Source organism: Silene latifolia, chromosome 9 (genome assembly GCF_048544455.1).
Source record: "Silene latifolia isolate original U9 population chromosome 9, ASM4854445v1, whole genome shotgun sequence".
NCBI classification, from domain to species: domain Eukaryota; kingdom Viridiplantae; phylum Streptophyta; class Magnoliopsida; order Caryophyllales; family Caryophyllaceae; genus Silene; species Silene latifolia.
In genome coordinates, this window is record NC_133534.1 from 37,208,172 (window position 1) to 37,280,260 (window position 72,089).

Consider the following 72,089-nt stretch of genomic DNA (forward strand, 5'->3'; position numbering starts at 1 on the left):
GGTGGGGCACCCCCATGTGCTTTCCACTTTATGGTAAATGGGTATTTTGTGAGGGGAAATGATATCCGTCTATACGTATAGACGGATAGTGTCCGTCTATAATGAGAATTTGTGTACTTTAATTACTGAGTTATTATTATTATTATTATTATTATTATTATTATTATTATTATTATTATTATTATTATTATTATTATTATTATTATTATTATTTTGGTTCAGTTTAGCTCCAATCGCCTTTAGTTGATTCGATTCCATTCGATTCGATTCATTTCACTCTATTCGATTCGATTGATTGATTAAGTTAAGCCATTCGATTGATTCGGCTCTAAAAAGCCAGAAAGAACAAGGCTTTAGTCTCACTATAAACGGATATATCCGTTTAAAGTAAAAGATAGGTCAAATATGCTTAAAATTGTGACATTTTTGGGCTCCGCCAAGCAACTTGTTGCTTGTCTTATGTCTAAAGTGGATGAATATTTGACATGTCTATAACTATAAACGGATATCTCCCGTCTATAATTAGAATTTGTGTAATTTAAGTCGGTTTAAATTTTTTAGTGCTAATTTGATTAGACAAATAATCCTACATCTTGTAATTATATATTGGAAAATAATACGATAAAAGACCAACTTAGTAGAAACTTTTAACTAATCAAACTATCTTCTTTATTTTTGTCAACAATAGAGTTGGGAATGCCTACGAGGCTACGATAAATTAGAGGGTGACAGGAAATACTCTTGCGTATTTGGAGGAGAAGTTTAATACTCCCTCCCATTCAAAATAAACCTCCCTATTTCCTTTTCCGTCTATTCACAATAACCTCCCTATTTCCTTTTTTGGTAAGTGTTTGTGTGGTCCAAATTTAATTGTATGGTGGGGTAGTGTATTTGTGTGGTTCAAATTTAATTATATGGTGGGGGTAGTGTGTTTCCTTAATATTTGTGCCAAAATGAAATGGGAGGTTTATTGTGAATGAGAGGGAGTAAAAGGCTTTCGGGATGGAGCACGAAGCATTTATCTTTAGCGGGAAGAGCCAAACTTTTTAAATCAAATCTATCTATTATGGAAAATTAAGTATGCATTCAGTTAAGTTACCAAGATCGATTTATGATTCGCTTGATAGGAAAACTCTGCGTTTTTTATAGGGCGGTGACAATAATTCAAAGAAAATACACTATTTCTTGGGAGACGGTCTAACGACCTACGGAGTAAGTCTTTTGGAGGTCTCGGTATTGTTTCGACAAGGCAGGCTAAATACAACATTTCTTACAAAATTAGGCCGACATTTCTTGGCTGAGTCCAATACTCTTCGGGCAAGGTTATTACGAGCAAAATATTACAATGGTAGATGTCACGCTGAAATGTTCATTCCGAGGCCAAACATGTCTAATGCTTGGGTTGGTATTCTCTCACAAACAAGAATTATTTCAGATGGTTCTTTTACGACAATAGGAAATGGGTGACAAACTCTATCCTGGGGCTAGGGATGGCAATGGGTGGGATATGGATGGGGTGGAGCTATATCCATATCCATATCCATTTAATTTATGGTCATCCATATCTCACCCTCATCCATTAAATATTTTTTCATCCATCCATATCCATATCCACCGGGTGAAGCGGGTACCCGTTGGATATTTCCACAGCTTATAAAATTTAAAGATAATATATCGTAAAAAAAATTGTGGCGATAAAATTAAAAGACATATATAATTCAAGTAACAATATGTGTTAGCAAATAGCAACCCAGCATATATCCAACAATAAAGTGTCTTTACAAAGCAAGTGACCATACAAATACATCACGCCAACTACAAAAAAACCACCAACACATTATATTATTGATTAAACTAACAAAAGTAAGTTACTTTGATTAGTGAAAAAAACAATATTCACATAAACACAAGCTTTACTTTTCCTAAATAACAGTATAATATTAAAATTAAGTAAAATTTATGATAAAAAAAATATACTTTTGAAGGGAAATCATTAATGACCTAAATAATTATTAACTTAATAAAAAATTAATTAATTATAAATATTAATTTCGGATATCCACAAGGTGGTTAAGCGGGTGAGAGACGATAATCCATATCCCACCCTAAATTCACCCATATCCATATCCTACCCTAAATTCGAAAAAAATTCGTCATCCATATCCCACCCATTTAATTTCGGGTGGATGGATATCCACAGGGTAAGGGTGGGACTACCAACCCTACCTGGGACCACTCTTGGGTCAAAGGAGGGTGCTTATCTGAAAGAGCGATTGCTAATATTCTTGACTCTATTTGGAGCGACCGTAAGTACATGTGATGTGAAAGTTTGAAATGGAAATCGGACCAGTTTTCAAACTTTCTCATGAAGACAACCTCCTTAAGGGAGTGTTTGGTTCAAGCATTGTAGGTATAAGGTATGGGTTTAGCTCATTCTAAACCCATACCTTGTGTTTGATTCACTATTTTTGTAATTTGATACCCATACCTCAAACCCATGAGGTATGGGTTTCTCATACTCAAGGGGGAGGTGGGTATGAGAATGATACTTAGGTATCATATCAAAGATGAGTATTGGAAAAAAATTAGCATTAAAAAAATTTATTTTTTCCTCAAAAAACTAAATATATACATAATTATTTTTTTCCCAAATTCTTTCTTTTCCGTGAAAAATACAAACGATGATTTTTCTTGAACATTTTTAATAATATTTAAGGATAGAAATAATAAGATATTAAAAAAAGATTAAAATATGTAAAAAAAAAACTATATTCAAGTTTTTAACTAATTAATATATGAAAATTTAAATGAGAAAAATACATAAGTAAATGGTACAATCAATAATATAGACATACAAAAAAAAAGTTCATTTCTCATTCCGGAGTTAAACCAAACACAAGGTATCAGGAATGGAGTTCCAAACCCATACCACCCTGGTTTGATTCCTGATTCCATACCGATACCTTCATGTGAACCAAACGCCCCCTAAAATAGATGCTTATTCTCTTTATCCTTATCCGAATCTTGAAGATCATGTTTATTGAAATTGAACGTCTTCTTATACGTTTTCTATTAAATCCGCACTTAGTACTATTAAAGGAGTAGAGGTTTAGGATCCAAGGGTTGATTAAATGGCATCGAATATGGAATTTATGGTTCAACAATGTATGGTTAACGTGAACTGCAGAGACGAGTATTAACTGAAAATCCTCTTTGCCCGCGTTGTTTGCCGAGAGAATGAAATACGACCATTTATTACGACAATGTCCTATTTCGAGAGCAATCTGGAGTCAAATTGGAAATGGTGCGACAAGTAATAGTACTTTTTATAAGATCCCCTTTGATGAAGGAATTTTGACTAATGCTACCAATGACTATTCGTTAGCATCAGAATATCAGATAATAATTGGTCGATGAAATTTGCTATTATTTGTTAGGGGCTATGGAGATGGAGAAATAACATTGTTTTTGGTTGAGCGGAAGACAATCCATTACATCACGTCTCTTTCGTATTCCAATAGTTTCGAGACATCAAAACGAGCATTTGATACACTATCTCTATTTACACAAATTATCATTATAGACGGCGCATATCCGTCTATAACTATAAACATGCCAAATATCCACCCACTTTAAGCAAAACGGACCAAATATCACCACTTTAACACCAAATGTCAACAGTGTCATTTCCTAAGCTACAACAGGTAGTTTAACACATGAAAATGATATTGGTGACATTTGGCGTTAAGGTGGTGACATTTGACCCATTTTGCTTAAGTGGGTGGATATTTGGCTCGTCTATAGCTATAGACGGATATCCCCGTCTATAATGAGATGCTTTGCTCTATTTATTTCATATCTAGTGTCTACATATAAGGAGGTTTATATTAGATGGTCTCCACCTCCTCACGGGTGGACGACAATACCGATGGAGTGTCGCAAGGGAACCCATATCTAGCGAGGTGTGAAGGAATATTTTGTAACGCCCCGTAATTTTGGACCGTTATTATTTTGCGAAAGTAACTTATTAATCAAGTAAAATTTGATATTAATGTATTTGAAGTAATAATAATTCAAAGAAATATAATTTTATTATATTTTGAAGAAAAGTATTTATTTTGATAGTTTCGAAATGTTTAAAAATAGTTTTAACCGTGTAAAAACTTTTTATTTCGAAATAAGGGCATTTCGGGGAAAAATGACAACTCTATTGAAAATTGGGCAAACGATTTTGGAAATGGGTCGTATGAGTATTCAATTTTCTTGTAATCTCGTGTTTAAGAACTTTGGTCTTGTCGGAATTTGCGTTGATGCGGTTTAATTATTATCGAAACGAGCAAAACCGACTCGTAAAATCCCGACTTAAACCCGCTCCCTTCCTCCTTTCCTTCCCTTTCACGCGGCACACCCCCTTCCCCTTCCTTTTTTCTGTTTTTTCTTACCAAACACACCTCATTCTTCATTCTTCATTTTCCTAAACCTTTAAACACCATTTTTATACAAAATCCAAGCTATTTTCGCCATAACTCACTCGTTTCTAGTCGGATTTTCGCATAATTTATATTTTCGGAATCCTCTCTTCAAGATCTACATCCTGGTATATTTTAATTTCAGTTTTCTTGATGTTGATTTAAGACGAATTTGGGCAAAATTTCGGTTTTTATGCTTATTTTTGTGTTTTTATTGTTTATTTAGGTGAAGATTTGGAAGACGAGTTTGGGGACTCGTATATAGTCGAAGATAGTGGTTAGTTGGCAGATTAGGGTTGGTATTCAAGGTGCTAATTGCTCATTTTCTAGCTTAAGGTAACATATTTCGAGTTACTCGACGAATAATCGTCACATTCTTTGGTTTTTGTATGTTTTTGTGATTTTTATTTGAGTGGTTAAATTCACATGATAATATGGTTGCATGCATGTTTAATTCATGTCTTTTGGTTAGTTTAAGTTAACATATTAGTATGGGAACGATTAGTTGATGCTTGAGGACGGTGTTAAACCGAACAAAAATGGAGAAATGGGGATAGGGGGTGACGGTGACCCGAAGCAGGCCACGGCGCCTTGGGGTTGGCCCGGGTTGGTCCGTTGCTTGTTTCGCGGATTTTCATGCATTACTTGTAGTATCGGGTTTATTAATGATATGTTTAGTAAAAGTAACATGTGGGTAGTCTTAGGAAATGAATAAGGTTAGTAGTAAATAAAATTTTGATGATGAAGTATGCTTATTATGGTAGTTGACACATGTTAGGTTAGATTATAAAATGAAATTGTAATGAATAGGCTCAAAATGAATTTTATAGCAATAATTGCAATGTTTTGATGATTGTGCCGAAAACTGAGCCTTAGTCCCTTTGATCGATTCGATGTCATCAATTGAGTGATTGGTCACCGCAATTTAACCCGCACTGCCGCAGATCGGGGTTGCGGGTAAAAATTCGGTTGGATGAAATTTTATATGAATTGGATAATCGGCCTTTTTCTTGTTTTAGGCCATTTATCAAGTTTTTAGTTCACATGTATAGTTGGTTGAATTTAATAGTTTCTTATATTGTAGAAACGGCCCTAGATTCCCTGAAGCCTTTAATATTGTTAATATTGCTAGAATTGGTATTGAATACTTCTTGCAGGTTGTTGTGTTTGTCATAGATAGGTCTTTATAGTCTTTGACGAGTATATGTTCACTGCTTAATAGCCTTTGTGTTCCTGACTTGGTGGGATTATATCCAAGTTGGGGCATGACCTAGTTACTTATTTTGATAGTAAGTGGTCAGCTTAAGTACTAGCCAACCCTTTGGTGGACTCCTTAGGGTACTCACTTTGTTTTAGAAAAATTGTGGGTCTTGGGTGCGGTGGTGTGTATCCGCATGTCTAGGTCTGCGCAGATTTTAGGCTAGGGTTGTGTTGTGTCTTGGACATGTTTTGATAGAACCTCTGAGCCAAGATACCGGTTCGATTACCTTCCCTACCTCGTGGTATAGACTCGAGTTACAAAGTGACTATTGACCGTACTAAGAACTTATGCCTGTCTTTGATATATTGCCCTTTCTTGTATGGTGATTTTATGAATTGTAATAGGTGAGATGTAAGCCGGTTACAATTGATAAAGTTTGGATTACTAATTGTTATATGTTTCACATGATAGTTTACTTTGGTTAGTTTAGGGGTCATAGGTTAGAATACATGATAATTAAATTGTTTATCATATTGTTTACATGTTACACTACATGTTACATTAAATATGACATTTCGTGGCTGGGAGGACTCGAAGTTACTCCCCACTGAATTGTGGCTTTCGTGTTTGTATAAAATGGGATTGACAGGTTGATGATGCTTAGTTGGGGTACACAGACGAGCTAGTGAGCAAAAGGACCTTGGACCTAGTTTGGCTATTTTTGTAGTAAACCTTTTAACTTTTGGTTTTGTATATATTTTGAAGGGACATATGTCTCCCTCTTTTTCTTTGGTTTGTATCACTATAATTCCTTGTTTTTAGCATAGTTATGTAAATTAATTTATTAGCTTTTGCAGGTTTTGGGCACTCTTAAGTCGGAGATGTTTGTGAATGGTTTGGGAAAGTTTTAAAAATTACAGGTTTTGTCTAGTTGAACCATTTACAAACATATCCTGCCAGTTTTTCTGTAGATTTTACGTGATTATTTAAGGCTTAATTTGAGGGTGTCACATATTTAGAGACAAAACATGGAACTTTGTTTAAACTTTTTTTTTTACTTCTGAGATAGTGTATGTAATTCTATGAGAGCGGATTTGATGGCTCTTGCGACCGCTCTCGAAAGGGCAAAAATTCTCAATGTAAAAAAGCTGATTATTAATATGGACAACAACACTTGCGTAAATTTAATTTATTTGAGAAGATCAACTATTGAACAACAATTTACACCCATTAGTCAATTATTACAAAATTCTTATAAGCAAAGAAAACTGCACGGTTAAGATTGATCATGTTTACAGGGGAGGCTAATTGAGCTAGTGGCTGATTAGAAAATCCCGGAGTTCACTCCTCTACCAATATTTCTATTTTGGAGGTTCCTCCACCATACGTACAATATAATCCTTCTTGAAGACTATTGGAGGTGTACCTCCTCCAATAATTTCTAGTTAATTATTTTTTTTGGAGATTGCCCTTCTATTGTACCAAAAAAGAAATTAATTAAGAGCAATTGCAATGGGAGGTTTTTTGTCTTGGCTTTGCAAATAAGAACTTTTAGAAAAAGTTTGTCCCATTGCAAAATAAAGTTTGTTTTTAAATGAACAAACTAAGTTTGAAAAGAAGAACCAAGTTCTTCCCAAAAAACAAGAAATTGTAGAGATAGCAAATTAATTATGACCCATTAAAGAACTTTATTTAAAGTTCTTCCAGCACCAACAAATTCTTAATTATTGAAATTGTTAAAATCTTACATGGCAAAGGAAGAACTTTATATAAAGTTCTTCCATTGCATTTGCTCTAAGTATTCAAATAAATATTCTAATTAAGTCGGTCCCTATACGAAAAACAAGAATCACGAGTCATTTCCAAAGTGTCAAACTGAAACTTAAATTAATACTTATATGCACACCAAAATTGCAGAGTATAATATCTTCAAAGCATAATTTTTTTCTTCTGAAGAGCAATGAAATACCGAAGAATCATGAAGAATAACCATGTTTTCTCAGAGTATAATATAACTGTTTTGCTAAACCTTTGACTTTGCATTGTCTCTACCATATAAAGTATGTGTTTGGCCAAGATTAAAAAAGTGTTTTTATTTCCCAAAACTATAAGTTGTGCCAAAAACCCAATTTTTAAAAAATAGAAGCAGTTTTTCTAAAACTCAAATCCACTTTTTCACTCCTAAGAACAGAAGCATCAAATTGATGTTTCTGTTTCTATTTCTTCCAAAACCAACAACCATAAACTTCCCATTTTATTTAGGTAAATTATTATTTCAAGGCATGATGTAACGTTACCATAAATTATTTTTTTTTTAATTTTTGTCAAATTATGTTAATAAAAAAAATTTGTGATCTTTTATGTTACTTGTAACATTATAAAACCATACAATAAAATACATATTTATAGTCTAGTATTATAAAAATTAATGGGTACTAATTAAAAAATATCACAAGTATCATGCAAAGATTAAGAAAAAACATAAAAAAGGTCACATTCTTTTATGCATAAATTGGATTCACAATAAATTATAAAGTACAGTAATTATTGTGCGTCACCATCGTATGGAGCGAGACTGCGAGAGACGCAAAGTGAGCATTTTATGATAAATAGTGATCATTTCTTTATGTTAAAAAGTGACAACTAATAAAAATTAGTCACTTTATAAAAATTAAAACATTTTTATTTTTTAACATAAAACGACGACTTTTTAAGCAGTCGTACTATACAACGGTCTTATAGTATAATTGACAATATAGTATAATCCGTACCTATTTCATTTATCTATGATTCTATATTTCTATATATGTTGATGGATAATATATTTATACAACAATAAATGAATTGAAAATAAACTAAAATAAGCAAATTAGGCCAAACACTAGAAATTATAAAAAGCACTTATTATGAGCTTAACCAAACATACCCTAATTTAAAAAAAAAAACAGTTTTTTTGAAAATTACTTTTAAAAAAACAGAAACTATATTTTAAAAACAAGGCCAAACACGCTCAAAATTGTAGATGAGTTGCACATTTTTTTCCAGAATGAGATTTTTGTAATACCTTAAGTGATTTAAGATTCATTTTTTGTTATCAATTTAAAGAGTGTTTTTATTTAGAAAAAAAACAAAATAAAATTGAATTCTACGTGTTAATAGGTTGAATTATTTGTAGAAGGATAAATAAAAGTTGAGTTATTTTTATAAATTCACCTAATAATAATAATAATTAAATAAATCATTTAAAATACATCTCAAAATTTTATTAAATAAATTTTATTTACCGAAATCTCTATATACTAAAAGATTAACACATCTCCAAATTCTCCCGCTTAAACTTCCCACCTAAGTGTTATTCTACAGACCATATTTGTTTCCTAATTAATTAATGTTGATTATCTATATTTACTACTATTAAACAATATTTATCTCCTATTAATTTTATAACATCAATCATTGTTTTAACTTTTATTTACATAAATAAGGCTAATTAAATATCTCTGATGCGTGCCTATTTCATACAATTATTCTATTCATTTGCACGCATTTCTATGCTTATTTAGTAGCGACTAGCTACTATTCTCCCATGAATCGGCTACTTTGGGTTACTTTGTGTTTTATGCAGGTTTGGACCCAAGACGAGCTAAACAAGCCAAAACCTATTCTCTGTATTGCACTTGGAAGAATTGGAGCTCGGAAATTATCGTCTCGAGACGCGTGAGCAAGTGAGAAAGCACTTTTGGAGAGAAGAGTCATTGCTGATCAGTGACTTTAGTCGATCGACCAGATTTTCAGTCGATCGACTAAAATCCAGAACAGGTCGTTTTGTTTAAGTTTTATTTCGGCCCATTAGTTACTTGTTTAATAATTTTCCCTTATCGTTCTAAAAGGGGGAACTCAGAATAATATTAGGGCATCTTTTTTTTGCTAAAAATATTGTTAAACGTAACTTTGGTCGAGAATTTTCGGATTGCAACTTTGTAACCTTTCTTCTTTATTTCGGTAATTAACTAACCTTCCTTCATTAAGTTCTTAATTCTTATTATCTTGCTATTATTGTTCTTCTTTATTAATTGCGAGTTTTATGTTAGATTGTTGTTTACATCTCATCATAATGTTTAATTCCTTCCTTATTATTATTATTCTTGAATTAGTTAGTTTAATTATGCGTAGCTAATTTCCCTTTGCTAGGATTAGGGAAGCCATGGTTATAAGACGGTCTTAATTAAGTGATTAGGTCTGGCTTAATTTTTTGTCTGAGTTGTTAATTGTAGCATTTATTAGCGTTTAATTAGCTGAGTGTACGCAATTGATTGACCCGAAAACATTGACCTAAATCGAAAGATTGGAAGAAGTTAGACCTGCTACAAACGATAGACCATCCTAATTAGAGCGAAAGCTAGATTAGTACTCTAGGACGAATAGCGGACTTGAAGGACCTTTTCAATACCCCTCAGACCGTATTTATGCCGACCGTTGACTTTACCTTTGATTGTTGTTGACTGTGGCGACCCGACTTCCTAGTGTTTATCTCTTTATTGAAATCCCTTTTCTACATTTATTTATTCCTTGTTTGCAATCTAGTTGATAAACAAAACCAATCAACCCCTGAAATATGTTACTTAGACAGACTATATTTAGCAGATAAAACACGTTTGTCTTTCTGTGGATACGTGTAATACTACGGTTTTCTAAGTCTGTTACTCGGCCGAATATGGCTTACTCGGTCGAATAAGTGTGTCGTGTGTTTTCGGACAGACTACTGTCCAGGAATACTCGACCGAGTATCCGGTCTGACGGTATTTATTTCCACGGTTTGATTTAGAGAGTTTTAGAGTTATATAAACGAGATTTACAGTTTCCTAATCATTTTGACCAAAACCTAAATTTACAACATAACTCTAATCAAATCCAAATCTCTCCCAAGTTCGTGGATCTTTCGTGAGTCTTGTTCATCCTTCCTTCGCGTCAATTGTGTCGGTAAGCCTATAGCTCTATGAGTTTCATCAATTTATCTTTTAGGGTTTTGCCTTAGTTTTATGATTTGGGGGAAAAGGGATTTTGGCATGTTTGTAATTGAAATTGTATGATGATTGTTAGGTGGAGATTTCGTAGAGGAGCCATTTTAGCCTGCTTGATTGTATCGTGTCAAAAAGTGCTAAGGTAGGGTTTCCCTACTCGGTTTACTATTTAATTGATTTAAGATTGTGTTGTGATTGTTTGTACGATTGATGTTGTGATTAACTTATGTTGTTGGATTGGAGTTTGGTGTTGGTGTTGAGATGGTTGATGATGTACGCGAGGCGCATCCTCGGCTGAGTGGGGTCACTTGCGGAAGTGGATTCACGCTCTAGTTTCGCCCTATGTGGAACCCGCCATAGGAGGGGATAGGCACATTAATGAATAGGGATATCACTCATTGTTGAGCGGGGGCTTAGGTGGGCAAGGTTGCGATCTCCCACTGGCAGGGCTACACACTTTAGTGTGTAGTCAGTTACGAGATGTGATTAGGAGTTGGAGGTGGATTGTGAACAACTGTTTATCTTTATCGTACTTGTCTTATTTTGATTATGCAGTGAACTGATCCCGTTGTTGTTTTGTAAAATCTGTGGTGATCCATTCGGGGATAGTGAGTAGATTGTGACAGGTGATGATGGTCTTTAGCTTTGGGGACGAGATGGGAGTCATCACTTCGAGTCTAGCTTCCGTTGTCACGAGATTAGCTGTTTAGATTCAGTTGTTTTGAGTACTAGTAGACTTTGTTTTGGAACTTGTAATCGTTAACTTTAACTTTATACTTAATTAAATGTTTTGGAATGGTAACTTTGATATACTAGCCTTGGGAAACCGAGATGGTAGCAGTCTCCCATGCTAGGGTGGTCTTGGTAAGGCACCTTGGTATGTAAGGGTGTTATAAAGTGGTATCAGAGAGACGATTATGGAACCTAAAACTAATGAACCAAATGAACATAGAGAGTCTAAATAAAATGAACCCGGGGAGAGTTGTTTGGAGCTATCGCAAAGACTTGGGAGACGTCCCGAAGTCGCATTAAGGCCCTTACGACTTTGAGCCTGTCACGATGGGGTGTCAAGGGATCGTTATCTGTTGTATGCCTTTAAGTGTATGTTGGATGAAGTATATTTTTGGGTTGAATGAAAGTGATTGGAGTATATGTAACGTGGTGTGGGGTATATATATATATATATGAATGTTGTGTTTAATTTACATGTGGATATGATAAAAATTCACTTACGTACTGGTTTTTAGAAATATTGAGGTGTTATTGTATGTCTTATTCATGTTCAAGTTGTTTTGTTTAGAAAAACTGATTTGTATAAAGACTGATTATGGAAGGGCTGTCTTAAAACTGTCATAAGTCGAGTTCTAAAAATGATATTGCTATAATTCCAACTGGAGGTGATAGTTTGTCCTCTTACGATTCCAACGATAGGTCACACGCCCATAATGACCGAGTAACGAGTGAGATATGATTGTTTTACAAAAACTAGACGTTGCCGAGAACTGTGCCGGTACTCGACCGGGTAGGCCCTACTCGGCCGAGTATCTTTAATATTTGACCGAGTAATCCATATTCGGCCGAGTAATCTTTCTGTGATAATTTTGTTCAGCTTCTTGAGTCGTGAACTCGACCGAGTAGTCTTATTACTCGACCGAGTGTTCTGTACTCGATCGAGTACGTCATGCACTCGACCGAGTACCTCTTTGGGCGGTTGTTTTGAGTCGGCGGCTATGTTCTTACATATGTTTTGAGTCGTAGGTATGTGAACACGTATATTTTGGGTCTTAAATCATTCTTTTATATATGTGACATTCTTGATACGTAAGTTACCAGATGCTATGATGTGGAGAATGCCGGCTTATGAGGGATATGTGTTGGGTAGGGAGGACATGAGTTATACGTGGTTGTGAGGGATAGGGAAAAAGGAAAGGGAAGATTGATGAGCTTATCGAGGCAGGGAGCATGTTTTGCGAGATGTTGTGAGTGATATAGCCACGTGTTGAGTAATATAAAAGTAAGTACATATAGGCAAGGGGGACGTAATGGTAAAGAAACATGAGAATGCAAAGATTGAGACGAGGGATGTGAATAGTGGCAAATTGGGATGTGTAAGGATTTATTGAGGGAAACGGTTAGGATTGTGTTGGTTAAGGATATATGTGATAGAAGGTCGTTATAGAGGGATGGGAACGAATGGTGTATAGCGAGATCGAGTTATGCCGCGATGTATAAATAGTGGTCGAGTTTGGAAATTTGGATTATCAAGTGGTGAGTCTATTGTGTAATTCTTGGGCAATTAACGGTATGAGGTGGAGTTTTGGTTTTCTAGGGATACGAAAGGGAGATACAACTAATTGAAGAGTAACCGTTAGTTGTGTGGACTCGATGGTGACAAGTGTGAGTGAGTAGTATGAGGGGAGAGGATCAGTGATAAGAAAGAATGAGAAGATATTGATATAAATTAATGGAATTTGAGTTGTGGAGAAACAAGAAGGTAATCGGATTACTAAAGAGTTAGGTAGAAGAAGGAAGGCGATGAATTATTAATTAGTATTATTGGATGGAAGTAAGTTGGGAGAACATTGACCAAAATTATGGGACATGAAAGTAAGGAATCATAGAAATGTACGATAGTATCATGAGAGGTTGTGAGTTAATGGTTATATAGGAGTTCAGGACGACATATTAGCCGTGAGTTTCGAGTTATTAAGAGAGTAAGAAGTTGGTAGAATGTTTGCGCGATATGAAATTTTGCTGGAGAGTTAGGTGACGATACAATAAAGGATAGAATTGGAAATAATGTTGAGGTAAATTTTGTTGATGGATTTGATGTTCGTTATTTGAGATGATAACCAAAGAGAGAAAACGGATTCTTATATTAAAAAGTGATACTAAGAGAGTAGTTTCATGAAAGATGGTGGTGTCGTAGTGTTGTCACTAGTGGTTAAGGATGACATTAAATAGGAAAGTTGGTCGTTCTAAAAAGGTTGATTTTGTGGAGGCCTGATTGGTATGTATGGTTGTGAGGGAGTATAAGATGTGATTATAGGAGGCGGTTGCTAGTACTTAGGTATTAATGGTATGGTTACATTTGTCATGAGGTGATAGTTATGCGAATGGGAGAATGTGATATGAGGGGTATACGAGTTAAACTCAGGCGAGAGGTAACCCTTAAAAAGTGGTAACTTACGTGATCAGGATTGGCTAGTTAAATTCAATTATGGGTCCATGATGTTTGTAAATGTTTGTGTGAGGTTCTGATTTCACGAGTAATGGTATGGTTTGATGGTTATAAGTTATTATATGAGTGTTCCGCGTCATATGTTGTGTACGATAACCTAATAGGATGATATTCAGAAGTGGTAATTTGGGTGATATGGAATGGCTAGTTATACTTGTATGTGTATGTATGATATCTGTAAGTGATAGTGTGAGGTTCCAACCTCATGAGTGATAGTATGGATGATATTCATAAGATTATTATCTGTTGATTCGTGTAATATGTTGCGTTGTGATCTAGTAAAGCTGTTTAAGGAAGTTATACTGAGTCAGTGTTATGGGATTGTATAAGTTGCGATGACTATAGATATGGTTGTTGTGCCTCGGGTGGCGATCCGGGCACGGTAATTCATGTTATGATACGAGTATTTTCGCGCTGCGGTGCGGCTGTTGGTGGCGGTGTTGCGATGCCGTCATAGGTTGTGGTGGAGTAGGCGGGATACTGATGAGATGAACTTTCAAAGGTATATATATCAGTTATATAGATTGTTGTTTGTTTACTGCTGTTTCCTGTTAGTGTCGGTCGGGGCATACAGATTGTTGTTTTGTTTACTAATGTTTCTTACCAGTTTTGGCTTGGGAGTGAGGATAGAGTATGATATGGAAGAAAGTTGCGTATGTCTCCGTTGTTGTCATGGTATAGTGATATTCTTGTTAATGGGACACAATTGTGAGAAGTTGTTAGAGTACTTTCGATCTTGTTTTAGATGAGGCATTTGTTGACATAATTGTGGCAAGGGTTTTGTAGAATGTGTGTGCGCTGAGCTGGAAGCGGCAAGTGGATTGTAATCTTTATTGGGACAGTGAGTATAGGCTGTTGGGAACTAGTATTATGTTCAAGTTATGGATGCGTTTTACGACTATAAATAGGAGAACTTGAGGATCTAGTGTTAGTGTGTGTAACAATTGTGGATCGTGAGTTATGATTGTGGAGATAAGTGGATGTATAAAGAAGAATGTCGTTTTGCGGTAATGGTTATGCTACGAATTTTGTGGTATAGGTTAGGTGGTGTGCCGAATGAATTAAGGTATGAGAACGACTAGAGTAAGAGAGCCTTGGAAATAGGAATGGATGTAGGTAGGTTGAGGCTATAGGCGGTTATCGGTGACATGTTGTGGTGATGACGATCGTGAGTAGATATAGCTAAGAATCTAGTATTAGTGAGTTACGAGGACGTAACATTTATCTTAAGAAGAGTAGGATGCGACAAAGAGAGTTTGTAACACCCCGTAAATTTGATGACCTTTATTATATTTTAAAAGTAATATTTTAATCTATTTTAATTTAATATTAATTTATTTGAAATAAAATTTATTTGATAAAATATAATCTCATTTTATTTTGAAGAAATGTAATTATTTTTGATAGTTTAGAAATGTTTAAAAGTGATTTAAACTATATTTAAACCTTTTCCTTTGATAAAATAGATTTCGGATAAAAGTCGTAAAATTGGGATTTTCTCATTTCTTACGGTCGTTGGGTAAACGAGTTTGGATATTGGGCATATGAGTACTTAATCTTTTAGTAAAATCGCGTCTAAGAACTTTAATATTCTCGTAAATCGCGTTCGACAAATATTTCTAATTACCGTTGAAACAAACCCAAAACGTAAACAATTGACACCCTCTCCTTACCTAATGGACCGGCCACCTCCCTCCAATTGTCCCCTCTTTCAATTTTCATTTCCTCCGTAATTCACTCTCTCTCTTCCTTTCATCAAACACCAAATTCCTCTAAAAAATCCTCCATTACAAACCCTAAATCCTTCATAAATCCTTCATTTCTCCACCAATTTGCATAAAACTTATATATTTGGAATCCTCTCTTCAATCCTCATCTACTAGTAAGTTTTATTTTCATTTCCCCCAATTTTTGTTTAAGGCTCATCTTTTTAGGGTTTCGAATTTAAGCTTAATAATTGTGTTTTTGTTGTTCTTATAGGTGAAGAATTTGAAGATGAGTTAGGTGACTCATATGTTGTTGAAGATGAAGAGTAATTTTGGGTTTTAGAAGCTTTCTCAAGTTATTACTTGTCTCTTTGATAGCTTAAGGTAACTATTCCGAGTTACTCGACGATTTAATGTCACATTAGTGTTGTTCATGATGTGTTGGATGCTTTTGTGAGTAATAACATGTTAACTTTAATTTTCACATGAATTGTTGTTGCTAAAGTTTGTTAACTATGTTGTTTTTCACATATTTAAGTATTGAAACGAAATGGGTATTGTTGATTGTTGTCTGAGACGGTATTAAATTGAGCTTGAAACGGATTTTGGTAGGAAAAAGGGAAAAGGGCGGAAAAACCGCCCCAAAACAGCCCGCAAAAGGGGCGCGGCAGGCCCGGTCTGACCCGGTTCACGACCCGGACTTTGACCCGTCACTTTGGGTTGGGTCTTGGGTCTATTGTTTGATGTTTTGGGTCTTTTGTTTGTGTATTTATGTATTTTGGTATTTTTGGCATGTGGGTAATCATTATTATGCGAGAATTTAATTGAATTGGATATTTTGTAAGTTGGAATATGTTTCCTTATGTTGATAGTCTTTCACATGATAGAAATTGGAAATGGCATGAGAATGATATTGTGATGAATTTGGTGATTTGGGCCAAAGTAGGCCAAGACTCTGAGCTGGGCCAGATTGACCGAACGAGTTTGGTCAAACTAGGTTTAAATCGGTCAGCCTCGATTTGACCGATGACCCATCGCGGGACTAGGGTCGAGGGTTTGTCTTTGAGGTGAGATTGGTTGTTATTGGATGTTTTATGTTGATGCCTTGATATTTGTGATTATCATTTTACATATAATTGTTGGATGCTTTGGATGCCTTATGTTTGAGTCTTGTTGCCTCTTTGCGATTTTAGCTTGTTCTCATGGATTGTGGTACTGTTGGTTAGCTGGAATTTGGATTATTATTGATATTGGAGATATTGTTGGATTGTCAACTGAATATGCTCTTGCGTAGCCTTTCATATGCTAGGGTGTGTATGATCATTTGTGTGTGCAAGTTTGGACTCTTTGCCCCTCTTATGGTTAATTGGGTGTCTCACTTGTCTTGTGTGGCGTGGGCTAAAGTATTCAAGTTGGGACTAGGTCCTAGGTGAGTATTTCGGCCTTCGTCATAGATAGGCCATTATAGTCTTTGACGAGTATATGTTCACCGCTTAATAGCATTTGTGTCTTAGCTTGGTGGGTTTATATCCAAGTTAGGGCATGACCTCCTGACGTACTCTTAGAAGTATGTGGTTAGCTTAAGTACTAGCCAACCCTTTGGTGGACTCCTTAGGGGTACTCATGTGTTGTTATCATGGGTCTTGGATGCGGTAGTTTTCCGCATGTCGCTAGGTCTGCGCAGGTTTAGGACTAGGGTGTTTACCTTACCTCGTGGTATAGACTCGAGTTACAGAGTGACTATTGACTGTCCTAAGAACTTATGCATGTCTCTAGATATATTGTCCTTTCTTGTTTGATGATCCTATGAGTCATAGAAGGTGAGATGCAAGCCGGCTACGGTTGATAGGGTTTGGATTCCTGGATGTTATGTGATTCACATGATAGTGTAGTATGAGTCAGTCTAGTATTCACATGCTAGGACTATGTGTTGTTTATATTCTTGTTCGCATGATAAGCATGATTGTCTTGCATTTGTATGCTAAGGCTATGGGTTGTTCATATTCATATTCTTATGTTTACATGTTATATATAACTATGACATTTCGTGGCTGGGAGAACTCGGAGTTACTTCCCACTGACTGTGGCTTTCGTATTTGTATAAAATGCGATTGACAGGTAGGTGATGCATATATGGTGTACATGGACGAGCTAGCGAGCAAAGTAACCTTGGGACCTAGATTGGCTTCATTTTATTGTGACCCTTAAAACTTTTTATGTCATATACTTTTTAGGGACATATGTCTCCCTTTTTCATATTTGGGTTGTATAACTTTGTTTCGCGACTTTAGCGTGTTTTATTTATGAGATTTATTTTAGACCTTGCATGTTTGACACCTTTCCATTTGGATATTTTTATAACAGGTTCAGGTTTTAAAAATGACAGGTTTTTACCCAAATGAACCTATTACAAACATATCCATGCAGTTTTATTCTAGAATTACGTGTTTACTTTTCCGCAATGAATGAGTGTGTCACAGAGTTTGATGGTTGTACATGTTGTAGTATAATTGTAAGTTTGAGAGTTAGTGTAGAATAAAGGATGGATTTGTGTTGTCGTTGATTTTATTACAGGTAATGGCAGTGAGCATGATGTTCATATGTATGAGTAAATTTCGAGGACGAATTTCGTTTTAAGGGTGGCAGAATGTAACATTCCGTCTTGGTGTTGATCTTGTTTGGTGGATTGTCTCGGTATTGAGTTTGCTAGTGAGCGTTATGGAAGTAAGATAGAGTTGGCAACACTTATGTTGTGGGTATTCGATAGTATTATGGGGTTAGTATTGAGAGGCTATGTTGTAGTTGAGACGATATCGTGAGCCGTGTTATGGAAGCAAGCATGGTTGGTAGATTTATGTTAGGTGTTCATGTTTTATTGTTGGGTTAGAACTTCGGCGACGATGTTCTTTTTAAGGAGGGAAGACTCTAATACTACTGTTTTCTAATTCTGTTACTCGGCCAAGTAAGTGTGTCGTATGTTTTTGGACAGACTACTGTCCAGGAATACTCGGCCGAGTATGGAAATACTCGGCCGAGTAGGAGATACTCGGCCTAGTATACTCAATACTCGACCGAGTATCCGGTCTGACGGTGTTTATTTATGCTGTTTGGTTTAGAGAGGATTAAAGTTGTATAAACAAGATTTATAGTTTCTTAATCATTTTTTATCAAAACCTAAATTTACAACGTAACTTTAATCATCTCCAAATCTCTCTCAAGTTCGTGGATCTGCCGTGAGTCTTGTTCATCCTTCATTCGCGTCGATTGTATCGATAAGCCTCTAGTTCTATGAGTTTCATCAATTTGTCTTTTAGGGTTTTGTCCTAGTTTTATGATTTGAGGAAAAGGGGATTTTGGCATGTTTGTAATTGGAATTGTATGATGATTGTTAGGTGGAGATTTAATAGAGGAGCCATTTCAGCCTGCTTGACTGTATCGTGTCAGATTGTGCTAAGGCAGGGTTTCCCTACTCGGTTTACTGTTTAATTAATTTAAGATTGTGTTGTGATTGTTTGTACGTTTGATATTGTGATTAACTGCTATTGTTGGATTGGAGTTTGGTGTTGAGATGGTTGATGATGCTCGCGAGGTGCGTCATCGGCTGAGTGGGGTCACTTGCGGGAGTGGCTTCACGCCCTAGTTTTGCCCTCTATGGAACCCGCCACAGAAGGGGTGTTCACATTAATGAACAGGGTTATCGTTCATTATTGAGCGGGGGCTTAGGTAGGCAAGGCTGCGATCCCCAACTGGTAGGGCTACACACTTTAGTGTGTAGTCAGTTGCGAGATGTGATTGGGAGTTGGAGGTGGATTGTGAACAGCTGTTTATCTTTATCGTACATGTCTTATTTCAATTATGCAGTGAACTAACCCTGTTTTTATTTTGTAAAATTTGTAGTGATCCATTCGAGGATGGTGAGCAGATTGTGACAGGTGATGATGGCCTTTAGATTTGGGGACGAGATGGGAGTCATCACTTCGAGTCTAGCTTTCGCTGACACAAGATTAGCTGTTTAGATTTAGTTGTTTTGAGTACTAGTAGACTTTGTTTTGGATTTGGTTTTGGAACTTGTAATCGTTAACTTAACTTTACACTTAATTAAATGTTTTGGAATGGGTAACTTTGATATATTAGCCTCGGGAAACCGAGATGGTAGCAGTCTCCCATGCTAGGGTGGTCTTGTTAAGGCACCTTGATATGTGAGGGTGTTGCAATACGATCTTGCCGACTACCTCTACTACATTAGTTTAGGCCTGTTGGTTTAACTTTGATTAGGTGTGCGATTTAGCCTGTCAAATTTTGGCGTCGTTGCCGGGGAGGCAACAATTTTCTGTTTTCTTATTTTAGTTTGTCTCATCTCAGGAAAGATTAGTTCCTTGAGACCGTTCTCATTCCTTTCTTTAGTGTTTCGTTTATGCCCACATCTCATAGGTTCGAGCTCGTACCATTCGACTATGAACCAGAAAAGACTTTTCGAGCTAGATGAAATTTTTGGAAGGAAGACCGTCAAGCAGAAGACTTGAGTACGCTTAACGCTGCATACGCCAGTTTTATTGTAGAAAATCACTCTGTTGAAGAAGACACTTCAGTTTCTGCCACTACTACGATCATGCCTACATTAGCAAGTCACTCAGAACCCACACGATGTGTCCATTTTATATATGACTTTACCCCCATTTTAAATCTATTTTTACATGTCATTTGCACTAATATTAGTGATTATTTGAGCTAATTCCGTGTTCTAGTTGTATGTGCTTGTTTTCATTGTGTTTTGTAGGAAATTAAGCTTTTAGTAGCTTTTCCCCGTCAAATAGCAAGCATACAAGTTCACGAGGCTAGCAAGACTAAGCATGACAGCGGAAGGGTGTTTTGGTAATTTTCAAGCCCAAGTAAGAAGCATGGAGTTTGGGTTGATCGACAAATGAAGAAATGAATTTCGCCCAAGTAAGAGTCCAAGTCAAGCAAATGGAAAAGTCAAGCTTGGAGATGCTCTTAGGATGCCTAAATGTGCCTTTAATCGGGTGTATTAAGGAGCACTAAACATGGAAATTGGATCCCTTTGGGCATTTAATCAAGAACTAACAACAAATGGCCGGATTCACACGACCCCGATCGGGATGACATGTTTCCGATTGGGGTTTGCTTGCCCTGGGATTTTTACGTTATGCCCCTATTTCATTATATATAGGGGCCTTAATCCGTCATTGTAGGATATCTTTTCTTACATCATTTTACACTCCTTATAGACTTAAGCAACAATTCTCTCTAATATTTATTAGTTTACATATTGTTAAGCATTTGGTTGTGATAAACAATTTACATTTTGTTAAGCATTTGGTTCTTATTTTAATATAATATTTCCATTCAAAGTCATTTGGGTTTGTTATTCAAGTTATTCTTGTTCAAGTTCCAAGTTCTTTTGTTACGGTAATTTTGATCCTTGTTCATTTTGTTATTGCATTCTTCATCATTATTATTTCATAATTTTCGTCATTGTTATTAACATTGCAATATTAGTTGGTTATTACATTTTATTATCAAGTTATCATCATTAGTTTAGTTTTAACATTCCATATTACGTTTCTCATATTTATCATTTTACTAATTCACATGTTATTTCTATTTAGTTTAGTTATAATTTATAATATTTCATTTAGTTATATTTGCAATGTTATCATGTTTATCAATTCATACATTATTGTTAGTTTCATTTCCAACATGAGTGAGTAGTCCATTTGTCTAGGGATTAGGGAAGTCATGCATGATTAATATTTGTAAATGTTAAATTAGGTTGATGTAATATTATCTAATTGTTTCTATCACATGTTTGCATCGTCTTGATTAATTTTTGTTTAGTGGCCATATTCCTCGATTAAGTTCATTAATTCGTTCTATAGGTCGAGAGGCACGGAATCGAATTAGACTAAGCATGTGTTAGTAGGATGACCTAGTCATAACGAGAGTTCTCTAGGACCCGGTCTATGATTGACAATAAGACCGAGAGGTGGTTGTCTTTAAGCCTAAACAATTAACAACGTTATCTATTCTGAGTTTAACATGAACATCTATATACAATTGCATGTGTGACCCGACTCCCCTAGACTCTTTTATTATATATATTTACACCTTTTTATTTATAAGTTATCCAACCAACTAATCGTAATCGACCTTTATAGAATTTTACTCATAGCATTTCATAGCGCAATTCCCGTCTCCTTGTGTTCGACCCCTTGTACTACATTTATTTGTGTCTAGGGAAATTTATCTTTGATTAGGTGTGCGACAAAGCCTATCACCACCCTTGAGTCCATTCCTAAAGGATTCAAACTCCCTACGGCAGACAATGGAATTTTTGAGATTAGACCATCTTACATTAACCTGGTAGAGAGAAATTTGTTTTGAGGGGGAGCTACGGAAGACCATGCTACACATATGGAGAGATTCATTACATACTGCTACTCCATACCCTTGACTGCTGGGGTGACCCAGGACCAAGTAAAACAGGTGCTTTTTCCTTTCTCTCTGCGAGACGGTGTTGCAGAGTGGCTGCATGGTTTAGACATAGAAGATCAAGGGGTTACCGACTGGAACAATTTAGCTCTTTCTTTCTACAAGAGATATTTTCCGCCATAGAAGACAAATGCTCTGAGAAGTTAAATCACTAGCTTCAAACAAAGTCCCACTGAAGACTTAAATGAGGCATGGGTTCGTTTTAATAGACTGGTTCGTTCAGTCCCTCAACATGGGTTTCAGAAGTGGTTTCTCTGCAATCAATTCTACAATGGGCTGTATGATGACCATCGGGCTCTACTCAATTCTTCAGCCAACGGGAGATTCCAGGACAACTCTAATGATGCCAATGCCTGGAAGCTAATTGATCAAATTTCTACTCACACTACCATGTATGGTAATCCCAGAGGTAGTACGAGAGGGGGTGGATCATATAGATCTGTAGCGGCTCAGTTAGAGGCATTGACTGCCCAGATTGCCGAACTAAAAACATCTCAGTCTTTGGGAAACCAGCAGAAAATTCACGGAATGACCCAATAGGAAATACCTTGTGAGCGATGTGGTATTGCAGGACATAGTGCAGTTGAATGTATGAGCGCCATAGAACAGGTCCACGCTTTTCAGTCCTTCAAACAAGGTACACTATACTCAAATTTCTATAATAAAAGGACTAGAGAGCATCCAAATTTTCTTACCGAAGACAGAATGTTCTAAATCCTACTCCACCACTGCCGCAAGGTCAGAACTCGTCATACATTATCCCTCAAAATCGTGGAAATCAACCATAGGGTGGTTATTAGAGGAATAATCAAGGAGGTCAACACATACAATCTCCTCAACAACAACATCAGAATAATGACATGCCTAACATTAAGGCCATGTTACAGCAACAGATAGCGGCCTCGCAGAAGCAAGAGGCCCTCATTACTTAATTAATGGCACATAATAAGATGTTGGATAATCAAATTGCCCAATTATCTACTTTAAGGACACAACCTGGTACGTTGCCGTATCAGCCTAAGAAGCCGCATGACATGGCTAATGCAATTCATCTTTGAAGCGGTCTTACTTATGATGGACCGGAGATGCCCCACAACGCTGAAAAGGTCACAATTGAGGAATTATAAGTGGATGCGGAAGAAAACCATGCTGACGAAACTGCTGTAACGCCTGGATAAAGTCGATTGACATGAAATTTTAGTGAATCTACTAAATGTGCAGTTGTGGATATTGAGGAAATTGGGATTAGTCGATTGACTGGGACAAATAGTCGATCGACAGATAATATTGGTCGATCGATTGAAGTAAATAGTCGACGACTATTTTGATTGACCGAGTGGCTGTTTCGTCGCCTATTGCTATTAGAACATCTTTTACTGCTGATAAGGCGTCTAATTCTGATAAAGGGAAGAGTAAAGCTGCTGACCCGCTAGTCGTTATCATGGTTCCTTTTCCGGGGCGCCTAAAGAATACAAAGGTCGAGCAACAATTCGGTAAATTCTTGGAGGTCGTCAAAAATCTTCAGGTAACTGTACCTTTTATCGAGCTAATTACCCGGGTACCCTCTTATGCTAAATTTATGAAAGATATTCTGACTCGTAAGAAGAGCTTTAACGAAGTGGAGACCATTGCTTTTACAGAAGAGTGTAGTGCACTTCTACAAAGCAAGTCTCCACCCAAATTGAAGGATCCAGGTAGTTTTTCCATTCCCTGTACCATAGGCACTCATGTAATAGTAAAACTTTATGTGATTTGGGTGCCAGTGTCAGTGTCATGCCATATTCAGTTTGCGAGAAACTGAATATGAGGCATCTTAAAGTTACCAACGTGACCCTACTGATGGCTAACCAGACAGTTAAGCATCCTTTAGGTGTGTTAGAGGATATCCCTGTTAAGATAGGTAAATTCTTCATACATGTCGATTTCATTGTGTTAGATATGGCTGAAGATACTCAGATTCTTATAATCTTGGGTAGACCATTTTTGCATACAGTAGGGGCTATTATTGATGTCAAACAGGGACGTTTGACTCTCGAGGTAGGGGATGATATGGTGACATTTAATTTGTCTAGCAAGCTGGTTAGGCCTATGATAGAGGATACATGTTATGCTATAAACATTGTAGATGAATCTATGTTTGATTATTGGATGGGATCCCTTCTTGGGGACCCATTAGAAACTTTGATAGCTCTTGATGATTTTGCAGATGATGTACATATTGATTACAGGACGATGAAAGCTGCTTTAAAAGGTAAGGAGTTCACTATTGAGAAACATAAGACAGTAAATACTATAATGGAAACCTGTTGTGCTGCTGAGGTAAAGATACCAGAGCATAAACCTCTTCCTTCTCACCGTAAATATGTGTTCTTAGATGACTCCGAGCAATATCATGTTATTGTTAATGCTAAACTTGATGATAACCAACTTTATGCTTTGTTGGTCGTTCTTAAGAAAAAACAGGAAAGCTTTAGGATACAGTTTGGCTGACCTTAAGGGCATCAGTCCTGACATTTGTAGGCACAGAAGTGAGCTAAAGAAGGACATAAGCCTTGTCAGCAGGGTCAACAAAAGTTGAATACGAAGATGCAGGATATTGTTATAGCAGAAGTGATGAAGCTACTTGATGCATGTAATATCTACATCGTTGGAAACTCCAAATGGGTAAGTCCGATTCAGGTAGTCCCAAAGAAATAAGGGGCTACAATGGTGAAAATGAGAAAAATGAATTAATACCAACTAGAGTACTAAGGGGTTGGCGGATGTGCATTGATTATACAGTTAAATGCCGCCACAAAGAAATATCACTTCCCCCTTCATTTTATTGATCAGATGGTAGAGAGATTAGCCTCACATAAATTTTTCTGCTATTTAGATGGATATTTAGGTTTCTTTCATATCCCAATCTATCCTGACGATTAGGAAAAGACTACTTTTACTTGCCCATATGGTGTTTTTGCTTATCGCAAAATGTTATTTGGATTGTGTAATGCCCCAGCTACCTTTCAGAGGTGCATGATGGTGATATTTACTGAGTATATTGAGTCAATTATGGAGGTATTTATGGATAATTTCAGCGTCTATGGTAATGATTTTGATGATTGTTTGACTAACCTTGAGAAAGCTTTGTAGAGATGTATTGAGGTTAATTTAGTGCTAAATTGGGAGAAGTCTCATTTCATGGTTAACGAGGGCATTGTCCTTGGGCACTATAACACCCCCATTTATTCAGGAGCCTTTAGCTAGACATTCCCAAATAAATAGAACTGTTACCATCTCGGTTTCCCGAGGTAGTGAATAACAAAGTACAACAAACCAAAGTACTTTAATTAAAATTTAATGATTATATGTTTATTACAAATTACTTAACTAAAACTTAATATAAAATAAGATACAACTCGTAGCGGAAATAAATAAACTGATCTCATAAGCTATATAGTCTAGACTTCTAGGTAAACTGTCCAAGTCCTCACGCATTCCCATAAGCTCCCAAGTCAGCTAATCTTTAGTACCTGTCAAATCTGCTCCCTATTATGGTTTATCACAGGTGTTCACGAATACACAGTCAACCGCGAGGTTGAGTAGAAATAAACACTAACAACAAGAACATACGATAAGGGTACCGATCATATGATAAGGCTCCTAAATAAATGGGGGTGTTACAGGCACTTAGTATCTGATAAGGGTATCCAGGTTGATAAAGCAAAGGTGCAAGTGATTGAGCAACTGCCTCATCCTGTTAATGTTAAGGGAGTTAGGAGTTTTCTTGGTCGTGCTGGCTTTTACCGCCCGTTTATTAAAGACTTTTCTAAAATTGCTAAACCACTTACACAATTGTTACTTAAGGATGCTCCATTTAATTTTACTGATGAATGTCTTACTGCTTTTAACAGGTTGAAGCAGGCTTTCATTACAACACCGATCATTCAGCTTCCGGACTAGGAGCTACCTTTTGAGATTATGTGCGATGCTAGTGATTATGCAGTTGGCGCGGTTCTAGGCCAGCAGAAAGACAAAGCTTTGAGTGCTATTTACTATGTGAGCCGAACTCTGGATGAAGTTTAGGTGAAATATGCAACTACAGAGAAGAAGCTGTTAGCTGTGGTATATGCGCTGGAGAAATTTAGGTCTTATTTATTAGGTTCGAAAGTTACTGTATTTTCTGACCATGCAGCGCCGTGGTACCTATTTTCTAATAAAGAGGCCAATCCAAGATTATTGTGATGGATACTCCTTCTTCAGGAGTTTGCTTTGGAGATTAAAGATAAGAAAGGCGCTGGGAATATTGTAGTTGATCGTTTATCACGCCTACCATTGCAAGAAGGGGGAGACTCTTTACCTATTGATGACTCATTCCCTGACGATATTTTATTGGATATTTCTAGTGCTGAAACTCCTTGGTATGCTGATTATGCTAATTTTATTGTAGGTGATTTATTACCTCCTGACTTGTCATATCAGCAAAGGAAGAGGATCTTTCATGACGTGAAGCAGTACTTTTGGGATGATCCTTATCTGTTTGATGGTCTTTACAGACGGTGACTAAAGATATCCTAAAAACATGCCATTCTTCCTCCTATGGTGGTCACCACAGTCCCTCTAGGACCGTGGCTAAGGTACTTCATTCTGGTTTTTATTGGCCATCCATGTTTAAAGATGCTAAAGACTTTGTTTTAGCTTGTGATGCGTGTCAGAGGACGAGAAATATTTCAGGGAGACATGAAATGCCTCAAGTTGGCATTTTAGAGGTTGGAGTTTTTGATGTCTTGGGCATCGACTACCAAGGTACATTCCCGTGTAGCAAAGGCAACAAGTATATTCTAGTAGCTGTTAATTACCTGTCCAAGTGGGTAGAGGCCGTTGCTTCGGTCCATTGTGATGCAAAGATTTTTATCCAACTTTTCAAAAAGGTAATGTTCTCTCGCTTTGGTGTCCCTCGAGTTGTCATCAGTGATGGAGGTATGCATTTTAAAGAAAAACACCTTACTGCTCTTCTATACAAATATGGCGTAGAACATCGTAGAGGTTTGGGGTATCATCCTCAAACTAGTGATCAGGTAGAAGTTTCTAATAGGGAACTTAAAGAAATTTTAGGTAAAGTTGTGTCTAAATCAAGAAAAAATTTTAGCATGAAAATAGATGATACTTTATGGGCATATAGGACAGTATTTAAGACACCGATTGGTGCATCGTCGTATCGTTTGGTCTATGGTAAGTCTTGTCATTTGCCTGTGGAGTTAGAACATAAAGCATGGTGGGAATTTGTTGTCTCAATTTTGATTCTAAATTATGTGGTGAGAAGCGATTGTTGCAGTTAGATGAGCTAGAGGAATTTAGGCTCAACGCCTATCACAGTGCTCGTATCTATAAAGAGAAGACCAAGAGATGGCATGACAAGCGAATTGTACCACGTGAGTTTCATGTACGGGAGAAGGTGCTACTGTTCAATGCCCAACTCTGTCTATTTCCCGGTAAGTTGAACTCCAGGTGGACTGGCTCTTATACGGTAACCTCTGTTTCTAAATTCGGGTCAGTTGAGCTAGAGAACTCCGCGAGAGTGAAATTTAAGGTAAATGGTCACCAAGTGAAGCATTACTATGGGACCAATGACTTTGTTGGAGTGATCGAGTTGCTGTACTTCGACTCTATTTCTGATCCTGAAGATTGAGGTAACAAGAGTCGAGAGGGACCTTAAAAACTAGCGCTGACCGGAGGCAACCCGAATTGTATACATTTTGTAATTTAGTTTATGAACTTTTTTAGTGTCTGTTTGTTTTTATTGCCTTATAGTTTTGTACTTGTTAACGTGTGTTTATGAAATTATTGCGTGCGTGATCCACCCTTTGTTCAAAAATTTGTGGTTATTCTTCAGATATTATTCCAGGGTGGGTCAAATTTACGACTCTCACACACACCAAGAATAAAACACGCTGAATATACGAGGTACAAAAGTCGATCGACTGAAAAAGCTTGTCGATCGACTAAACTGAAAGTGCCAGTTTTGAAAATAGTCGATCGACTAAAGCGCAGATGTGGACTATTGAGAAAACGCTGATCGACTACATCACCAGTCGATCGATTGTTTTGAAGCTGCGGGTGTTTGTTGAAGTTAACATAAGTAAATTTCTTTTCCTTTCTTTCATTCATAAACAAAAAAAAAAAAGAAAAAAAAAGGGGAATTGAAGTAGGCCATCGACGAACACAACAACCGTCTTCCCCTTTCTCTCTCTCTTTTTTTTTTTCAATCCTCTTGCTTGTTTTTAGTGTAATTTTCTCCTAATTTCCGTATATACCTACTTCACACAAGTAAGTTTCCCCTTCACTAAATCTCCTTTCCCCTTTCGTTTCAAAGTTTATAACCTTTTTTCAATCAATTAATTTCGAAATTAGGGTTTACAAATTTGGGGGTTTTCTGATTTTTGTGTCCAGTTCGTGTTTATTATGCTTAATCAACCCTTTGTGATGTTTCAAAACAATTAATTTCGGTATTAGGGATCGTCTTTTTGGACGATTTGGGGAAATGGCCTGTGCAATTTTGTGCGGTTTTTTGGTTGTAAAAAATGCTAACGTATTGTTTATTGTGTGATAGTTTCAAAAAGGACGGAGGTAAGAGAAGACAGGCAGTTGGACAGTCTTCGAGGCGCGAGACGGTCAGCAGTAGCGGCCTGGTTTCACAATTACCATATACTGATTTGGTAATTCTTGAGCCCATTGATAGTCTACCTGACTATCCCAAGGTACATTTTACGACATAAGCTCAAAAAGACCATTTTATTATGCTTACCCATTCTAATATTACCCCAACGCGTTTTCTAGACCGAGAGAGTCTACTTACTTTGGGGTTTATCAGTCAGTGTTTGACCTTTTGAATGGGACGGGTATGTCGGGGATGTACACTATGCGAGAATACACTTATCTTGTGCCAACCCTTGAGTTTTTTAGTTCTTTCCGCTACTTTGGAGGAGACTATGACAGGGACCTTGCCGGAAATTGCGTTTATTTCCGTCTTTTTAACCAAGAATTTGCAACGACTTTAGCCGCTTTTAGTGGATACCTTGGTTTGTACTGTGAGGGGGCATATAACCCCCCTAGAAAATTAGTCCGACTTATCTGGGGGATATTTCGAACAACTTTTAGTTTGTACACCACCCCCAGGTCCGTTTCGGGATCCGTTTGGTTGGTAACACCAATTTTTGTCGGAAGGTGTCAAACAATGTCAACATTGATGAGTTGGGCATTTTAGCTGGGTACTTGAATATCGATAGTGGTACGCCCTTTGTTCTTAACATAGCCTCTAGGACCTCTCAGCATTTCCAGAACATAGGGGATGGGACTTTGTCAACTATTGTTTGTGGCGAGTTAGTTACTCATTTGGCCCGCTGATTTTTTTTCGACTTCTCCCGAGGCATGTTGCATCTAGGTCATGAAGATCTAGTCACTTTAGACTGTCTTTGCTTGATGAACATTCCGTATATGATTGATGTGAACTAGATCCTACTGATGCATGCCAATTTCGTACCATTTTCCCCTTTATTTCCTTGCTTTTTGGCTCATTTAGAGGTGGTCCACGAGCCTTATCTCGCTATTTTGTGCCCTTGATCCCGTACTATCACTATTTTACTCGTTTGTGTAGGAATAAGCCGGAATTGGATGAATGAAGCGAGAAAGAAAGAGATTCGAGTCAAAGCAAGGAGGAAAAGAGGAGGAGTTTGATGAGAAAGGACTCTCTACCGGTAGGCCAGCAACCGGTCAGCCGACATAGAGCTCCCCCCTATGCCTTAGTAAAATTTGAAGACGAAATTGGTGCCAAATGACAAATACCTCGCTACCGGCAGAGGTACCGGTAGCTGGCCTCACGGTAGAGAGATCCTGGAGATCTTGAAAATGAAGAAAAGAAGGCAAAAAGGTGTTCCCTACCGGTAGGCCGGCAACCGGCCAACCGACAGGGACACCTCCCGCTATTGAAGACTCAAGAATTGAATTAAATGGACAATATCTCGCTGTCGGTATGGGCACCGGCAGCCGGTCAGCTAGTAAAGGACCTCTCTACACGCATTCTTACCCACTAACCTCATTTGTAACCCAATTTTTGGAGATCATATATATACCCCTCTTCATTAAATCATTGGACACACTACCCTAGATATTTTCAAGCACCTAATATTTTTTCAAACTTTGTCAATCAAGCCTTAATCTTTCCTTAATTAAACATTAATCCTCTAGTTAATTAGTATTAATTTAGTGTTACTCAATAGTTTACATTTGGGTATTGGATTGTAATAGAAGATTTTGAAGAATTCCTTCTCTTATCTAATCAAAGACTCAACCTTTCATTTATGTTGGTATAATTTCTCATCTTTTCTAGTCTTTACATCAATTGTTTACGTTTCTATTTCTCTCTTTGTTATTGTTATAAATTATATCATGTTTTCCATCTTACTTGTTTATGTTTCATCAATTGTTTACAATTTCTTAAGAATGATGAGTGAGTAGTGACCCCCTAGGGTTTAGGGGGATCCTAAGTGGTATTTAATGGAATAACTGGGGGATTAATTATTGGGTTTTGGGTAGAATTGTTAGTCTACTTGTTCATGCACATAAGGTGTTTGTGGGAGTGTGTGAGTGAAAGCTCACACCTTTATTCATTGTTTGCTTAAATGCTCTATAGATGAAAGTTTGTAGGGTGTTTTGATAGCATGATTAAGTTGAGATAGGATTCTTAATGATGGTTATGTGTCCATCTTTAGGGAGACTAAGAGATTGAGTTTCTTACCTATTCTAATCACTACCCAAACCCGTTTATTTACCCTTGTTTAACTTACCTACTTAGGGGAACCCGAAGACCCTAGTTTAATATAAATCGTCTACATCCTTAGTTTTATCGTCGTTTTAGTCGCTTAAACTACTTTCATAAACTTCAAACCCTTTCATTGTTCGATTAAAATAGACCTAGAATGAATTATGTAGAAACCCACACCATCCTCGTGTTCGACACCCGATAAATACTACCTTTTATCAGAGTTTATAAATTATTTTGATAGTAGGAAATGACGACTAAGATTTCTACTTATCAAATGGCGCCGTTGTCGGGGATGGCGTTAGGTTATATTAGTTTGTTAAAGGTTCTAGCTTTAGTCTTTTCTTGTTGTTTGCTTGTTTATGTAGTTTGCTAGTTTCTTGTCGAGTGAGTGTGATTTTTGCCTATCCGTAGTGTGTAAAAGCACTAGGAGTCTTAACGGTTTTATCAAGTTGCATGCCTAGGAGAAACCACCAAGATTTGCTCTTTAACTCCGACCCCGAGAGGCTCTTTAGAACCTTAAGGACTAGGACCATTGCAAGGGTTAGGAATTATCCTCAAGCAACCTTAGACCAAGCAAACTCACCTACCCAACCTACGATTGAAACCGCAACTCAACTACAACCAAACAACACCATTGAGCACCTACTAGAAAATCCATTTCACAACTTCCTACTCCCAAATACTCTACCACAATCACCACCCCCTCATATACCAAACCCACCACCATAAATGGCGGCTTTACGTGATCATAACCACCCCAACCATAATGATGCTTGTAACCCAATTAACTTTGGCCCCTTGGCCCCGAAACAATTTAGAAATGCACCCCGCCCAAGTTGGCTCGATAGAAAAGGATTATTTCAGTGGGAATATCGATGAGGATGCTTATGCCCACCTTAGGAAATTCAAGAACAAAGTGGGCATGATGAACGAAATGGAGTGTCTATGGGTGACACTTCCCAAAGTGAGATTATGAGGATGATGAGGAACATGCAAATGCAACATAGCCAAAACTTGGCTAATTTCAAGATTACTAGTCAACAAGAAAGTACTAACCAAAGAATTGCTCACCAAAAAGAAACGAGAGAAATGGAGGCTCGATTGGCTTCTCAAGCGCTAGCAAATCCTCATAGACCACCCGATGGTTTGTTAGCTCAAGGGAAAAGCTCCAAATATGCTTCTACTAGCCACCAAGCACATGCGGTTGTTTTGAGAAGCGGAATAGAGCTTGAAGACCCTTACAAACACCTTAAAGTTGAAGTTGATGTGGATCCTAACAGAAAAAGGATGGAAATGAATGGTGGAAGGGAAAGCCCACCAATGACACCATCGGCAAGGATGAGTGAAGCAAAGAAAGGGAAGAAAACAAGTGAAGTGTTTTAAAGTAGGGAAATACAAGTGGGAAATGAAGTTTATGGTTTAGTTGAGGATCTTCCTTATGAGGAGGAAGTGGGTGAAGATGCTACCGAAGAAGTGCTCTTGCAACCCACCACAAAGGTAACAAAGAAATCAAACCCTCCAAAGGTACACTCCGATTCTTAACTTGTCACCCATATTCCTTACCCCTCAAGAGCAATAAAGAGTAGTTAAAACTTCAAGTATGCCAAGTTTTGTGACATGCTAGGGAAACTTGAAGTAACCCTACCCTTTACCAAAGTGATTTTGAACATGCTAACTTACACAAAATTTTTAAAGGACATCTTGACTAATAAAAGAGTCTTGGGTGACCAAGAAATTGTGGCAATGGAAGAAGCATGTAGTGTTAATATCCTTAACAAGATGCCCATTAAACTTTATGACCCGGGAAGCTTTTCAATTCCTTGTGTGGTTGGTGGTGTCTTGATATCACGAGCTCTTTGTGACTTCGGAGCAAGTGTGAGTGTTATTCCTCTTAAAGTTGCAAAGAAAATTGGTATTCATAGTCTTGCTCCTACTACCATGACCCTCCAATTGGCGGATAAGTCTGTCAAGCGCTCTTTGGGGGGTGCTTGAAGACATACCCGTCAAAGTTGGAAAGCATTTAATCCCGACCGATTTTGTTGTCCTTGACATCCTGGAGGATAGCCATACCCCTATTATCCTAGGTAGGCCATTCTTGGCTACCGGAGGAGTACTAATTGATGTGAGAAATGGGCGGCTAACCTACCGGATTGAGGGTGACAATGTCGAATTTAATCTTCCAAATTTGATGACAGGTCCCAAAGTTGAGAGAATGTGTACTATAGAAGTAATTGATGAAGTAGTGGAATTGGTGGCTCGGGAAGAGTCGGAGATGAAGGAAGCTTTTCAAATCTCTCTTTATGATGAAGAGATGGAATAAGATCATGTGGTAGATGATGAACTCATGAAGAAGGTGGAGGGACTACTCCCTCCAAAGGTACAACTCAAGCCTTTACCTCCCTCACTCAAGTATGCCTTTCTTGGTGAGGGGGAGTCTTATCCCGTGAATATCAAGGGACTAAGTCCAAACTTGTGCATGCATAGAATTGTTCTAGAGAAAGGAAGTCAACCAAAGGTTGAAGTTCTAAGGAGAATAAACCCCAAAATGGCCGAAGTTGTGAAAAATGAGGTTTTAAAATTGCTAGAAGCGGGGATTATTTACCAAATCACGGATAGTAAGTGGGTGAGTCCCGTCCATATAGTGCCCAAGAAAGGTGGGGTCACTATGGTGGAACAATAGGATGGGAATCACATGCCTACTCGTCCGGTGACCGGGTGGCGGATGTGCATTGATTATAGAAAACTAAATGCCGCTACCCTCAAGGACCACATCCGCATCCCCTTTATCGACCAAATGCTAGAAAGGCTTGTGGGGCACGCCTACTATTGTTTTCTTCATGGCTACTCCGGATTCTTCCAAATCCCAAGCCATCCATCCGGAGGACCAAGAGAAAACAACATTTACGTGCCCCATAGAAGTGTATGCTTACCGGAGAATGCCATTTGGGTTGTGTAATGCACCCGGGACCTTCCAAAGGTGTATGGAGACTCCTTTGATCATAGCCTTGTGAATTTGACTAATGTTTTGAGGACATGTGAAGAGTACAATTTGGTTTTAAATTGGAAAAAATGTCATTTCATGGTTGAAGAAGAAATTGTGCTTGGTTAAATAATCTCCAAGCGGGGCATTGAGGTTAATGGAGCCAAAGTAGCGGTCATGGAATATCACCTCCTACAAATCTGAAGGGAGTGAGAAGCTTTCTTGGCCATGCCGGCTTTTATAGGCGGTTCATCAAAGACTTTTCAAAAATAGCCAAGCCGTTAACCTCACTTGTCCTCAAGGATGCAGCATTTGAATTTAATGAACTTTGTCTTGAGTCATTTCTTAGGTTGAAGCAAGCTTTGGTATCGGCTCCTATTTAGAACACACTTGGTTGATGATGCCAAGTCTCCTTATTATTTGATTATTTGTTCTTAGTTACAAATATTTAGTGATTGAAGCAATCAAATAGACTCTCAAGGAGGTATAACATAATCAAGATGAAGCCAACAAGAAGTCAAGACAATGATATGATCCTACCTTAGTCGAAAATTGTAAGAGTAAGTGTAACATTCTCATTTTCGTCAAGTGGCTGCAAAACAATGCAACAGTGCACTGCATGTGGTTTCTGATACTACCGTATGGAGGAATGTTTATACGAAAAGTTTAAGTGTTAAAATCTTTACAAATTTCATATTCTCAAAGCTTTAATATTTGAATCTTCAGAGTTTGAAAACAAATATGAAATTTTAAGTGACTAATCTCCTTTGATAAAACCTCTAGATTTGTGCATTTACCTTTTACCAAAATGGTACGTTGAACTTGTCAAAGTTTTAAAGCTAGAAAAGTTTTTTGCCAATTTGGTAAAGTGTCACATGTTGAGTGTTTTGGGAAGAGTTTTCTGATTTTGATCAAAGACTTGTGCCTCAAGCTTAAAGCCTAACATTTACCATCATTCAAAGGCTGCCTATTTTATATCGGATTTAATTAACCTAAGTTGTACTTCTTAGTGATCAAATCCATTATAAATAGTGTGCCTTAGCTTCATTTATTTCTCAAGGCTTTCCAAAGAATTTATTTTAAAACTTTGCAAATCATTTGCGTATTTAAAGCCTTGTTCATCAAGCATTTGCAAAACGATTTTCAGATTTTAAAAGTCTTCATTGGTTTTCGAAAAGTTGTAAACCTCCAAGTATCAGTTTGCTGCACTGTGACATAATGAGTTTGTTCTATGATTCTCATGTTTAAGTCTTAATCGTGATCTCCATGTTCATTAAGTGAACTCTTGAGATTCAAAGACTCTGTAAACCTGTGAGATAGAACATATAAACTCTTGAAGCGGAGTAGCTTTAAGTTTGAGTGCAATCGGGGTAGATTGGCGAGTTATTTTCATTGTAAGGGTTTAGTTGCTTGAGTAAATTTCTAAACAAGCAATAAAATAATGGTTGGACGTAGGCCTCGGAGTAGAGGCTGAACCAATTTTTAAAATATCGTTTGTTTGTTCATTTACTCTTACGTTCATTCACTTTGCTATTTCTCGTTCATACTTATTTAAGTTCTGTGTCACAGTCAGCTATACTGTGACATAATATGGCTATACTATCTTGTGAACTTACATTCTATTAAGTTTTTCAAGGTTTGTGCTTTAGGGTTCTTTACTTAAGTTATCAATTAACTAAGTTAAGAACAAATTTAAAAAAAGGTACACCTAATTCACCCCCTCCCCCTCTTAGGTATTTATCATTCCTAGCTCTTCAATTGGTGTCAGAGCCTCGTGCTCTTGATATTGGTTAAATCCAAAGAGTTGATCCTATAGTTATGGACGATTCAAAGCACACTAAGTATCCCATTTTCAAGGGAGAAAACTATGCTTGGTGGAAACACCGCATGGATCACTATGTCAAAAGTGCGGACTATGAATGTTGGTTGATCATTCAAAAGGGTCCCCTCAAAATTGAGGTGACTAATGTCGATGGCACTAGTAACCTAAAAACTGAGGATAAATATGTTGAGGCTGATTATAGGAAAGTCGAGAAAAACTCTAAAGCCATGTCCATCCTTCAATATGTCATTGGTGAACAAGAAATTAATCGGATATCCGGATGTAGCTCGGCCAAGGAAATTTGGGACACCCTAAGCCTTGCTTATGAGGGAACGTCACAAGTCAAAAAAATACCGTATTAATCTTCTCATGCAACAATATAAGATTTTCAACATGGAAAGAGATGAGTCAATTAATAGTTTGTCCTCACGTTTCTCTAGTATTGTCAATGACCTCAAGAGTTTAGGCAGAAATTTTGAATCTGAGGATTTAGTCCGTAAAACTCTTCGTAGCCTAACTGAAAAGTGGCAACCAAAGGTTATGGCTATTGAGGAAGCTAAAGACCTTTCATTGCTCACCCTTGATGAACTTATGGGCTTACTCATGGCTCATGAGTTAACCCTCATGAAGCGTTCTAGTGAAAGCTCTAAAGAGAAAAGACTCGCTCTTAATGCTCTCTCAAGTGATGAGGAGAATGAAGATGATGAGTTCGTAATGTTAACCAAAAACATTGTTGGCGTGATAAATGGTCGAAACTAACAAAGGTATAGCAACAATGCTAACAAATGTCGCTTTCCTAAGAAAAGATCGAGTTCTACTATTGCTTGCTTTAAATGTGGTGACAAAGGTCATCAAATCAAAGAATGCCCAAAGAGGAACGACATCAAATCCAAGGAAAAACGTGACTTTGCTAAACGTGGTTACAAAAACAAGGTAATGATTGTCATTTGGGGTATGTCTGATTCTGAAGAGGACGATGTCCTTGAGGAATAATTAGACGCTAAATTGTGCATCTCTTCTGGGTCTTTTAAGGATGATTCCAAACCACCAAAGAAAGAAAACATCAAGTGTCTTATGGCCCATTCAGTTGACTTAGATTCAGATTCAGACAATGAGGTAAATAAGCTCAAGACAAAGGTTTGATCGTTCTCTAAAGATGATACCATCATCAGGTACCAAAAATAAAACCTAGACACACTAACAGAAGCTAACAGTAAGTAGGTTCGATCTCCACATGGAGATGGGAAAATGTCAGATTTAAATAAGTCCGTCAAGGTAACCAATTTTGGGGTTTTAGTTGGTTGTTCTAATCTAATAAGATCAAAGAAGAGAAAGAATGCAAGTGAGTAGATATAAAGCAAATAGAGAGAAAATAGCTAAGACAGTCGGTTCACCATAATTTCTAGTCATGCAATCTAAGTCTCAGGTCAATGCGAGTGATCTATGGGGCAATGAATATCTCCCTCCAGTCTCAATTCACCCTAGAACACAAATAGCTTAGCTTCCGCCCTCACTAAAGTGCCCTAATGTTCGATACGAGTCTCACCCTTCCCAATCTTCCGATCTAGGTCAAGGTTTACTGTGATTTATTAACTAATTGCGTCGACTCAATTAGACAAGAACAGTTATAAGTAGCGATTAACAACATGGACCAAACTAGCATCAAACCTAATAATTTAATATACAATTCCCTTAAAATCATGGCTCCCCTATGTCTTAGCAAGGGAGTTTAGCTATGCATTATCATTGAGATAGCAATAATCATACATAAGCAGGAGGAATTAAACATGATAACAAGTGAATAAAAGATTGATAAAAGCAATTGTGAGTAACGAATGAAAGAAATAAGAGCAACAAATGATTAAGATTAAGAATAAAGAAAGAGTAAAGGTACCGATTAGAAATCGTAAGATCCAAGCAATAGTTCCAGAGTAAGAGTATGAGAGAATAAAAAAAAGGAAAAGAAGAAGTGTCATCCAAGATATGACGAAGTAGAAGAAGAGCTGATCAACGTAGTACTAAACCTAGCTTATATCCTAATTATGACGCCCATCTCGAATTAAGGCAACAACACGCATAAAAAGCAAAGTCTCTCGATCGAGTGAAATGAAACCACTCGATCGAGGACAAACCTTGAAATTCATCTCGATCGAACATAAATGTTGTTCGATCGAGTACTCCTTGTATCAGCCCTTTCGATCGAGCAACAGAACAACTCGATCGAGTGATTCTTCGTTGGATAAAGCATTCGATCGACCAAATAATTAGTCAATCGAGCTATATTGGCACACAGGACTCTTTGGCACCTTCCGAGGTTAGCTCACGCGTCCTTAGGTAATGATTCCAAGCTCCGATTCCTTATTCTCCAAAATGCATGCAAATGAGACACGTTCAGGCTCGGTTTTGCTCCTTTCTGGTCCGTACCTTTAATTTACACAAGACAAACCAAAGTAGACTATTCAGGGGTATTTGTAACCAGACACCATGTAAATAATACAAAAATGCGTGTAAAAATGAGGTAAACCTTATATAAAATATACGCATCAAAAGACAAAGTTTGTCTCCTTCTAGACCAATTCATCGATAAGTGTCGTGTCCAAACCAATAAATTAGAAGCTATGCAAAATGAAATTGAGGACATAGCCAAAGAAAATGTTAACTTGAAAGAATGTCTAAATGGGGTTGATCAACCTAGTTCATCGTTGAGTCTTGAAAAGGCAATTAGAAAGCTTCGAAAATAAAATCTGTTTTGAGCCAAGAAGGTTGATGAAACTCATATAATAGAGCACTGCACTGTTGTATCCGTTTCCAACAAAGAAAATGTGTCGTCACTAACTCAAGAACGTGATCAACTTTTGATTGACTTAGCAAACCGTGAAAGTGAAAAAGACGATCTTGTCAAAATTGCTAAAATGTTGAATGACGAGTCACGTCATGTCAAAAGTGCTATAGATCGAGTGCAAAAATTAAACAATGACCTTCTTGCTCAAATTGAAACCTTGAAAAAGGCTGAGCTGGCCCATGCAACAGATGTTGCTACTGTGGCACCTGAGTCGAGAAAAGAAATTGAGACTCTCACAAAAATTGTGTCTTCATTAACTAAAGAACGTGACTCTCTTCTAGCTAACCTCACCATGTGTAAAAGAGATAACAAGCAACTTGAGCAAATTGGCTTGTTACTTAGTGATGAAGTAAGGCATGCAAAACAAGCCTTCGACAATGTTGGTCAACTAAATCTTAACCATCTTGCTAAAATTGAAACATTGACCAAAGAACTAGATGAGGCTAAGATGTTCTACTTAAAATGGAAAGGAAGTCAGAATGTTTTGGAGTTTCTTTTAAAACAATCACAAGAATACGAAAAATTTGTAAAGAATTCTGGACTTGGCTTCAAATACAACAGTAACACGCACTATTGCACTCGAAACCAGGATCCAAGCAAAACTGACTTTCGAAGAAGAAAGTACGCTGGTATTCATAAATATATCATTTGCAATCACTGTGGTAAAAAAGGTCATGAGTTTAATGGTTGCGAAAAGAGAGTCCATGATTTGGAAAGAAACACTAAAATGGCTAAACAAGTTTGGATTAAGAAAGAAGGAGTCAAGAAAGTTGTTGTCAAGAAGGAATCCAAACTCGTTTGGGTTCCTAAACTAAATGTTTGATTTCTTATAGGCATTAGTGAGAGGCAGCAACAATTGGTACTTAGACAGTGGATGCTCGTCATATGACGGGAGATGAAAGCCAATTCCTCTCGCTAGAAGCCTATGATGGTGGCATGGTGACTTTTGCCGACAACAAAAGAGTGAAATCATTAGTATTGGAAAGGTTGGTAAGTCAAAATCACTATGCATCGACAAAGTGTTGCTTGTCAAAGGGTTGAAACACAATCTCTTGAGCATTTCACAATTATGTGATTGAGGTAATATTGTTGAATTTCTTGCTAGTGAATGTAGAATAATCAATGGAAAAACTAGAAAGATCATACTTGAAGGTAAACGTGTGAAAGATGTCTACATGACCAACCTATACTCATTGACAAGTCAAACCTTACCATGCATGAGTGTTCAAAAGAATGACCCTTGGCTTTGGCATAAATGACTTGGTCATGTTAATACTAAAACACTTAACACCCTCAAGAGACTTGATCTAGTAGACGACATTCCTAACATCAAATTCGATTTTAAATCACTTCATGATGATTGTGTCAAAGGAAAACAAGTTAAATGCTCCTTTAAATCCAAAAAGGTTGTTAGTACTTCCCTACCTCTTGAACTCATTCACATTGACTTATGCGGTCCCATGCGCGTTGTAAGTAGAGGTGGAAGTCGCTACATTTATGTCATTGTAGATGACTTTACTAGATTTATTTGACTTCTTTTCTTAATTTCTAAAGATCAAACATTTGATGAATTACTAATTTGGGTCAAAAAGGTTCAAAATAAATTTGGTTATAAACTTGCCTCATTGAGATCCGACCATGGAACCGAATTTGAGAACTCATAATTTGAAGCCTATTGTAATGAGAATGGTGTTAGCCACAATTTTTCAGCCACAAGAACCCCACAACAAAATGGGCTTGTGGAATGAACGAATCGAACTCTTGAAAATATGGCTATGAGCATGCTAATTAGCTCTAAAGTTCCAAAGAATTTGTGGGTCGAAGCCTTTAACACATCTTGTTATATTTACAACCGTGTCATGATTAGAAAAATCATTGAGAAAACTCCCTATGAGTTACTACGAGGAAGAAAACCTAACATCTCACACTTGAAATGCTTTGGTAGTAAATGCTTTGTGCACAATAATGGAAAAGATAACCTAGGCAAATTTGATGCTCGTAGTGATGAAGAAGTTTTTGTTGATTATTCCGATCATAGTAAAGCTTATAAAATGTATAACAAGAGGACTATGAAAATGGAACAAAGTGTTCATGTAATATTTGACGAATCTAGTCTTTTTGTCTCAAATACACAGGTTGATGAAGATGATGATGATTTTGTGATTGAAATGACACGACGTGATATGGATCAAGTGGTGGAAGAGGCTATGTAACAGTTAGAGCCACTGTTGCTCGAGGATGATGGCCAAAATTTAGGGGGAACTAATCACCCTCTAAAACAATAAGATGCTAGCCCATCCAGTGGGAATGTGGATGGTGAAGAACAGACCAAGCAAATAATGAATGAACCACAATCATCCGCACCAAACAATTCCCATGCAACGGTCACATCCACTGTGCCATAAGAACAAAACGATCCCTCAAACTCACTTGTCCCCAGAAAATGGAAACACCAAAGCTCACATCCTTTATCAAACCTAACCAGTGGCCTAACATCTGGAATAAAACCAGATCATCGCTCCAAAATTTCTTTGCATACGATGCATTTCTCTCTCAAATTGAACTTGACCATGTCATAGTAGGCTTGACTGATGAATACTAGGTGACAGTAATGCAAGAGGAATTAGAGCAATTCGAAAGAAATAAGGTATGGCATCTTGTCCCTAGGCCCTCCCAACATACTGATATTGGTATTCGGTGGGTCTTTCGCAACAAGATAGATGATGTTGGAGAAATCGTAAGGAACAAAGCTAGACTAGTGGTGCAAGGTTTTAACCAACAAGAAGGAAACGATTATGACAAAACCTTTGCACATGTATCTAGGCTTGAAGCCATACGAATGCTTGTAGCTTTTGCATCTTATCAAGGCATAAAACTTTTTCAAATGGATGTCAAAACCGCATTTCTAAAGTTTTTGTCCAACAACCTCTGTGCTTTGTAAACAACGAACTTCCAAACCATGTTTTTTAAACTTCATACAGCACTTTATGGCTTAAAACACGCTCCTAGGGCCTGGTATGATAGGCTTTCAAAGTTTCTATTAGAAAACGGTTTCTTGCGTGGTTTCGTTGACAAAATGTTGTTTATCAAGTCACAAGACGATGAATTGTTGCTTGTGCAAGTATATGTTGATGACATTATTTTTGGAGCAACTAACAATGTCCTTTATAAGTACTTTTCTGATTTAATGACTTCCGAATTTGAAATGAGAATGATGGGAGAACTTGGATTCTTCATTGGTCTTGAAATCAAACAAAGTGAAAAAGGAACAATGATTCATCAACAAAATTACTTAAGGAAATGTTAAATAAGTTCGGGTTGACTACTTCTAGTCTTATGCCTACACCAATTGTGTCCAAAATCAAGCTTGATAAGGACAAAAATGGTAAGGGCATTAGTGAGAAGGTATATCGAGGTATGATCGGTTCATTACTCTATTTGACCGTTAGTCAACCCGACATACAATTTAGTATGTGTGTGTGTGTGTGTGTGTGTGTGTGTGTGTGCCCGTTTTCAATCAAATCCTAAGAATCCACATTTCAAAGCCGTCAAACGGATTTTTAGGTATTTTATTGGAACACAAGGGTTATATCTTTGGTACCCAACTCACTACGAACTTGATCTTGTAGGATTTTTGGATGTGGATTATGCCGGTAACTCGTTGGATAGGGAGAGTACCTCGAGTATTGCTACATTTCTAGGGCCATGTATCATCTCATGGGGATCTAATAAGCAAAATACCTTTGCTTTATCCATGGCCGAAAGTTAGTATATAACTGCCGCTCTTTGTTGTGCACAAATTCTTTAGGTACGTCAACAATTGCATGATTAAGGTATTACGTTCGAAACTACTTGTTGGGGCTGGTGTCCGTACAAGTGTACGTGCAATGACGTTATCCGCACTCACTGGAGGACACAAGCTCCAACAAACTTGTAGGGAAATATCCTTAAAATTCCCATAAATTTTAGGACTATAACGTAGATTTAGCATGTGATTATTGTCATAAAACATAAATACAAGAGAAGCGATAAAGGTAAAGAATTAACCTCGGGTCCTAGTGCAATTCGGCAAAATGAACAGAAATCAACGTAGATTTCCTCCTAATTGTTGCACCCAAGACCGTCTGAGAATATGCCCTTGTGCTAGAATGTATTCTCTAATTGCCTTGCAATATTGAGAGAATTTGTTGTGAGTTTTACGAGATGTGAGATCTAGGTTTCACAGGAAATTTTTCCAAAACCCTAGTTTTGTGTGCAAAATAAATTGTCTAGGTCACAAAGGAGAGGAGCTCTCCTTTTGTGTGTTTCGGCCAACCGTGGGTTTGCATGGGGAAGTGGGCTTCCACTTCCTCTTAATTTTACCTCGTGGTACGGCTCGAAAAATGCTAAATGTATATGACACGCTTCTATTATAAATTGTCATCGGTTATCGGTTATTAAAACATCAACTAATAACACGGATTAGTTGAAATATTAATACATGTCCGACAAAGACGATATTGTATAATTAATTCAATATACATCAATTTAAATATAATCGTTTATATTTAATTTACGAATTAACTGTTTAATTCGTTTTAGCCATTATTATTTAATCTGGATTAAATAATTATCTCAACATCGCGTTTGACTAATTATTAGTCAATGACTCCGACTAACTGCTTAGTCAACTTTGGCATCAACATGACTGTATTTTCATACCGTCACATCTCTCAAACGTGTCCTATAGGTGTGACTTTTAGGGACCAGTTGATCACCGCCATCTGTATGACCATAACGTCAAACTTATCTAGCAAGCCAACCGTTATTGATAAACGTGGACCAATTGATTATAATACGAAAGTATACCCTTTGATCCTTTTAGAGATTTATAAGTCCTTGCACTAACTGTAGAGGACACCAGCCCCAACAAGCTCCCACTTGTCCGTACAAGTGTACGTGCAATGACGTTATCCGCACTCACTGGAGGACACAAGCTCCAACAAACTCTCACTTGTCCGTACAAGTGTATGTGCGATAACCGATTCTCATATTCATTTAAAATTTCTCCCACTCAATGTAAAACAATTTGCAGATCTGGATCCGCAAAGGTCGTATTTTACAATCGATCAATATCAAGAGTGGTTTCCCGAGAGAGAGTAACTCAACCGATAAAACGATTCGTATTCGAGCATGGCCATGCATTTGATTCTGACTCCTCGAGTGGCCCTGAGAAATATCGAGTACCTGATAAAGGCTGAATATTTCCTTCAACTCGACTCCTTCCGATCTAAGCACAGCATGAAATGACCCAGAAAAAATTTACTTGGCCCCCTGTTACGGATGACCGTGAGAAAGAAACCAAAGTCACCCAAAATATGCCTTAGTCTCAAGAGACAGTCGATAGTCAAAAGAATCGACTCTTAGGATCACCATGGAGGTCCTATACACGACCTGGCACCGAATGTTATAAAACATTTAGGACTCCACGTCGATGTCACAATTGTGTCCTACGAGATATCCATATAAATCGCCTCTGTGATTGGTCAGTCAACCTTTTGACTTATGGCTCGTTGAACCCACCATCAACCAATGTCACAAAATAATTACCTTGAGTTATCAGCTCACGTGGGCAATTAAGGACCAAAAATATAATGTTTGTTCAGTTCACTTTGTGGTGTTCAAAATTGTCGTACAAAACCACATGAAAAACAAAATATATAAATATCAAAACGATGATGTCGTATAGAGTACATAAGAGAATGAATCTAATCCATAAAAGAGTACTACAACTCAGGAACACGTTTAATTCCCATGGAATTAACATGCCCTTCATGCTTATCTTGTCGTAAATGTTTAGTGAGAGGATCTGCTATATTATCATCTGTAGCAATCTTTTCTATCACTACTTCCTTTTGCTCCACGTAATCTCGGATTAGATGAGCTTTCCGTTGTACATGTCTAGACTTGTTGCTAGACTTAAGCTCCTTAGCTTGGAAGATGGCACCTCTATTGTCACAATAGATGGTGATCGGGTCATTCGAACTAGGTACTACAGATAGTCCTTGTAAGAATTGACGCATCCATATCGCTTCCTTTGCAGCTTCAGACGCGGCATAGTACTCGGACTCGGTCGTAGAATCTCTTTGTAACACTTTGTTTGGAACTCTTCCGGTGATCTGCAGCGCCATTAAGAGTAAAAACGAATCCAGATCGAGATTTTGAGTCATCTCGATCCGTTTGGAAGCTAGCATCTGCAGAATCGGTTGCGCATAGCTTTTGATCGCCTCCATAAGTCAATGCCCAATCTTTAGTCCTCCGTAGGTACTTAAGAATGTTCTTGACAGCCATCCAATGTGATTCACCTGGATCTTTGTTGGAATCGACTTGTCATACTCAATGCATATGCCACGCCCGGACGTGTGCATATCATGGCATACATGATTGATCCTATAGCCGAGGCATAAGGAATCCGTGTCATGCGCTCTTTCTCTTCCGGTGTCTCTGGTGCCTGAGACTTACTCAAATGCACCCCTGGAGCCATAGGAAGAAACCCCTTTTTGGAGTTAGTCATGCTGAATCTCTCTAGGATCTTGTCTATGTAAGACTCCTGACTGAGAGATAAAATACGACGTGATCTATCTCGATAGATACGGATGCCCAAAATTCTTTGTGCCTCACCCAGATCTTTCATCTGGAAATGGTTCTTCAACCATACTTTTACCGAAGTTAAGAGAGGTATGTCATTCCCAATCAGGAGTATGTCATCGACATACAATATTAGGAAGACAATCTTGCTCCCACTCGACTTGATATATAGACATGGTTCCTCGACCGATCGAGTAAATGCATTTTCTTTTATCACTTGGTCGAAGCGATGATTCCAACTCCGAGATGCTTGCTTAAGTCCATAAATGGAACGCTTAAGCTTGCACACTTTCTTAGGATGTTCAGGATCGATGAAACCTTCAGGTTGTACCATGTACAACTCTTCCTCCAAAAAACCATTTAAGAAGGTGGTTTTCACATCCATCTGCCAAATTTCATAGTCATGAAAAGCGGAAATCGCTAAGATAATCCGAATGGAACGCAGCATGACTACGGGTGCAAAAATTTCATCGTAGTGCAAACCTGGTACTTGGGTGAAACCTTTAGCAACTAGTCGTACTTTATAGATATCTTGTTGACCTTCCACAGAATGCTTTATCTTGTAAAGCCATTTGCATTGAAGGGGACGAACCTTAGCAGGTAAGTCAACAAGATCCCATACGTTGTTCTCATACATGGAGTCCATCTCGGATTGCATGGCCTCAAGCCATAGTTTTGAGTCAGAACTGGTCATGGCACCTTTATAGGTTGCGGGTTCACTACTCGTTAAGAGTAGAATGTCATCTATGTCATGTTCCTTGACCATACCAATGTATCTGTCCGGAGGAATAAAGACTCTTCCCGACCTCCTAGGTTCCTCAGGAATATTCACCGCAGCCGGGATTGAAGGAATTGGTTCCTCCAATGGTTGCTCGGTATTTGGTTCTGGAATCTCCGACAGGTCGAAGGTTCTATCACTCTTTGCATTCTCGAGAAATTCCTTCTCTAAGAATGTCGACCGCCGCAACAAAAACACGTTGTTCGGTTGGCGAATAAAAGTAATGACCAAGTGTTCCTTTAGGATAACCTATAAAGTATGTCTTGACCGATCGCGGGCCGAGCTTATCCTCGTGTCTCCACTTGACATAAGCCTCGCAGCCCCGATGAACATAGTATGATGGCAGTTGGGTACGAACCCGTATAAAGGACAAGTTAGGGACCGTTCCCTTCCATAGTTCATATGGAGTCTTGTCAACAGCTTTAGACGGACTTCGGTTAAGTATTAGAGCAGCTGACAGAAGAGCATAACCCCACAATGAGTCAGGCAACACGGTGTGACTCATCATGGATCGAACCATATCAAGTAGTGTTCGATTTCTCCGTTCGGACACACCATTCAACTGAGGTGTTCCAGGTGGAGTTAACTGTAAGGCAATCCCACAGTCTTTGAGGTGTTGATCAAACTCGTGAGAAAGATACTCGCCACCACGGTCTGAGCGCAGTGTTTTAATCTTTCTACCCAAAGAGGTTCGTGCACCCGACTCGGTATTCCTTGAATTTCTCAAAGGATTCACTTTTGTGCTTCATTAAGTAGACATAGCCATATCTACTTAAATCATCCGTGAAAGTGATGAAATACCTATAGCCTTCTCGTGCGGTGATTGACATAGGTCCACACACATCCGTATGTATGAGTCCTAATAGGTCGGCAGTGCGCATTCCAACAGCTTTGAAGGAAATTCGAGTCATCTTACCGATGAGACATGATTCACACGTGCCAAATGATTGAAAATCAAAGGCCGAGATAGCTCCATTCTTTATGAGTTGTTTTACGCGTTTCTCATTAATGTGTCCCATACGGCAGTGCCATATGTATGTTTGATCTTTGTCACCGACCTTTAACTTCTTATTCATTACGTGTAATATTTCGGTGGTCTGATCTAAAACATAAATTCTGTTCATGGAGACTGCCTTGCCATAAATCATATCGTGTAATGAGAAAATGCAAGAATTATTCTCTATTACAAATGAAAAACCAAGTTTGTCAAGTGCAGAAACTGAAATAATGTGTTTAGAAAGACTGGGTACATAATAGCAGTTATATAAAAATAACTCAAATCCGCTAGGAAGCTGGATCACGTATGTTCCCCTCGAGACGGCAGCCACTCGTGCTCCATTCCCAACACGCAGGTCCACCTCACCCTTTACGAGGGGTTCGATGTTTCGGAGCCCCTGTACATGAGTACACAGATGAGAACCACAACCAGTATCTAGTACCCAAGTTCCGTAACTTGCGTGGTTAATCTCAATCATATGAATAAAAGTAGAAGAAGAAAAAGATATACCAACAGGTTTAACGCGACCTGCTTTTATGTCCTCATGGTAGACAGGACATGTACGCCTCCAATGCCCAGTCTTGTGGCAGTGATGGCATTCCATGTTTTCGGTCTTGCTCTTTGTCGCGCCTGATGAGTTTCTTGCCTCACCAGGCCCACTCTTACCTGATCCCGACTTCTTAAACTTCGGTTTACCTACCGCTAGGTCGGCCTGAGCTTTGCCCTTACCCTTGCCCTTGTTTGACACAACGAGAACATCCTGTTTCAGGCTCCCACTGAACTTCATGTCCTTCTCGGTCTGTACGAGAAGGGAGTGCAGTTCATGGGGACTTTTCTTCAAATCATTCATATAGTAATTCGCTCTAAAGAGCGCAAAACCATCGTGGAGTGAATGAAGCATGCGGTCAATCACAATGTTCTCGCTGATTTTACAATCAAGCGCCTCCAGTCTCTCGACATTCTCAATCATGCTGAGAATGTGTGGACTAACCGGTTGGCCCTTCTGGAGTCTCGCATCAAAGAAGCGAGTGGTATGCTCATAGGTCACGATTCTCGGTGCTTTCGAGAATTCCTTAGTGAGCGTGGTGAAAATCTTGTTTGCACCTTGGGCTATGAAGCGTTTCTGCAAATTGGATTCCATTGCAAAAATGAGTACGTTTTTAATCGCACCCGCTTCCATGACGAAGTCGCTATACTTGGAGACTTCGTTAACTCGAGCCGTGGGGCCAGGGGGGCTGGCGGGAGGGGCTCGGTCGGATACTTGAGCTTCCCGTCAGCGGTGGCGGCATTCCGTAATGCCGCCTCCCATTCCGTGAAGTTTGATCCATCATTCTTGATCTAGTAGACCGATTCATCCGATTCATAAAGATCCGGCCAGGACTCACGGTCCAATGTGGCACTTGGCATTGGGTCATCGAGGATGCCAGCCATTATGTTATTAGCAGTTTAAAAAAACGTGATCTACGCTGAAAAAGAAAGAAAAACAAAAACGAAATAAGCAACTCATCGAGGTGATTTAAGTCTATTTAAAATTCATTTTAATCGTGTAGACTCATTGCACTTGCATAATTGATCTCCCTCAAGAATAATACAAGTGGTCCCAAGACTCAATTTCCGTAAATTGATAAGCCAACTGTTTAGCTAGTTCTTCCGTAAAACCTCTTGGTCGATAGATTTCCGTAAATCCTATCTATAGTCCACCATAATCACATGATCGTACGAGTGACCATAGTGTTGAGATAAAATAAGTCAATCAGTTCCAACTTACCCGACGTAGAAGGGGTCATATTATGCCTACCGACGAAGAAGGGATTCATTGGAGTTTGACCTATAAAGACTATTCTCAATTTTTGGTTATACGAGGAAGATCCCATCAACTTATTTTTAATTCATTTTAAGTGAACAAATAACTAGCATTACGTGAATGAATTAACTTAGGTGATGGCTTAAAAAAATCGTGTGACATAAGAATGTCATAGAAAACTAACGCGTGACCTCTATATGAGTCAGTTTTCATGCAATTATTAGGTGGTTTGGTTTTTAGGCGGAAAATGATGCAATCTATCGTTACGATAAAATAAATAAAAGAATGCAAAAACGTAAATAAAAATTCCTAGTGTGGCCTATCCTAGTAAAAAGAACATAATACAACTTTGGAATCCACCGTTGGACCCGAGAAGCTTGTCTTGATGTTCCATCTCTTTCATGCAGCGGGAGTGAGCATCCGGTCTCCATCTTTGGTCTTCTCAAAATTACAATTAAAATTTACAAAATATAAACCTATTTACATTCTAAATAAAAACTGTAATTATAAAAGAAAAACCAAAACGGAGATGCGAGATCTCAAAATACAACCAAGACCGTGTTCCATTATTACGGTAACACGTTCTACTAAGGCCACACTAAGTTACAACCGATTGTAAAAACAAATACGTAATTAAAAGCATTTAAAGCATTCAACAATAACGATAAATAAAATGCATCAACTAAATCAAATTTATTCGTGACATAATTCCGTAATTATGTTAAATTTATCCAAACCACCAAAGACAATTAAAATTATGTGATAAAACCGATTTAATCAACTTAATTTTAATTCATTACAATCCGTTACTTTAAATCGTTTTAAAATAACTAAATGGTACGTGAGTGAACCGTTTCACTATCAAGCGAGTGTACAACATCCGTATGATGTACATTTTATGGCCAAAAGAGAATTTAAAACAAAAAGAATAAAATTCAATGCTGCCAAAACGAAATCCCTCGATCCAGGGACACAAGTTCTCGATCGAGGAACAAAAAGGGTCGATCGAATGAAGCTGCCATTCGATCGAGAGGTTGCCAAACAGTAAGTACTCGATCGACAGGACTTGAGGTCGATCGAGGACTCATATTAGCAATACTGCTCGATCGAGTACGAGGATTTCTCGATCGAGCAGTGGGGTTTTAAAAGAGGTCGATCGAGTGAAGCATGTGCTCGATCGAACGAAAACAACACTGATAGAGGTCTCGATCGAGTAGAAAATTGCTCGACCGAGAGCAAAACATGCTGAAACTTTAAAAACCCTCGTGAAAACAATTGGTAAAACAAAAACCAATGCAATTTTGATCTAAAACGCATAAAATCAATTCTACAATTGACAAAACTTATCATATTGCTATAATCTCCGTATAAAATAACAATATGCAAAAGAACAAGTCAAAAACAAGATCAGCCGTGTGTATACATGACACGGTTTTCAAGAACTAAAAACAACCGAAATAACAATTCCAGCCGCACGGTTTTCTAGACAAAAACAAGATCGTTTCAAATCGTTTTTATGAAAATCACATTGAAAAATATACGTGGCCTCGCTCTGATACCACTTGTAGGGAAATATCCGTAAAATTCCCATAAATTTTAGGACTATAACGTAGATTTAGCATGTGATTATTGTCATAAAACATAAATACAAGAGAAGCGATAATGGTAAAGAATTAACCTCGGGTCCTAGTGCAATTCGGCAAAATGAACAGAAATCAACGTAGATTTCCTCCTAATTGTTACACCCAAGACCGTCTGAGAATATGCCCTTGTGCTAGAATGTATTCTCTAATTGCCTTGCAATATTGAGAGAATTTGTTGTGAGTTTTACGAGATGTGAGATCTAGGTTTCAGAGGAAATTTTTCCAAAACCCTAGTTTTGTGTGCAAAATAAATTGTCTAGGTCACAAAGGAGAGGAGCTCTCCTTTTGTGTGTTTCGGCCAACCGTGGTCTTGCATGGGGAAGTGGGCTTCCACTTCCTCTTAATTTTACCTCGTGGTCCGGCTCGAAAAATGCTAAATGTATATGACACGCTTCTATTATAAATCGTCATCGGTTATCGGTTATTAAAACATCAACTAATAACACGGATTAGTTGAAATATTAATACATGTCCGACAAAGACGATATTGTATAATTAATTCAATATACATCAATTTAAATATAATCGTTTATATTTAATTTACGAATTAACTGTTTAATTCGTTTTAGCCATTATTATTTAATCTGGATTAAATAATTATCTCAACATCGCGTTTGACTAATTATTAGTCAATGACTCCGACTAACTGCTTAGTCAACTTTGGCATCAACATGACTGTATTTTCATACCGTCACATCTCTCAAACGTGTCCTATAGGTGTGACTTTTAGGGACCAGTTGATCACCGCCATCTGTATGACAATAACGTCAAACTTATCTAGCAAGCCAACCGTTATTGATAAACGTGGACCAACTGATTATAATACAAAAGTATACCCTTTGATCCTTTTAGAGATTTATAAGTCCTTGCACTAACTGTAGAGGACACCAGCCCCAACACTACTCCCATATTTTGTGATAATACTAGTGCAGTTAACATACCAAAGAATCCAATACAATATTTATGCAATAAACATATCGACATGAGACATCATTTCTTACGTGATCAAGTTGAAAAAGGTAATATATGTCTAATCTTTAAAATTGCGGACATTTTTACAAAACAGTTAGAAGACAACAATTCGTAAAACTTCAATTGGAAATTGGTTTATTAGGTGACATGTGACACAATTTGATTAATTTCCTTAATGATAGATGAGAGGATAGATTAACATGTTAATTAAATTAGCAATATGCATTATTTGTTGCATGCAAATGTACCGAGAAAAATAAAATAAGCAACTTATTTGCAATTGGGTTTTCTATACATTGAGTCACTCAACCTTTGTGTCACATCACCTAATTTACCTGAAACCATCACTCACCTTTACTTCTCTACACTCAACTGTCCACCTTGGTTTTCCCCCCTTAGTTAACCACACCAACCAAGCCATTACTTACCATATACCTATACAAACCCTCTATTATCCACTAAACAAAACCACCCACCAACTTCCTTTGAATTTAAAACCCTCAAAAATTGCCTCACGCTTCTTATATTTAGAAATGCCCCCCACCCCAAAATAATCCAACGAAGTTCTCAACTTAAGAAACACTTTCAACCCCAAATTTATTGCAAAAAGAAAAATGGCTCCAAAATCCGCCGCAAACACTAATGTAAATGCTCCTGCTACTGTCAAGCCCACCGTTTCACGAAAGAAAACAACTGCTAAAAGAGGTGGTGGACGATGTAGAGGAAGTCGTGGAAGGAGACCTCCGATCTCTCTACAGTTGGATCCAGAGGTTGATGTTGATACCGATGAGGAGGAACCCACTACCATGCAACCTGAGAAAGTTGAAACAATTAAAAAGGAGGAGAGAATAGAGAAGTCGAAAGAAAAGGAAGAAGCGAAAAAGGGACACTCGAATGATAAGAAAGAAGAGAAAGATGGGGGACTTCAAGAGAAAGAATCAATAGAAAAAGAGGGAGAATTAAAAGAAAAGGAGGAAGAATCGAAAGAAAATGAAAGGAAAGATGAGGCAAAATCAAATGTGGTTGAAAAGAATCATGAGGACGAAAAAGAGAAAATGGATGAAGTTAGTGAAATTTTAAAGGTTTTAGAAAATGAAAGGGAAGGAGAAATTGGTGATCAAGCCAAAAATATTGATGAACATCCCAAAGATGATGCAACAAAGGGGATGCATGTTGAAAAGATCATCAATGTTGAAGATGGTGATGAACAAGGTAATGCCAATGAAGTGTTTGATGATGGGCTTGACCCATTGTTCTCAAAGCCTTCCTCTAGGACCCGATCCAAAAGGAAAATGGTGGAGATCTTTGATGATGATGATGATGTGACACATGAATCATCTCCCCCAAAACCCAAAACTGGCGGCAAACGAAGAAAAGGATCCGGGTCAAAACCTCGGGCTCCCAAAAAGCCTAGGTACCCACGAACCATACCCGGTTTGGAGGAAGGTGTGGCTAATGAAGATGAAATTATTGAAGCCAAAGTACCTTTTAACACATGCATGGACCTTGTTCTAGTACCATATGGAGAATCGTTCAAGAATGATGTTCTCAATCACATCAACTCACTTGATCTTCCGGAAGATGTACTCAAGCTATGTCACGGTATGCTGGTCTATTGCTTTTACAGTGGCAGGCGGTACAATAAATCATGGTATGATACTTCTCCTGCTTTTAAATATTTCAAAGAAGCCATGTATGCTCAGGGTTGGGTGAATCTCTTGGATAAATACAGCCCTATGTATTTATTTGAGATCATTCAATTCTATGCCACTGTCAGAGTTAATGTTGCATCTGGAACCCTTTCAGCTTACATTAACCAAAAGTCGTTTGTCTTAACCATTGAAAAACTTGCTGCCCACCTTGACGTATGTGATGTCGGGATTACCACTTACCCAAAGCGTAACTTGTGTGATATTGATAATGTTACTTCCACCCAAGTCATGAAAGTTCTTTGACCTGACGACGATAATGGCCCAACCAATATCTGTGCCCTTGAATTAACCGCACCAATTAGGTTATCTTCAACCTAGTTTTCCCAACCTTGTTCCAAGCAATAATAGTCGAGGGAGATGCTCTCTCCTTGACATGCTCCTTATTCACCACATTGTCAAACACAAACCAATTAACCTTCCTCGTCTTATGTTCCATCGAATTTAAGAAATGTCCACCGAATTCTAGAAAGGCAACTTTGACAAAAATGTCGTGGTACCATATGGGATGTGGCTCTCCATTGTTTTTATGAATGAGGGATTGGTAATAAAAGGAAACCCCGCCATTGAAAATTTGAGTGACGAAATGACTCCGGGTCTACTTACTCAGATGAATATAGAAATACGAAATGGGAAATTGATGAGGAAAAATCAAGGTGCAGGTGATGCAACAGTTGGGTCAACTTTTGATCAGGGTGTGGTTGTTGCCAAGTTGAATCAACTTGTTGGGCTTGTGAATCACTTAATCAAGGAAAATGCAAAGCTTATGTATAAAGTGGCTGATCTCCGTACCATGAATGAGGACATCTTTGAACGCCTTGATGACAAGAAGCCAAAAGAAAAGGCTTAAACCATTGCCTCCCTAATCCTTTTATCCCCCATTTCATTTGTCATAATTTTTGTTAAACTCTTTTGTAACTTTGGCAGTTTGTTTTTATTTTGCTCGAACAATATTTGCTTGTGGTTTGAATCGTGTAGCTAGTTTGAACTTGTTTTATACCTCCTTGATGATGTAAAGAGGGGGAATTAGTTCTAATGTGCTTGTGTGTGATCTCATAATTCTTAGGCTAACGTTCACCGTAACTATGTCTTAGCTTCCATGATTAGATGTTCTACCTAGCCACGCGTGATGACCCTTTCGCATACCTTAATCATGTTTTTAAATTATGAATTATGTTAAAATGACCAAAGACCGACTAATCATGAGCTAAGGGGGAATATCACACATTTTTTAACTTGCCATCATCAAAGGGGGAATTTGTTAGAAAACACTTGGCTGATGATGCCAAGTCTCCTTGTTATTTGATTATTTTTTCTTAGTTACAAATGTTTAGTGATTGAAGCAATCAAATGGACTCTCAAGGAGCTATAACATAATCAAGATGAAGCCAACAAGAAGTCAAGAGAATGATATGATCCTAGTCTTAGTCGAAAATTGTAAGAGTAAGTGTAACATTATCATTTTCGTCAAGTGGCTGCAAAACCATGCAACAGTGCACTGCACCGTGGTTTCTGATACTACTGAATGGAAGAATATTTATACAAAAAGTTTAAGTGTTAAAATCTTTACAAATTTCATATTCTCAAAGTTTTAACATTTGAATCTTCAAAATTTGAAAACAAATATGAAATTTTAAGTCACTAATCTTCATTGATAAAACCTCTAGATTTGTTCATTTACCTTTTACCAAAATGGTAAGTTAAACTTGTCAAAGTTTTAAAGCTAGAAACGTTTTTTTGCCAATTTGGTAAAGTGTCACATGTTGAGTGTTTTGGGAAGAGTTTTCTGATTTTGATCAAAGACTTGTGCCTCAAGCCTACAGCCTAACAATTACCATCATTCAAAGGCTACCTATTTTATATTGGATTTAATTAACCTAAGTTGTACTTCTTAGTGATCAAATCAGTTATAAATAGTTGTGCCTTAGCTTCATTTATTTCTCAAGACTTTCCAAAGCATTTATTGTAAAACTTTGCAAATCATTTGTGCATTTAAAAGCCTTGTTCATCAAGCATTTGCAAAAGGTTTTTCATATTTTAAAAGTCTTCATTGTTTTCGAAAAGCTGTAAACCTCCAAGTATCAGTTCGCTACACTGTGACATAATGAGTTTGTTCCATGATTCTCGTGTTTAAGTCTTAATCGTAATCTCCATGTTCATTAAGTGAACCCTTGAGATTCAAAGACTCTGTAAACTTGTGAGATAGAACATATAAACTCTTGAAGCGGAGTAGCTTTAAGTTTGAGTGCAATCGGGGTAGATTGGCGAGTTATTTTCATTCACCCTTGGTTTAGTTGTTTAAGTAAATTTCTAAACAAGCAATAAAATAACGGTTGGACGTAGGCCTCGAAGTATAGACTGAACCAATTTTTAAAATGTCGTTTGTTTGTTCATTTACTCTTACGTTCTTTCACTTTGCTATTTCTCGTTCATACTTATTTAAGTTCTGTGTCACAGTCAGCTATATTGTGACATAAAACGGCTGTACCATCTTGTGAACTTATATTTTATTAAGTTTTTCAAGGTTTGTACTTTAAGGTTCTTTACTTAAGTTATCAATTAACTAAGTTCAGAACAAATTTTAAAAAAAGGTACACCTAATTCACCCCTCCCCCTCTTAGGTGTTTATTGTTCCTAACTCTTCAATTAGAGCTCTAGATTGGAATATACCATTCGAGATTATGTGTGATACTTTGGATTTTGCGGTGGGCGCGGTTGTAGGCCAAGTAGTTGACAAAAAGCACCATGTCATCTACTACACTAGGAAAACCCTTGACCAAACCCAATGTAATTATTCTACGACCGAAAAGGAGATGTTGGCCATTGTCCACGCTATTGAGAATTTCCGGCAATACCTAGTTGGCTCCAAGATGGTGGTTTACACCGACCACACCACCATGAGACAACTCATGGCGAAGAAGGATGCCAAGCCAAGGTTCTTGAGGTGGGTCTTATTACTTCAAGAGTTTGACTTGGAGATCAAGGACAAAGTGGACACCGAGAATGTTGTGGCCGACCACCTATCTCGGTTAACCGTTGAAGATCATAGAATTCAAGATGAAGGTGGGCCAATCAATTAATGGCTTAGAAAAGATAGTCTTGTGGGAATAAGCACCACAGCTCCATGGTTCACGGACTTTGCTAATTACTTGGTAAACGGGTTTATACCGGATGAGCTTGACTCAAGAGAGAGGAGAAAATTGAAGCATGATGCCAAGATATATTTTTGGAATGATCCCCAGTTGTTCCGAAAGTGTGGGGACGGGATGTTCCGGAGATGTGTGTCTAAAGAGGATGGCATGGAAATCGTCGATCGTGTGCACAATTCAACCTATGGGGGACACTTGGCCACCTCGAGAACCATTGCCAAGATCCTCCAATGCGGATTCTATTGGCCTTCCATGTTCAAAGACATCCACTAGTTGGTGAAATCATGGGATGCGTGCCAACAGACAGGTAACATTGATAAAAGGAATGAGATACCCCTTAACAACATCCTTAAAATTAAGCTATTCGATTGTTGGCGTATAAACTTCATGGGACCATTTCCCAACTCATACGGCAATGAATACATTTTGGTCGTTGTGGACTATGTTTCGAAGTGGATAGAGGTCGTTGCATCACCAACCAATGACTTCAAGGTGGTGATGAAGTTGTTCAAAAGCACGATCTTCCCCCGTTTCAGAACTCCATGAGTTGTGATAAGTGATGGTGGATCCCATTTTCGGAAAAGCACATTCAAGTCATTGTTGAAAAATCACGGAGTAAGGCATAAGATCGACCTTGCCTACAACCCACAAACAAGTGGGCAAGTGGAAGTGTCCAACCGTCAAATCAAGGCAATTCTCGAAAAGGTAACAAACAAGAATCGAAACGATTAGTCACAAAAATTGCCGGATGTCTTATGGTCTCTCCAAACGGGATAAAAAACACCATTGGGAACCACGCTGACCTACAAGCTTGTGTATGGCAAGGCTTGTCATTTGCCCATTGAGTTGGAACACAAGGCTTAGTGGGCTCTTAAAGAGATGAATTTTGATTTTGATGCCGCCAGAGAGGTGAGATTCCTTCAAATGAATGAAATAGAAGAATTGAGGATGAAGGCTTATAAAAGCTCTAAAATTTACAAGGATCAAACGAAGAAATGTCACGACGCCAAAATTGTGAATAAAGATATCAGTGTAGGAGACCTTGTTCTCCTTTTCACCTCCAAAGTGAAAGTGTTCCCGGGTAAGCTTAGATCAAGGTGGTCGGGACCTTTCAAAATGATGGACATATCTCCTTACGGTGCCGGTGAACTTTTGGAGTGATGAAGGAGGAATGAGGAACCTTCAAAGTCAACGGGCAACGAGTCAAGCGTTACTACAAAGAAGATGACAAGGGTCCTATTGAAGTGCTCTACCTCGGGGAACCCCTTCTCGAGTAGGAGACAAGTTAAAAGTTCTTGAATAATAAATAGGTTTGGTGGAGTTCCTCAAGAACCACTACTTGTAAATATCATGCATTTAGGTAGATAATGGAAATTTTGGTTTATTCATACTTTGTGCAAATTGGTTTGCGTGAGGAAATGAGACGGTGTCACCATGAGGAACACATTTTTAACCTTCACTTGACCAATTCCCCGATATGAAGCTCGGGTTTTGAAAGTGGAAAACATGACCCTATGATCATGTGAAGAAGTTGTTTTTCCAATAGAATGAAAAAACGTGCATCGACAAGCAAAAGAGCTCTATACCGGCAAACCGTTAGCCGGTTCCCTGGGCCAGTAAAGAGCCCTTTTTACTTTAAGAAAATTTTAGCTTGGAATTCACAGGAGGGTGCTCCTTACCGGTTTATTGGAAACCGGTTCCCTCCACCGGTAGCGAGCATTTTTTATTTAGGAAGAAAAATGATAAGGTGAAGTGAAGGGGGGTGTGTGCCGGTAGGACAGCAATCGGATCACCGGTAGGAGCACCCCCATTGAAGAAAATTTGGAAAATTTGTAGGAAGGAGGATTCCCTACTGGTAGGTCGGCAACCGGCTCAGCGGCAGGGAACACCTGTTCTGAGGAAAAACAAACGAAAATGAAGAAGGGGGAATTCCCTACCGGTGGACCGGCTACCAGTACCCTTACCGGTAGCGAGATAATTTGTATTTAGAAAGAATTTAAATTTTTGTAAAAACTGTCAGGGATCCTCTACCGGCAGACCAGTTAGTCCCCTAACCGGTAAAACACCCCATATCTCAAATTAAAACTACCCAACACCTCCCCTTTCTTTCATTATTTCTTCTTCAACTCTCACCTCACTTCTCCTTATTCCCTCAAACAAACCCACAAACCTCCTTCATACCTTCACCAATCACTCATCAATGGCCGCCAAAAGAACAAGAGGTGATCTAGCACGGGTTCAAGCCGAACTTGTGGCTCAAATGGCATCTGACACCAACCCGAATCCCGATTTTCCCGACGTTGGTTTTGTCACAAAAACTCAAAAAGGTAAGTTCGTTCTATTTAAAAATCGGCCCCTTACCCCGAATAGGTGGATTTGTCGCCCCTCTATGCGTAGTTTAGGGTTAGATAAGGAAACCGAGTCCTTATTCGAGGGTGTGGGAATGAAAGGCATGTATGGTATGGTGGAACGGACTTACCCCCGTCTCACATGGGAAGTTTTAAGTAGCTTGAGAATTGACAAGCACAAGATAACGGGTATGGTGGCGGCTATTCACTTCCGTCTTATGAATAGAGACCATAGTCTTTCCCTTGCCCGCCTTTGTAGGATTTTTGGCCTAGAAAATGGGAAATCTCATATGGTACCCGATTGGTTACACTATTCCCGGGTATGGACCGCTATTTCCAGTCTTGAGGACAAGGTCGTGAATAAAAGACCATAAATTTCATGCCGCCATGAGAGTTTGGTTTCTGTTCATGGGTTGCACGGTTTACGTCCGAGATGAACCATGGGCAATTCGAGCCCATGAGCTCGAAATTATTGGCTTCTACTTGATCGCCCAACCATCCAAATACAAGATAAACATTGGCCATCACTTGGCCCTTCACCTTGGAAAGCTTTCCAATGCTCCAGGGAAAAAAGTGCCCCTCCATGTGGGTGGAATAATCACCTGGATTTCTAGGTCCCTTGACCGTCCGGTGGATGTATCCACCATGAATTTTGTGCCCGGAGAAATTTAAATCATCAAAGATTATATGACAAAGAACCTTGAGTGGTTCAAAATGAATCCAAATGACGAAGTGGAGTATTGGCAAATCAATAAAAGAAACTTCATCCCACTTCCCAATGGCCGGAAAATGAAAACTAAACCCGGGGAAGCCTCATACCTCCTTGAACTTGAAGCGAGAAGGATCATTCCACCCCTCATGAAAACCCTCCGATAGTGTACGAAAGGGACCGCCGTGGAGAGGCACAATCCTCCCTCTGGTACACCTTCCCTACCTCTCCTTTCTTCCCCGGGACATTCCAATAAGGGGAAGGATCGTCATAACAACCTCCACAACACCCACCACTCCATCCCGACTTGGTTGCTTTCATGAACTTGGGAATGCAAACGGCCGCAAGTGAGATGCTTGCCTTACAGCAAAGGATGGATCGCGCTTATTTTGATCACTCGGTCGGGAAATTCCCCGTTTATGACGACTATATGCGGAGAGGATATGAGCACCCCTTCGGCATCCACCCTTTTTATTACCTTCTCCCGGATGTCGGGCATCCGAAATACAGGACCTTTCTTTACGGTGACATGAACCTTCGCCTGGACTACTTTAGTTCCCCGATCTTTCCCACCCCGACCTCTACTCAAGGGGAGGGGCACAACACCCAATGGTTCGGAGGAACCCCCTCCATTTTTGGGAATGTCGGTCATGGTAGTGCCTCTGGGGCAGGGCGTGAGGTGGACATTGACATCACGCTGGAGGAGCATGCCTTGAGTGGCTCCGCGATGGCCATGAACCCCGATGACTTCATCCGGGAGGCCGAGTTCGGGGATGGAGACGATGATGATGATATGGACAGAGAGTCATAGGTGGCCTACTCTTTTGGCCTATTTTGCTCCCTTTACCAAGTATGACCCCTTTAATCCAAATTCTCTCATTCATATTTATTTTCTCGTATGCATTTAGATTATTTGTAATATAATTAGCATAATTACTCATTTAGTTACATTCATATAAGCTTGCATTAGATTTCAATTTTGTAAAATATTGTCACATATAGAAATTGCATCCATATAGAGTAATTTGCATCGTATTTTCAATATTGCATATAGGATAGCTCATGCATTGCATCCTTATTACAAAAAATTGAAAATTTCACAAAAACATGTTCTTTATTTTCAAAAACTTTTTAAAAATCCAAAAATATGTTATTTTAATTTGTAAAACATTGTCTTCTCATCACACTTTATCCGTCATTAGATGTTGTAAATAATAAGTGTGGGGTGAAGGCCCAAAAGAAAACAACAAAAATATGTTCTTTAATTTTAAGAAAATAACAAAACCAACAAAAATATGTTTTTCATTTAAGAAAATTTTCAAAAACACAAAAATATGTTTCCTTATTTTTCCTATTCACTCTCTATACTTTGTTCCATTGGGGACAATGTATTAAGTGTTGGGAGGGAAATATCCAATTTGTGTATATTTGTTTATATTTGTATATATTTATATATCTGTAAATTTGATATAAAAATTTCAAAAAATGACGAAAAATCGAAAAATTTCAAAAATTTACAAATATTGCATTGTATATATATATATTTATATATATATATATATATATATATAGGCGGGATCTCGTGAGTTTGGTTCTTACGGTGAGTTGTGAGTTTGTGTGCTCACAAATCTCAGCCATTGAATAAAGTAAAAATACACGGCTAAGATGAAAATAAAACTCGCGTCTTCCTGAGTCTCTCTTCACTCCTCTTATGGTTACTCATCTCTTCTCCATAGACCTAACTCCCTGTAAAAAAAAATCACCAAAAAACTTTCTGATTTCAACAATGGCGATCTAATTTAATAAACCTAACTTCTTGTCGGCATCGACAATATTAAACTGAGAAAACCGAATATTGATTCTTCCCTTTCTTCTTCACCTTCTGAACAATCACCAATTCACCATTACAATAATCCAAATCATTATCACCACTACAATTAGAAACAAACGTGGAACCGATCTCAAACTCTCCTTTACTGGTGTCGATTGCATCCGCCTAAAGTGACTCGCCTTGAAGCCATGGAGAAGAGGAGACGGAGTTAATGACATCATACTTCCCAAGCGGCTTCCGTCCCTCGTCGACCTCCGATCGCTCTCATGCTAGAGATTTCGCCGGAAAATCGAGTATTAATGAAGAATAATCGAGATTTAGAGTTTGATTGATGAAGAATAATCGAGATCTCGGCGGCAGTGGGAACTGAAATTTCGAATAAAGAATGGGAAGTGAAATTTCGAATTATGTGGAATAATCAATCGTCGGTGGTCACCGGAATAATCAAGTTGTGAGCACCAAGCTGCTGAGACAAGGGTTAGAGGTATGGAGGACAGAAAACGCAAGAAGGCTTTATCTAAAAAACGCAAGATAATTGTACTCTTAACCGAACAAGAATTGAAAGGTACAACAAGGCATACCATTGCTAATGAGGTGGTTTATTTACCGCATGAAAGAACACAAATCAGAGACGCCATAGACGCTGAACCTATTTACGCTGCATTTAAGCTAAATCTGTGCAAATCATTGCTGAGGAAGACGGGATATTGAGGCGATACAAAGATGATGAGAAAGAGGTCAAGGATGAGGATTTGGCGAGACATGCGGTAATGGGGATTGGTCGGGGTTTGTGTTTTAACAAGGAAACTGGTGAAGAAGTTGAGTATGTAGTTGGTCAAAATAATTGGCCTGGTGATGCTAATGAGATTTGTAGGTTTGGTTTTGATTCTATTAGGATGTGTCTTAGCTTTAGTGTACGTCCCATTCCTTAGTTTCTACTTACAACTTACTACTAGTAGCTTGCTGATTCTCATTGTATTGCAGTTGTAGTTGGTTTTAGTGAAGTTATATAAATTTAAGATTTTTTATTCGTTTATCTGAATGCTCGATTTCTGCTTTGCCAATGCCATGTTTATCTCTTAGAGTTTTTACCTTAATTCCGCAGGTTCTCTGATATTTTACAGGATTGATACGAAAATGAAATTTATTACCAATGCAGTGCATAATGCCTAACTTTAATTTTCTGTATTGTGATTTAAGAATGTAAGTTGTGATTCTTTGAATCAGAACACCTAACATCAAATAGTTGGTATAGCCGTTGCACACATTCGTCATTGACAGTTGTTCGTTTGCTGTTTTGAATCGGGCTTTTAACTCAACATTCGGAATTTCCCTACAAGAGTGTTTTAACAGTACTGATATACTACAATACAGTAGTATGTTTCTCGTTAGGAATCGTCATTATACAACATGTATTCTGAAAGAGAACATTAGTCATTATACGGTTTTTTTGCTTTAGGCATTGAAGAAAGGGAAAAAGCAGGATTCAAATTGTAAAGTAGTAGAGTCCAGATATCTGGTTGCTGCACAATTTGCAGCTGAGATTTGTATATTACTGATATGCACTTGTGCAGTAAAGATCCTTTCACATTTGATATACCTTTCTTGAACCTGTTACTTTGTTAGTGATCGAAAAGTAAGATAATCCTAAGGACATCATTATAATCGTAAAGGAAAGTAAAATAACGACAACTTAACAATTTTTGGGATGGATAGCTGGTTGCTGCAAATTTGCAGCTGAGATTTGTAAATTACTGATAAAGTTGGTCACAAGCTTTTCATACTAAAATGGCATATAAACTCCTAAAAATCAAAGTGAGACCGGAATAATATCACAATAACAGCAGAATAACAGTCGAATAACAGCACAATAACACGTGGTAAAAAAAAAAGAAAAAAAAAATCAAGGTCGTAAAAAAAATCAAAGTTGCACCGGAATAACATCACAATAACACCAGAATAACAGCACAATAACATGCGGTAAAAAAAGAGTAAAAAAATCAAAGTAGTAAAAAATCAAAGTGACACCGGAATAACATTACAATAACAGCAGAATAACAGTAGAATAACAGCACAATAACATGTGGTAAAAAAAAGAAAAAAAAATCAAAGTCGTAAAAAAAATCAAAGTAACAGCAGAATAACACCAGAATAACAGCACAATAACATGCGGTAAAAAAAGAGTAAAAAAATCAAAGTAGTAAAAAAAATCAAAATAGTAAAAAATCAAAGTGACACCGGAATAACATCACAATAACAGCAGAGTAACAGTAGAATAACAGCACAATAAAAAGTGGTAAAAAAAAAGAAAAAAAAATCAAAGTCGTAAAAAAAATCAAAGTAACAGCAGAATAACATCACAATAACAGCGGAATAACAAAAACATGTGGTAAAAAAAAAACAAACATCAAAGTCGTAAAAAAAATCAAAGTAAAAAAAAGCACAATAACAGCATAATAACACGAGGTAAAAAAATAAGAGCAAAAAAAAATTCAAGTAAAAAAAAAATTGGTACAAAAAGAAAAAGAAAAAAATGTAACATAATGAGAAAATTAGAGAAAAACATAAGAGAAAAAAAATCAAAGTTGTAAAGAAAAGCATAATAACACGAGGTAAAAAAAGAGATAAAAAAAATTAAAGTACAAAAAAAAGAGTAGCACCAGAAAAAAGAGAAAATAAATAAATGGCAGTGATTTTATATGACAGGTAAGATTAGATCTTGATCATTCACCCCTTGTATAATCCAATGGCTGAGATTTGTGAGCACACAAACTCACAACTCACTATAAGAAATCAAACTCACAAGATCCTATCTCTCTCTCTCTCTCTCTCTCTCTCTCTATATATATATATATATATATATATATATATATATATATATATATATATATATATATATGTTTGTTTAACCTAATCCACAGACGCACTCGGGCGAATTTAAGACGTTAGGAGATTGAAGACTCGCTTGGTATACTCTTTCCGATTTCTTTCTCCTTTACCGTTCTTTTTTCTTTTACATTTATGTATGAAGGATGATGGGATTTTTTTGTTGAGGACGCCCCATTTTTGGGAAGAATTGGTGTGTGTGGATTACGTGTTGTAGTTATAGGACTTGTTTGCATTTAGAATAGACTTGTATATACTTGTCCACGCTTGCATCCACGTAGTTTGTCAACATGAGTAGCTTGCATTCATACACTTTGCATCTTGTTTGTAAATATTTGCATTGAGGGTCTAAATGTGGAGGATATATGTTGACAATGATGATAATTTGTTTTACCCGTGTCTTCTCCCTCTTGATAGCTCGTACCTCTTGATGACACATGTTAGGGTTTTGCTTGCAAAACCCGGGAGTCTAGCTTAACGACCAAGTTTCGGCCACCTTATGAGACCGTATTAGGCCTAAGACCCGACCTAGGTTCGATATAACTACTAAAATGTGAGGATAGAGCCTCTATATGGCCGGTTCATGAAACCGGTCCCGACTAGGTCTTGAGAGTAGTTCTCCTTACGTGGTATGTTATGTTAATACGCATAAGTATGGTGCTCATTCCTTACCGTAGAAGTGCCGATGTGCATGTTGAGACAATGTTGTTCAAATAAAGTAGCCCCTCATAACCAAATAAGCTTATTTTTCACCCATTTGATCATGTTTCCCTTTTGCTTACCCATTTTGAGCCTAAGCATTGTCATTTCATTTGCTAACAAATCAACTACATTCCACAACCATCTCACCCTTGTTGAGTAGTTCGTCTTTGTGATTGTTTTGAGGAGTATAAATGGGTAGAAGATTTGATTTCATTTGAAGTGAACGGTCATAAATGTTACAAAGAGAAATGAGGTTTAATTCTTGGCCAACTTTTGTAATTGTTGAGGAGGTTAAAAGTGAAGGAAAAGAAAGAAGAAATGAAGAAAAGAAAAACAAATAGAAAAAGAGAAAAATGAAGTGAAAAGGAAAAAGAAAAGAATGTACAATTTTTGTGTCAAATAAAGGATTAGTAATTTGCAAAATGAATGGGTTTTTTGAAAGTGTTGACTTATTTTTGGAAATGGCCTGTTAGTTATTTAGACCAAATTAATACTCATCTTATGATATTAAAATTACAAATTAATTTAATGTGGTCTAAATCTACATGCATGCAAAAATAATGTATAAAAGATGATATTAAACCATCTTAAGACAAAAGTTCCTTACATTGCTATAAGGCAAATATGGGCACCACAAAGGTCTCCTACCTTTGTAGTTCTTGAGCTAAAATGATAAGGATGATCCTCCAACCTTTAGTACCCAAAGTTGAGTACCTCCTCTTGGTAGCACCCAAGACTTACCCCAAAATTACTAATTATATTAACTAGACATAACTAGTAACAACCCTTCTAATATGTGAGTATTATTACTATAATAATACTTAGTGTATATTATGTTTATGTGAATTTTATTTGATGTGTTTTAATCAACCTTTGATCAAATTTAAGAAGAAAAGATAAGAAATAAAACTTGGTCTTTTTCTTCTTAAATGAACCGGCCAAAGTGAGGAGTTTGGTGGATTTAAAAAAAACAAAAAAACCATCAAAGATGTATATGGATGTGTGTATATATAGACAAATAAATGGATGATGTCATCATATTACATCACCTAAAGTTAGGAAAAGATTAGGCAAAGAACCCATGTGATATGTCACAAGAATTCGGTCCACATGCTAATAATTTGGGTCTTATTTTGAGTTTCGACATTTGTCCCACAAATGCTTATAACTCTTATATTTAATTATCTTACATAATTAAATATTAATTTAATTATTTAACAATTAAATAAAACAAATTAGTGACTAGTGTACACTTATCTCTTAAGTAACATTTTACCATTTTATCAATATAAAATGTGTCTTATAAAACCCTCTTGTCTAGTTTTTACAACTCCTTGTAAAATTAATTAACCAATTACCTCCGGTTCACAATATACACACATACCATAATAATTTAGTAAATTAAATATTGACTACTAAATTCCGAATAACATTTATTAATCAACTATCATGTAGTTGAAAAATTCCTTGGCCCGAGTTCGTAACTCGTCATCAAATAATAAATTCACTTGACTAAATAAAAGTCAATTTTATACAAGGGACTAACTAAATTGTATCCCATACAAATAATTAGGTTTTCCATTGGGGCTCCATCCTATAGGTGTGACCTAAAGGGATCAGCTAATCACCGCCGTTACACGACATTAATGTCAAACTCTAGTCAGCCAATCATTACCGATTAACGATGACCAGCTGACAAATAAAAAAATAAAAAAATTAAATCCCTGATATTCCTTTTACGAGATTTATTATGTAAACGCACTCATTGTGGAGGACACTACTCCAACAATCTCCCACTTGTCTGACACAAGTGTGCGTTACCAATTCTCTTGTCCAATAATATCTCCCACTCAATGCAAGATGTCTTTCAGGTCGTTCTTGCACGTGATCAAATCATAAAGTGGTTTCCTCGATCAGGAGAATGACTGTCTGACTGGATAATCTACTATAGATCGCATCCGAGCGTGGCCACGCATTCACAGTCATCTCTCCTCGAGTGGCCTTGAGATAAATTATGACTTAAAAGGACAATCCCGTTGACCTATTTTCTTCATTCGATACAGATCACAATGACCCAGTAAATGCTCATCGGCCTCCTTTTACGGTGCGACCTAGAACAAAAACCAAAGCCAGGAAAACCGTACCAACTCAGACAAATAGTCACCAGTCTAAAGAATTGACTCGAAGGAATAAATAGAAATCCTCGCCACGACCTAGCAACAAAAGGACTCTATAAACGGTCATTGTCCGACAAATTGTCTCACAATATGCCTATGTAATCGACCAGTCATCACTATGACCATATGATGATCGAACTGTCATCTATCGCCTTACAATCTAGTCACTCCGAGACGTCACCTCATTAAGTAACTAGGGACAAAATACAATGTTAATCCAGTTCACTTTAATAGAGTTCGACATTGTCACTACAATCTATTTGGATAAAACAAAGTATATAAAATTCAGACATAAAACTGAATATGACGATAAATGCAACTTATCATATATGAAATAATAAATACAATATTTTGATTATTACATATCATATAATTTACAAGAGTTCTGGCATTCGTCTCAATCCCATCGAAACTACATGACTATCATGTTTAGCTTGAGACAAAGGTTTGGTTAAAGGATCAGCGATGTTGTCAGCTGTCCCAACCTTACAAACTGTAATTTCTTTCCTTTTCGATTAAATCTCTAATTACATGAAATTTCCTAAGTACATGTCTAGACTTGTTACTAGACTTGGGCTATTTTTCTTGAAAAATAGCCCCACTGTTATCACAATACAAAGTGATTGGATCCTCGGTGGTAGGAAATACCTTCAGTCCCTCTAAAAATTGCCTAATCCAAACAAACTTCTTTTGCGCCTTCGGAGGTCGCAATGTACTCGACTTCCGTTGTAGAATCAGCGATCACGAGACTCTTTGAAACTTCTCCAACAAACCGCCCCTCCGTTCAACAAAAAGACAAAACCAGCCTGGGATTTCAAATCATCCCTATCGGTTTGGAAACTGGCATTCGTATAACCTCTTATACGTAATTCAGATTCTCCTCCAAACACTAAGAATGAATCTTTAGTCCTTTTCAAATACTTCAGAATATTCTTGACGGCTATCCAGTGACTCTCACCTGGAGTTTTCTGAAAACGACTCGTCATACTCAAAGCATACGAGACGTCAGGACGAGAACATATCATAGCATACATGATCGATCCCACAGCGGAAGCATAGGGAATCGATTTCATGCGTTCAATATCCTTAGGCTCAGTAGGACACTGTGACTTACTCAAAGTGATCCCACTGCCCATAGGTAGAAAACCTCTCTTGGAGTTTTTCATATTGAATCAGTCAAGAACCTTATCGATATAGGCTTCTTGACTCAATGCTAATATCCTTTTGGATCTATCCCTATAGATCCGGATACCCAAGATGCGCTGAGCTTCTCCCAAATCTTTCATTTGGAAGTGATTTCCCAACCACTTCTTAACAGAAGCAAGCATATCAACATCATTCCCAATGAGTAATATGTCGTCCACATAAAGAAGTAAGAAAACAACTTTACTCCCACTAAACTTCATGTATAAACATGGTTCCTCAAAACTTCGAGAAAAACCATTCTGTTTAATAACATGATCAAAAAGATGATTCCAACTCCTTGACGCTTGCTTAAGACCATAAATGGATCTCTTAAGTTTGCATACTTTGTTAGGATTTTTAGGATCCACAAAACCCTCAGGTTGTGTCATGAACACTTCCTCTTCCAGAAACCCGTTCAGGAAAGCGGTTTTGACATCCATTTGCCATATCTCATAATCATGAAATGCAGCAATCGCTAACATTATCCGAACAGATCTAAGCATAGCCAACTGGTGCAAAAGTTTCATCATAGTGTAAACCATGAACCTGAGTGAAACCTTTTGCAACCAATCTAGCTTTGTAGACATCTTTATGTCCATCCATGCCGATTTTAATCTTGAATATCCACTTACACTGAAGAGGTCGAACATCTTTAGGTAAGTCAACCAGGTCCCATACCTGATTATCGTACATGGAATCCATTTCGGATTGCATGGGCTCGAGCCATAGCTTAGAGTCATAACTCATAATAGCTGCTTTATAGGTCTTGGGTTCATCACTTTCTAAAAGTAAAACCTCATAGTCACCATCTTCCTCGATAATACCAAGGTATCTATCAGACTGGCGACTAATCCTTTCTGACCTCCTAGGTTTAGAAAGAACAATAACCAATTCAGACGTAGAAGGAACATCTTCCTGTATTGTCATATCAGTTTTTGGCTCTTGAACTTCATCAAATTCAAATTTTATCCCACTCTGTCTTCTAGAAATAAACTCTTTTTCTAGAAAGACAGCTTCACGAGCCATAAACACTTTGTTCTCGTTACTATTGTAGAAGTAATATCCACAAGTTTCCTTAGGGTAGCCTACAAAAATACACTTTTCAGAATGAGGTGCAAGCTTATCGTCAGACTTACTATTGACATAAGCATCACAACCCCATACTTTCATGTATCGCAGATTCGGGACTTTCCCTTTCCATATCTCATATGGAGTTTTGTCAGTTGCTTTAGTGGGACTTTTATTAAGTGATTGTACAGCAGATAAAATGGCAAAACCCCAGAATGACTTAGGTAACTCTGTTTGACTCATCATCGATCAAACCATATCTAATAAAGTTCGATTCCTCCTTTCAGCCACACCATTTAATTGTGGTGTGCCAGGAGGAGTTAACTGAGATACAATACCACAGTTTTTAAGGTGATCTTTAAAGTCATTGCTTAAATATTCCCCACCACAATCTGATCGTAATGCTTTAATCTTCTTATTTAATTGGTTTTCTACTTCATTCTGAAACTCTTTGAATTTATCAAAAGCTTCACTTTTATACCTCATTAAGTAGATATACCCATATCTACTCATGTCATCGGTAAAAGTAATGAAATAGTCATAATTACCTCTAGCAGTGACTGTCATTGGACGGCATACATCGGTATGTATTAAACCCAACAACTCACTAGCTCGAGATCCTTTTCCTAGAAAAGGTGAACGAGTCATCTTGCCAAGAAGACAAGATTCGCATGTACCAAATGATTCGAAATCAAAAGGTTTAATTACACCAGTCGACACTAGTCTTTTAATGCGCTTCTCGTTGATGTGTCCTAATCGACAATGCCATAAATAAGATTGATCGGGATCACCTGTTTTGAGTCTTTTATTATCTAAATGATAAACATCGTTGCAAGTATCTAGAATATAAATACCATTGATTGAAATAGCTTGACTATATACAATCCCATTAAGGGAAAAAGTACAACACTTGTCTTTAATTACAAAAGAAAACCCTTCAGTGTCTAACACGGATACGGATATTATATTTCTAGATAGCGTTGGTAAAAAATAACAATTATTAAGATGTAACTCCAACCCCGAAGCTAAACTAAGTACATAAGTTCCTACAGAGACGGCAGCTACTTTAGACCCGTTTCCCATTCGGAGATCGACATCACCCTTGTTTAGCTTTCTTATGCTTTTTAGGCCCTGCAAATGATTACACAAGTGAGAACCACAACCAGTATCTAATACCCAAGTTGTATTAGAAGCATAATTTATGTCTATCATAAAAGATTCAGTTGAGAAATTACATGTCGGCTTCACAATGCCAGCTTTTATGTCATCCAGGTACTTTGTACAATTACGTCTCCAATGTCCCTTGTTATTACAATAATTACAAGTATCTTTAAGAGGATTACCCTTTATAGATTTTGGCTTGGTAGAGCAATTCGCAATTGCTTTACCTTTGCCCTCCACCGGAACGGGCTTCTTACTGCGTTCCTCTTAAATCGCTTCTTCCCCTTCACATTAATCGCAAGCACATCTTTCCTTGTACTCCCACTCAATCCCATGTCCTTCTCTGCTTGCACAAGCAGAGAATGGAGCTCATGTAAACTCTTTCTCATGTTTGTCATATTGTAATTTACTCTAAATTGGGTAAGTCCCTTGACATGCGAGAGAGAGTGGAGCACTCGGTCCACCACTAGTTCATCGGGGATCTTACATCCCAACCCCTCTAAAGTTTCCACGTACTCAATCATTTTAAGTACGTGTGAACTTACAGGTTGACCATCTTTGAGGTTAGCCTCAAAGAAACGAACAGCGGTGTCATACTGAATTATTCTCGGGGCTTGAGAAAACATAGTTGAAAGCCTCGAGAATACTTCATGTGCATCACGAAACTTGACACATTGCCTTTTTAAAGCAGGATCCATTGAAAAAATCAAAACATTTTTTATTGCAGCGGATTCCTTTTGATAATTTGAAAAAGCCTCCCTTACATCGGCAATGGCCCTAGTACTAGGCGAAGGGGGAGAGGGATCGACAAGGTAACGTAATTTGCCATCACCTGCGGCAGCTAATCGAAGTTGTTCTTCCCAATCTTTAAACTTACTACCGTCGGCTTTTAATACATATTTGTCCATAAAAGAACGTAGCCATGAATCTCTAGCTATTGTGGCGGTTTCACTAGTAGAAGTCATCGTGATTACTACAAAGGAAATAAAGGAAAGATTAACATTTATCGTCTAGAAATATTTAACTTGTGAAACTATTTAACAAGTTCCCATTTATATAATGATCTCCCACTGAATTATATAAATGATTCCAAGATCCAATTTTATATAAACACGGGCACGGTGGACCGATTCAACCCATATTTATATAAATTTGGTGAGTCAATATCTTTAACTGATTCTACTACTAGAACTCTTGGTTGACGGACTTTCTTAAAATCTATCTTTTAGCCCCAGAATAAATATGGGCACGGTGGACCGATTCAACCCATATTTATCCCGTTGAGTCCAACCAATTTTCAGGCATAATAACTTTTATTACCCTACTTACCCAACGTAAAAAGAGTGTACCTCGGTGATCCGAACCTACCTCTAATGAAGAAGGGATTCATAGGTGCTATTATTTGGTAAGGCTTAATCTCAATTTTAAACAAATGTGAGAGATCTTATCAATTTAATTGTCTATCACTTTTAAGTGAACAAAATTAGTGAATGCTAGACGATTAAATCGATAACAACAAAAAGAAAACATGTAGTGACGATTTGGCATGAATGCATAAACGAATTAAAACAAACAAGTCCTAATATGGCCACCTAGTTAATCTAATTAACTAAAATTATTACACTTCGGAAACCAACTCCTTGGTACCTTGAGTCTTCATAAATAGGCCTCCTTCTTTAGGATTTCGGAACGCCTTTCCGAAAACACCGTCTTCATGAAAACTCCGTCTTTAGATGCTTCATCTAATTACT

At 37.7% G+C, this 72,089-nt stretch overlaps 2 protein-coding genes and 2 long non-coding RNA genes across 5 annotated transcripts in view; 3 read left to right on the plus strand and 1 right to left on the minus strand.

Moving 5' to 3' along the window:
- Positions 1-4,417: 4,417 nt before the first annotated feature.
- On the plus strand, positions 4,418-6,731 carry LOC141602601 (uncharacterized). Its single transcript, XR_012524551.1, has 3 exons — positions 4,418-4,597; positions 4,696-4,805; positions 6,320-6,731. It is a non-coding gene; the product is annotated as an uncharacterized LOC141602601 (long non-coding RNA).
- A 16,858-nt stretch (positions 6,732-23,589) lies between these two features.
- On the plus strand, positions 23,590-24,638 carry LOC141600877 (uncharacterized). Its single transcript, XM_074421136.1, has 2 exons — positions 23,590-23,842; positions 23,935-24,638. Exons 1-2 carry the CDS (start codon positions 23,590-23,592, stop codon positions 24,636-24,638), a joined length of 957 nt encoding a protein of 318 aa, XP_074277237.1.
- Positions 24,639-32,691: 8,053 nt separating this feature from the next.
- On the plus strand, positions 32,692-33,268 carry LOC141600878 (uncharacterized). Its single transcript, XM_074421137.1, has 2 exons — positions 32,692-32,932; positions 33,033-33,268. Exons 1-2 carry the CDS (start codon positions 32,692-32,694, stop codon positions 33,266-33,268), a joined length of 477 nt encoding a protein of 158 aa, XP_074277238.1.
- A 36,798-nt stretch (positions 33,269-70,066) lies between these two features.
- LOC141599599 (uncharacterized) overlaps positions 70,067-72,089 on the minus strand; it is a 3,651-nt gene continuing 1,628 nt past the window's right edge. Inside the window, exons 1-2 of one of the 2 annotated variants that reach the window (XR_012523858.1) lie at positions 70,413-70,570; positions 70,067-70,308 (exon numbers count right to left, since the gene is read on the minus strand). This is a non-coding gene — a long non-coding RNA (uncharacterized LOC141599599). Of the gene's footprint in view, positions 70,309-70,412; positions 70,571-72,089 lie in introns of those variants that run through there. The other variant, XR_012523857.1, reaches the window with a different exon arrangement.

Excerpts from the sequence above, each read along its gene's own strand:
- LOC141600877 (XM_074421136.1), top strand. The coding sequence starts at position 23,590 with ATGGTTCCTTTTCCGGGGCGCCTAAAGAATACAAAGGTCGAGCAACAA. Across the intron at positions 23,843-23,934 it reads ACCCAAATTGAAGGATCCAG|TTTGCGAGAAACTGAATATG; the intron begins GTAGTTTTTCCA and ends TGCCATATTCAG.
- LOC141600878 (XM_074421137.1), top strand. The coding sequence starts at position 32,692 with ATGGAAGAAGCATGTAGTGTTAATATCCTTAACAAGATGCCCATTAAA. Across the intron at positions 32,933-33,032 it reads TGTCAAGCGCTCTTTGGGGG|GTAGGCCATTCTTGGCTACC; the intron begins GTGCTTGAAGAC and ends CTATTATCCTAG.